General features: G+C 42.9%; 1 protein-coding gene and 1 long non-coding RNA gene across 2 annotated transcripts; both read left to right on the top strand.

Annotated features, from left to right (window-relative positions):
* Nucleotides 1–31,514: 31,514 nt before the first annotated feature.
* Nucleotides 31,515–33,588, top strand: LOC108581529. Its single transcript, XR_001893795.3, has 2 exons — nucleotides 31,515–31,649; nucleotides 33,319–33,588. It is a non-coding gene; the product is annotated as an uncharacterized LOC108581529 (long non-coding RNA).
* Nucleotides 33,589–54,051: 20,463 nt separating this feature from the next.
* Nucleotides 54,052–62,156, top strand: FAM110C (family with sequence similarity 110 member C). The gene is made up of 2 exons (XM_031654883.1): nucleotides 54,052–55,191; nucleotides 59,312–62,156. Exons 1-2 carry the CDS (start codon nucleotides 54,249–54,251, stop codon nucleotides 59,329–59,331), a joined length of 963 nt encoding a protein of 320 aa, XP_031510743.1. The 5' UTR covers nucleotides 54,052–54,248; the 3' UTR covers nucleotides 59,332–62,156.
* Nucleotides 62,157–72,089: the final 9,933 nt, after the last annotated feature.

Here is a 72,089-nt window from a genome sequence, read left to right as displayed (position 1 = left end):
GTTTCTGTTTCTTCTTGTAAATTTAACATTCAATAAAGAAAAAACCATAAAGAGGAAGATAAAATACATTATTCATGTTAAAATAGCTATTAAATTTGGATAATTTTATTTACATCAGAGAGAGAGAGATAGTGTGTGTGTGTCTGCTTGTGTGTATTCATTAACTGAAATTATATGATTTATATTGTGCATTTCACATTGAGATTACATGATGTTTTCATGGTTTTTGATCTCCATGAGCAAGACTCACCAGGGAGTCCAGGGATCCTGTTCTTTGAAAATAAGAAGTCCAGCTTCATCAGTCTCCACTCACTTGTAGTAGGAGTGAAGAGAGACCCCAGGACTTTGTTGGATCCAGGTTAGCACCTCCCTTCCCAACATTTTCAATCTCTCACCACTATCTGTTAATCGTTCAAGCCTAATCTTATCAGTCACTGCCAGAGGCCCCCATCACCTCATCACCCAGACGACAGTGTAACCCTCTCTTCCAGTTCCTTTGTCCAATCCTCCCCAACTTCTGACACCTTCCACTCTGCTGTCTGGAACTCAAAGAACAGCACCAGCAAAACACCTGCCGTTCCCAACCTGCTCTCTGAACGCTCCCTCACCTTTCACTGGAACACAGGGGTTCCTAGACAACTTTGCAGTCCAGCAAAGCTTATAGATTCCTTCTCAGCATTACACTTTTAACTGTTTAAAATAAAAGAAGGCTACAAAGATAAAGTATTATGTTAAAATAAAGTTATCAAAACCTTTTAAAAATACAAATTTGTGACACGGTAACAAGTATCCACCTATACTAATACAGTAGACAGCAAGATCTAGTCAGGGAACCTCAAAATTATCATAATGTTTTTTATTTTTTTTAGATGGAGTCTTGCACTGTTGTCCAGGCTGGAGTGCACTGGCGAGATCTTGGCTCACTGCAACCTCTGCCTCTCAAGTAGCTTGGATTACAGGTGCCTGCCACCATGCCAGCTACCTTTTTGTATTTTTGGTAGAGACGGGGTTTCAGTGTGTTGGCCAGGCTGATGTCAAACTCCTGACCTTGTGATCCGCCTGCCTCGGCCTCCCAAAGTGCCGGGATTACAGGCGTGAGCCACTGCGCCCAGCCAATTATCATAATTTTAAGATAATGATAAACATCAATTATATTTTAATATATCTACAATAATTGCATTTTGTGATGTGAAAATCACACATGATTTTTATTGGTGACAAGCTTATAGGTAGTACTAACACTATTGTAGTTTGCTGCTTATATACATAATCAAAGGAAATATTAAATATCAGTTTGAGTCTGGTGAAATAAAGATGTAAATAAAGATGTGTAGCTTGGACCTCCGTCCTGAATTCCCGAATTATGAAACTACCCATCATAGGGCCAGCTTCATGGGCAGGCAACTTGTACAGTAGGACCTGGACTTAGAAAGGCCTGTACTTGGTTTAATGCTCTGCTATTTCTGTCTCAAGACTTTTAATATTTTTATCTTTAAATTTGTGTCATGTACTTGAAGTTCAGTGGGACATGGAGTGTGTGCATGAACAGAAGCGATACAGACAATATGAGTGTCGGCCACCATCCCTGTCACACATGGTGACTGAGACCCCGTGAGCACAGAATCCCAGCAGACCCGTGATGCCTGGAAGCCAGCAAGGCTCAAGGTCAGTACAAGGTTGGTCTGTCACGTCCGTGGCTGAGTAAGTCAGGAACTGACAGGCCCAGAGTCCGTGCTTTCTGTCTGAACCAGAATTTGCTTCAAAGGCAGACAGAGGCAGTCGTGTTCTAAGAAATAGGAATGACCAAGCAATCCTATCACAGACTGTCTTACTTGTGTTATTTCTCTGTACTAGTCAACACTTACGCAGAAAATGACAACATAGAGAAGGAAAGACAGAGCAACCCATAGTGCCTTTTCCTTTTAGTACTTCCTTACCCATCAGTAAGCTAAAGGTAGAGAGGGCTGGTAGGGCGAGCGTGTATTAAAGTGAAATTAAAACCATTGAGTTCATTTCTGTGCAGCATTTCCACTGTTCTACTAAGATTGAAATACTTATGTTTATGTAAGCTATTAATATGAATGATGTAATTTTGATTATTCCACATATGAGTTAAAGTTTTTATATTTGTATTTTAATCTGGTATTACACAACATAAACAGTAAAATCATAATAATTTAAAATTTTCATTTTTCTTCAAATAATGTTAAATAGACAATAAAAGATATCACCATTACGTCCTACCCGGGGATTGTTGCAGGAGCTGCCAGCTGATGCTCCTGCTCTGCCCTTGTTCCCAGACCATCCACACAGCAGGACAGCCAGAGAAATCCTTTGACAATTAAGACAATGATGTCTTTTGCTCAACTGCTCCTTTAACTCAAAATAAAAGTCAGAATTTGTACAATTTCCCTGAAGGCTCTGAGGGATATGTACCACGCCCAGGTCCCCAAAGACACAGGGCTCTTAGATCCATCTCCTTCCTCCCCGTCCTGTCCCCAGTATCAGCCATGCGAGCATCCTGCGATTCTTCAAGAACAAACACAGGCTTCTGCCTCAGAGTCTTCACCCAGAATCTCGAGGGAGTGCTGTCTAGTGTATGGTAGGTATAGACTTAAGTCTCTCGGGGAAACCACCTGCTACTGGGGATGGGAAGAAGAGGTCAGTTTACAAAGATTCTGACTTTGTCTTTTGTTTTTTTGTTTTGTTTTGTTTTGTTTTTGTTTTTGTTTTTGATTTGAGACAGAGTCTCGCTCTGTCGCCCAGGCTGGAGTGCAGTGGCGCGATCTCAGCTCACTGCAATATCCGCCTCCCAGGTTCAAGCACATCCCCTGCCTCAGCCTACCAAGTAGCTGGGACTACAGGCGCGCACTACCATGCCCAGCTAGTTTTTCGTATTTTAATAGAGACGGGGTTTCACCGTGTTAGCCAGGATGGTCTCGATCTCCTGACCTCATGATCCGCCAGCCTCGGCCTCCCAAAGTGCTGGGATTACAGGAGTGAGCCACCGCACCTGGCCTCTGACTTCGTTTTTTCAGGTGGCTTCCACTCCCTCAAACGCATCCCCAGCTGACTCTGCAGTCTTCAAAGAATCCCATCTCCACCCCTGGAAAGAAGTTTTTCTCTCTCATTATGTTTTGTTTAGGTGCAATTCACCAAGGTTTATTTAAGTTATCCAAATTGACAATGACATGAAATTTCACTTTTTTCTCCTACATTTATGTTTCAATGTATCTATCCATTCACCTATAGCTGTCTGTCTATATCTCTATATAAAAGCTGCATGGGGGTATTATTATAAAAGGCTGCGTTTGAATCTGCTTGCTGGATTTCCATCTTTTTTATTTACAGTCACTTCACTGGCCTTTAACTCAGGGTCTTTACTCTGTAAGGAACCAGACATAAGTGTGGTAGATCTCCCACTCTAATTAATTCATTCACCTACAAATATTTGTTCAGTGCCTCCCCAGGACCAGGTGAACGTGGTGAAGACACACCCAGTAGATCACACTGTAGTTGCAGAGGCTGACACTGAAGCCTTCTTTACACCAAATAAGCAAGTAATACACAATGTTTCCTGCGTTCTATTTCCCACCAATCCAACGAGCACAGCTCTGTCTACCTTCGGTGTTGTAAAGTGCTTTTCTTCCAAGCTCTGTTTTGTTTCCAGGGCCAACCAATACTAGACGTTAGCTGTAACTACTTTGTGATGACTTCGACTTGGTCTAACCATAATCCTTAAATTCATGACACATTGGAATGCAGAGTGAGTTCCACCAACATTCCCCTGAGCATGTCGACACCTCTCCAATGACAGGAAGTCAAAACATTTCAAGAGCTGCACCAGGGGGAGGCAGCATGTTTATCTTGCTTCACAAGCAGCAGACAAGGGGAACCAAGGCTATGGGAGTCCCAGTCACAAATCATTTCCACCTGGGGATTCGACCGTGGGTACTGTCTTCTCTGGGCGGGAAGGGGCCACACATCTTCAGTTGCAAATACTGTACCTAAAATGAATAATAAAGGAGAAGTCCCCTTGCCTGAATGTAAACAGCAAGGATCTGTTTTAGGTTCATTAAAGTGCAAAAGCTGTTCTAGCTTTCAACCAAAAGTAGCCCTCACTACCTAAATACTTCTTAAGCCAGAGAACAGCCTCATTTCAGCAGGTGAAACATACACCAAACCAGGGGGACTAGAAAAGATTAGGCAAGTACAAAATAAATATAGTTGTTTAAACATTTTAAACCATGAGAAGTTAGGAGTCTATCCACATCGATTAAATCTGAATATCTATAAGCAGGCAGTTAGCAGAGTGTGACAAAAAATGTACTTATACTTCAGTGCAGTGTGTGAAAATGGAGCCTCCATGACGATTCCCCTGCCAAACTCTTTCCCAGGGTAGCTGAGACTGTGAGGGCAAAGCTGTCATGTTTTGTGCTCTCTCCCCTAACCCATTCAGGCCTCACGGCATGTGATAAGCTGCCCCCAGGACCACCCGCTGAAGAGTCTGTTAACATTTACAACTCAGCAGGGCCTGGAGCTCAGCTGAGAACGCACCACAGAAGTGTTTAGGTCCCTACGTTTGACTTTTGCGTTGCACGTGCACGCGCATGGCCAACACACACGGAAGGACTTACCAGTAACACTGTAATTCAGACTCAGATTCTATCACTACCTGCATTCGTCCCGCTCTGTTCTTCTCAAAAGTTGAAAATCTTTGTCTGAACAGTTTTGGAAACATGAGATTTAGAATCTTATAGACCCTAGTTTGGATCCTCGTTTACTATGTAAGAGCTGCGTGATTTTAGTTACCAAAAATAATATTGTGAAAGTATCAGTGATGTTTAAGAGACCTTGTACTAAAAATAAATCAACAATACATAAAGAAAAGCAAAGAAAATTTCATCGTACGCAGCAATGTCAAAGTTTAATCAGCAGAGTCTTAAACTAATGTATAATGACTGTTTTATTGCCTTTGTGTCAGGCACTATGCTAGCCACAAGAGATTTTTAAAAATATGAATAAAATCAAACACGATCCTTTCCCTCCTGTGTTTTACTGTCTAGTGTGAGAAATGTGTTCTAATCAAATAATCACAAACACAAATAAATTTTCTTTTTTTTTTGAGACAGAGTCTCACTCTGTCACCCAGGCTGGAGTGCAGTGGCTTACTGCAGCCTCCACCTCCCAGGTTCCAGCGATTCTCCTGCCTCAGTCTCCCGGGCAGCTGAGATTACAGGCACATGTCACCATGCCCAGCTAATTTTTGTATTTTTAGTACAGACGGGTTTCACCATGTTGACCAGGCTGATCTCAAACTCCTGACCTCAGGTGATCTGCCCGCCTTGGCCTCCCAAAGTGCTAGGATTACAGGTGTGAGCCACTGCGCCTGGCCTACATTTTCTATGACAGTAACTATGATGAAAGGAAAAGTGCAGGGAGCCATGGGGTATTTGAGAGGATCTGAATTAATCCACAGTGTGAGGATGATAATCACTGAAGGTGGAGGAGGAAAGTATTCATGGCAGAGAAAATCACAGCCTCGAGGGAAGGGAAAGGGCTGGACCCAATGAAGAGAGAAAGAACTCTCTGTGTGCAGTGCCGGCATCTCCAGCTGTGGGTGTAACTGTCAAGGACATTGACAACCTGCAGTGTACCCTGAAGATGACAAGCAGAATGGGAGAAGCTTGTCCATTAGAAGCAGAAACTGTTCCATTTTAGGAGAGGTTGAAGGGACCAGGAGACATCTGGAGAAAATAGACAGGATGCCTTAAGTTCTCCAAAGTGCTCTGCGAGTGGGGAATCAACACCGCTTCAAGCTGCTTCCCGTCACAGCTGAAGAACAAGGGGTGGATATGAATGCAGACCGAGTTTTCAATTCCATGCAGGATTACGGTTAGGACAAATCTGATGAAAATTTGTCAGTGTTCCCATATAGAGAATTCTTGGTAATGCCAGGAAATAGTATTGTGTTTCTTTTGGGAGAGTTTTTAAACATTTTTATTCCAAAATTTGATTATGTTACCTTTCACAGAACATATGATCTTTTCTCTGAAATCCACACTTGCTTATTTTTCCATACCTTTCCTCAAAAGGGTAGAATCTCAAGGTCCTATTCTTGGGAGCAAAATTTAAGTAAAGACATGCATTAAACTGATTTATTTGCTTATTTATTCTTTTGTTTTTACAAATGAGTGCCCGCCCCATGCTGGGTGCTGTGCCAAGTGCTGAGGACAGAGTGGCGACATAATAACGATGTACCCGCTGACTGCCTCTCAGACTCCAGGTCCAAGGCTCCAGCAGAGTTGCTATACGTTAAGCAATCACAACTGATTTCTTCCTAGCTGTATTATACTTGGTTTGATGCAGCCTCTTATTTTAAATGGCCCTCTGGAAGGTCAGTCAGTCAGTATCCACTGCAATCCCACCTCTTGCTGCCACATATCAACACAAGGCCACAGTGTACCAGGCACCGTGGTGCCGCTCAGCCACACTACCAAGTTGGTGAATGCCTGAATGCAGGTAGCAAATTGTTTACTGTCTTTTGTAGGGAAAAAGAAGCTCAAGTTCTGGTATATTCTTGGAACTCTGATCTTTGGGTTGCTCTGTTAGTATCTCAAAAATGAAAAAGAAAAAAATCGGCCGGGCGCGGTGGCTCAAGCCTGTAATCCCAGCACTTTGGGAGGCCGAGACGGGCGGATCACGAGGTCAGGAGATCGAGACCATCCTGGCTAACACGGTGAAACCCCGTCTCTACTAAAAATACAAGAAAATTAGCCGGGCGAGGTGGCGGCGCCTGTAGTCCCAGCTACTTGGGAGGCTGAGGCAGGAGAATGGCGTGAACCCGGGAGGCGGAGCTTGCAGTGAGCTGAGATCGCACCACTGCTCTCCAGCCTGGGCGACAGGGCCAGACTCCGTCTCAAAAAGACATGAGTCACCATGCCTAGAAATAAGAAAAGAAAAAAAATCTCAGTGACCAAATTGTATTAGCTTTCTCTTCAGTAAAATAATGGTAAAGAATATTTTTAATACTTTGCTTCACTCTCCAAATAAATACAATTGTAATCTAATCTAGTTTCGTGCCGATCCTAATTATAAGCTGCTGCCTTTCCCTGAAAACCTCGAGAAAGTGCAGTGGTGTTGGTCCAGCATGTGCACACATTTTGGCATATAAGGAATTACAATTTGGGGTTTCTATTAAAAAGTTAAAGTTAAGGGCCAGGCATGGTGACTCATGTCTGTAATCCCAGCACTTTGGGAGGCTGAGATGGGCAGATCACCCGAGGTCAGGAGTTCGAGATCAGCCTGGTCAAGACAGTAAAAACCCATCTCTACTAAAAACACAAAAATTAGCCAGGCATGGTGGCGTGTGCCTGTAATTCCAGCTACTCGGGAGGCTGAGGCAGGAGAATCACTTGAACCCAGGAGGTGGAGGTTGCAGTGAGCCGAGATTGCACCACTGCACTCCAGCCTCAGCAACAGAGCAAGACTCTGTCTCAAAAAAAAAAAGAAAAAAAAGTTAAAAGGCTTTCTCAAACATAGAAAATTGATTAATACTATACTTATTCATGTCCTAGTGAATATTCGTTAATTTGATGTAAACATGAACAAGATAGTTGTTCAGGGATGTGAGAGCTCACAAGATGAATGGACCAGCAACATGAGGCTCTCCTCCTGAAACTCTGAGACGTTACCCGCTCTGTAAAGCTTGTCACTCTCTGAAACTCATAGCAAAGGAAACATCAAAGATAACTCTTTGAAAGGATAACAACATGTTCATTTCACATATAATACTTAGTGATGAGTTCGAATTAGAAAAAATGTATTCATCTATACTTTATATTGGATCTTCGATCAAGATTCTAGAGCAAATGCTGTCACAGTGCAGGGATCCTGGGCTTGGAGTCAGGGAGACTTAAGCGTGGTGCCCCACTTTCCACGCACTAGCCGTATGACCACGGGCAGTGACAGACTCTCTAAGTTTGTTCTCTTATCTGAAAATTGAAAAATATAATGCCTAACAAACTATTGCTGTGGAATTGAATGAGATAAAGGATGCAAACCATCTGGCACATAATAAATGCTCAATAAGTGATATGTTAATTACCACTGATATTGACACATTTTAACAATTTTTATTCTGTATGATGTTGATGATGCCTCATTAATTTACCTACAGCTATATTTTAGGTTTATTTTGCTCTTCCTGGCCTAGGAATATATGTGAAATAAAACTTGTCTTAGGATTGTTCGCTCTTTGTTGTCCATGTTTATCAGGATAAAAACATGATGATTAAGTTCAGAAAAAAATATGCTTGGCCCAAATCAAAGTAATTTATATCGAATAATATCTAATATTCCATTCAGGAGAATCAGGGTTATGTCTCAACTCTTAAAGCTGACTCAAAAGTTAATAAGTAGGTCGACTGCAGTGTTCTAAGATCAGATAAAATACAAGCGAGCAAAGGTTTCCAATTCTAGGAGCCTTGATGGGGATTCCCAGTTGGGTAAAGAATTCTCACAGTACACATTAGCAACTTATCTAAGATTTCTAAACAGGGAATATGTTTGTTTTTCCTATTTAAAAGATAAAATGCCCTCATAAAAACATAAATACATAAAATACAAATATAAGCCCCACATAATCCCACTCCATGAAAAAACTGTCCCAAATTTGGTTTAAAACTTCACATAATTTTAATAGTATATATGTGTATGCATAGACAGACTTCTGTTACAAATGAAATGAAATTGGACATACTGTTTTACATCTTGCTTATTTTGCTCAGTATTATATTATGAACATGGTTTTTAAAGACAAATGAAATTTTCCAAAATATTAAAATTAACTGAATTTTATTTTTGTTCCTGGAGTCTGTTACAGTGCGACACCTCTTTCCGCAGGCCTAAAGCATAAGTCCTTTACAATTCTGGGACTTAAAAAAACACTATTTCCCTAACGCAAACACAAAGTTGGAAACATTTTAAAATCAGATATCTAGATGTTTTTACCATATAAATTTAAACAGTTAACAATTTGAAAACCTGTCTTTAACTGAAGGAATTAAATTTTTATTTATATTTATTTTTATTTTTTAGAGTTTAATACCATTGGATTCTTTGGGTTAATGCAGAAATAATAAATGATTAATAACAGAAAAAAACATTTTAAATCTCGGGCCTGCTTTACCAGGTGGTGCTGATTTCTGTGGCACATCAGATACACTTTCAGGCAACAATAAAAAATTATCAATTTTGCAATTTCTTAGCAGTTCCAAACTAAGCCTAAATGTCAAGATAGATTAAGATTGGAGAATCTCTCCATATTTGGATAAGTTGACAGTCAATATGTAAGTCATTACTTTAAAGTACACACCAATTACATGTGTGTATAATCAGCTTTTTAAACAAACACAGCCTCTACCCTTTCTTCTGATTGTAAGAATTTCTGTTAGTGTTAGATCTTGGCACAGCTAGCATTGGTTTTTGTCAGCTCATAAGTAACCTTTACCTTGAAAAGTTTATACTACTCCTCTGTGGACACTCTCTAATCAAAAAATAAAATAAAGAAAGAAAGAAAACAAAACAAAACTTCTTAAAATGTCATATGGCCAATCAAATCATCAACCAAACACTTACAATGGTTTCCCTAATGAATTATAGCCAGATGGTTCAATTCACTAACATATCAGCATTATTTAAATACCTTGCAAAGAAAATCAGACAATATACAGTTTATGGTTAGTTCACAGGTTTCCAGTTTGTTTCACTACTCTGTGTTAACATAAAAGCAAAAGACAACAATAAAAGAAACATGTTTGTTTTGCAGAAATAAAATGCTAGATTAAGAGAACTAAGTCCTTCCTTCCTTCCTTCCTCCCTTTCCCTTTCCTTCTTTTTATCAAGTTCTTTCTCCTTTGGCTCTCACTGACTAATACTTATTTGGACGATGAATCAATAATGATGTGTAGCACAAGCTGCCCACAGTGCCCAACCACAAAGAAATGGGGTTAACAATTAGGAGAAGTTTTGCTTTAAAATTCCCTAAAAAGTGTCAAAACAGCTTAGATGGCAAGTGTGGGATTGATAGGTTAGTTTATGGAGACACTTTGCTCTCAGTATTAAATGAAGTACGACAATACAACTTGTATAAATCGGTGACTTCCCAGTGCAGGGAGAAGGGGCAGTGAGAGGCTTCCACTGGCCCACGTCGCCACCATGGGATTGTGCAATCCTGGCCACAGGAGAGCCGCTCAACCCTCCTAACCCCTGAAACGAACACAGGAAGCTGCCACGAGACTGAGACAGACCTGATCCAATGAGGGACCTAAGCGGCCACAACATGGTACCATTTCCACGACAGCACACGATATCTGAGGTCCTGGGGATTGCCCAACCCAATCCACCACTGTGGGCACCTGAGCACTCCTCCTGGTGCCCCGAGGTTGGGCTTAAACTCCTGGCTGCTACCACCTCAGCTGGCACCCACTTGCAAGTGCCACCTTCAGGCCAGGAGACGGACCCACCCAGCCCATTTCAGTCACCACCAACATTCAGGCCCACAGTTTGAGAACCGTGGAATCATCCCACCCGTGCTACTGCCACCGCCCACACCACACCAAGTGCCCAGGAGCCTGAGAACACGTCCGACTGCCTGGGCACTGCTGCCACTACCCGTATCTGAGCAAGCCACCTGGAGGCCCAAGCATCAGCCCGCCAGTAACTTCCAGCACAATCTAGTGCACACTGCCCCGCACCAAGATGGGCATGCCCAACCCACCTCTGCCAGCACTGGGGCTGAAGACTGGCCCACCTGTCCTCTCAATCTCCAGGACAACTTCACTGCGGCTTTCATTAATAACCACGCTCTAACCCATGAAGGAAATCACAGACGCCACTAACACTGTGTACAGCCAAAGAAATCATATGGAGACTACACTACTGCATGACCCAGAATTGAAGCCAAAGTGCTCTACCCAACCGATACCATAGATACATGTTCAGGAAAAAGTCCTCCCCTATAAAAGCAAATTCAAAAATAGAAGGTGACTGTTATGCCAGATGCACAGATATCAACATAAGGACACAGAAAGCAGGAAAAGCAAGGAAATACGACTCCTTCAAAGGAGCACAATAATTCTTCAGCATTAGATCTTAATCAGAAAGGACTTATGTAAAATCCCAGATAAATAATTCAAAATAATGATTTTAAAGAAGCTCAGTAAAATACAAGAAAATTCTGAAAAACAATACAAAGAAATTAGAAAATCAATTCAGAATATAAATGAGAAATTTACCAAAGAGATAGATATTTTTAAAATGAACCAACTAGAAATTCTGGAACTGAAGAATTCATTGAAGGAAATAAAAAAAACACACACACACACACACATTTGAAAGCATCAACAATAGATTATATCAGGTAGAATAAAGAATCTTAGAACTTGATGACAGATCTTTTTAAATACTCCAACCGGACAAATTAAAAAAAAAAAAAAAAAAGAGAATACAAAAGAATGAACAAAGCATTCATGACATTTGGGACAACATAAGACAATCAAATACACAAATTATTGGGATCCGACTGGGCACAGTGGCTCAGGCTTGTAATCCTAGCACTTTGAGAAGCCGAGAAGGGCGGATCACCTGCGGTCAGGAGATCATGACCAGCCTGGCCAACATGATGAAACCCTGTATCTACTAAAAATACAAAAATTATCCAGGAGTGGTGGTGTGTGCCTGTAGTCCCAGCTACTGGGGAGGCTGAGGCATGAGAATAGCTTGAACCCAGTAGGTGGAGATTGCAGCGAGCTAAGATTGTGCCACTGCACTCCAGCTTGGGCAATAGAGTGAGACTCCATCTCAAAAACAAAGATTAATAACAAATTATTGGGATTCCTGAGGGTGAAGAAACAAAGGTTTAAAAACCTATATAATGAAATAATAGATAAAACTGTCCAAGTCTATCAAGAGATTTAGATATTCAGAAATAGGAGGCTTAGTGATCCCCAGGAAGATACAATGCAAAAAGGTCTTATCCGTGGCACATTATGTTCAGACAGTCTAACATCAAAGATAAAGAGTGAATCCTAAAAACACGAAGATAAAGACGTCTAGTCACCTATAACAGAAACCTCATCAGATTAAGTGGATTTCTCAACCAAAAGAGAATAGGATGACATATTCAAGTGCTGAAAGAAAAATACTGCCAGTCAAGAATACTATATTCATCAAATTATCCTTTATAAATGAAGAATTAAAGTCATTCCCAGACAAGAAAATGCTGTGGAAATGTGTTTCCACTAGAATGTCCCTACAAGACATGATGAAGGGAGGCAAGAAAGAGGTTAAGAAGGCAATCCCATTTACAATAACTACAAAAAATACCTAGGAATAAATGTAACCAAGGAGGCGAAATATCTCTACACAAAAAACAAAAAACAAACAAACAAAAAAACCCTAGGAAACATTAATGAAACAAATTGAAGATGGGACAAACAAATGGAAAAACATCCCATGCTCAGGGATCAGGAGAATTAATGTCATCAAGATGACAATATTGACCAAAGCAATCTACAGACTCAAAGCAATCCCTATTAAAATACCAATGTCATTCTTCACAGAATTAGGAAAAACAATCCTAAAATTCACAGGGAACCAAAAAAGAGCCAGAATTACCAAAGCAATTCTAAAGGAAAAAACAAACAAACAAAACACACCAAAGCTGGAGGCATCATGTTACCTGACTTCAAAATAAACCACCAGGCTGTAGTAATCAAAACATCATGGTAATTGTGTAAAAACAGACACATAGACTAATGGAAGAGAATAAAGAACCCAGAAAAAAGTTATATACCTAAAGCCCTATGATCTTCTACAAAGTTGCCAAAAAACTTACACTGGGGAAAGGACTCCCTCTTCAATCAACAGTGCTCGGAAAATAATCAACAGAGAGGAAAAAAACATTTTGTTGAATGGGAAAAATATTTACAAACTTCATTCAACAGGTGACTAATATCCAGAATATACAAGAAACTCAAACAACTAAATAGGAAAAAAATATTAAAAATTGGACAAAGGGCATGAAAAGACATTTCTCAATAAGAAGACATACAAATAGCCAAGAAGTATATGATACAAATGCTCAACGTCACAAATTATCAGAAAAATACAAATCAAAAACACAATAAGATATTATCTTACTCCAGTTAGAATGTCATTATTAATAGACAAAAATAATGCATGTTGGTGAGGATGCAGAGAAAAGGGAATTCTTATACACTGTTGCTACAAATGTAAACTAATACAACCACTATGAAAACAGCATGGAGATTTCTCACCATACTAAAAATAGAATCACCAGTTGATCCAGCAATCCCACTACTGGCTATCTATTCAAAGGAATAGAAATCAATATGTAAAAGGTATACCTAAACTTGAATGTTTATTGCAGCACTATTCACAATAGCAAATATATAGAACCAACCTGTTTTCATCAACAAATGAATAAAGAAAAAAATATATATATATATACACACACACACACACACACACACAGACACACACACAATGGAATTCAGTCATAAAAAGAAAGAAAACATGTCATTTGTGGCAACATGGATGAAACTGGAGAGAATTATCATAAGTGAAATAATCCAAGCACAAAGAAATAAATATTCCATGTTCTCAGTTACATGTGGGAACTAAAATATTTGATCACATGAAGGTCAAGAAGGGAAAAATAAATAACAGAGACTGGGAAGGGTGAGTACGGGAGAAAAGAGGTAGGAGAGGACTGGGTTAAAGGGTACAAACATATGGTAAGATAGAAGCAATAAATCCCATATTTGATAGTGGAGTAGGGGGACTGTATTTAACAAAAATCAATTGTACTTGGGTGATGGCCATCCTCAATACCTTGACTTGGCCACTATGCATTATATACATGTAACAAAATTTCTAATGTACCCCATAAATTTATATAAATAAAAGCAGCAAAAATTGTACAAATAATGCTCAGTTATCTATTTTTATTTTATTTAGAAGCAGTCATCTAGGTAAAAGACCAGTGGGAACAACCCTAATATAGCTAGTTATAGCAATGCCTACTATGATACAGAAACCTGGCTAAGTGTCGGTCAGGCAAAAATCTCACTTCATGCTACCAATGACCCTATAAGGTCGGCATTACAATTATCCCTATATTTCAAATATGTAAAGGTAGTAGTAGCCTGACCAATGTAATGCCAAATGGTAGAATTAAAACTCAGGCCTAGTGTACCTGACTCAAGAATCTCTATCTCCACCCCGTATATGGACCAAGGAGAAGTAAATTTTGTGTTTGCAGGTACCTTTAATTCTTTCTGTCCATCCTAAATATTCTAACCCCCACCCCCATGCCATGAGTGGTTTTTCAGGGAAAGAATTAAGACCATGTTGTAAAATCTCATAAGCTGCAGTTTGCAGGATTAGTATTGGACCAACAATGTCCTCCCACTCAAGTGGCGTAATGGTAGAAAACACTGTTACTAGCTAGAGATGGAATCTCAGGGGAGAAACCCATAGTCTAACCTACAGAACCCAGATTAAAATAGAAAAAGTCTGTACTTTTCCTTAAAATAATTTTACTAAATTTTTAAAAAATTATCTCTGAAAATAAACGGTATTATAAAACGGTATATTTAAACAAATAAATATCTAGCTACAATGTAATTCTTTTTTATCTAATCTTGAACTAGTGGTTCTGGCTCCATCTTACCTTGTCATAATCTTTGTAACTCATCTTGAATGCTTTTTTGGAGTTGTTCCTTGGTTTATGTATGCTCCAGGGATTTCCTGTCAGCTGGCCATAAGACATGATGTGGCAATTGTCATTCCATTGACTGTATTCATTTAGCTGCTTAAAATTGACACTTACGGATACTTGAATTTGAAGAATCCTTCTTATAGCAGTGGGCTTTCACAATCTCCTTCCTATGCCATGAAGAAATAATCCTTCACAAGCTAAGCACAAACGAAAAATCAGGTTGGTGGAGAACAAGTAAAGAAAAGGAGGAGCGGGTAGGTGAGGTGGGGAGGAGGAAAGGGAGGGCCTGAGAAAAGCAAAGGTGAGAAAAGCCTCTGCTGCCCTCCAGCCCGGCTTGGCCTCCTCCAGCCCCAGCCAGCAGTGCAGAGGCCACCACAGGGAGTCCCCAAGTGTCTACACCCTGGGCCTGCCAGGGGCCTCCGCCTGCTGGGCTGCCCTCCCTGTGCGCAAGGTGTGAGGAGATTCTTGGAGAGGGAGTTCCCCTGGGTTGCAGAGTCCTGATGGAATCTCACAGCAAAACTGCAAGGCCCCCAACGTCCTAGGTGTAGCGTTCATTTCAGTTTTTCCATTAGAAATATCTCCCTGAAGGCTCATATCTGTGCCCTGAGAAAAGAGAAGGCCACCGTCACAGTAACCCTCCGTTCTGACCAGGATGGAGTTGGGGTTGCTATTGCTGAAAAGCTTCCAGAACCTTCTGCTCCTACTCAGAGTAAACCCAGAACCCTTGCCTGACCCAGAAGCCCCTTGAGGATCTGTCTCACAGCCCACCACCTCACTCTTTTCCCACCCAGGCCTTTGCTAATGGCCCCTCACTGCACTGAGCTCTACTCTTCAGACCTGCCCATCACTCCTCCCCCCCCCCCCCCCCTCTTTTCCCCCCCCCAAAAAATCCCTCCCCCTCCTTTTTTTTTTTTTTTTTTTTTTTTTTTTGAGACAGAATCTTGCTCTGTCACCCAGGCTGGAGTGCTATCTTGGTTCACTGCAGCTTCCACCTCCTGGGTTCAAGCGATCCCCCAGCCTCAGTCTCCCGAGTAGCTGGGACTACAGGCACCCACCACTATGCCCGGCTATTTTTTTTTTTTTTTTTAAGTAGAGACAGGGTTTCACTATGTTGGCCAGACTGGTCTCGAACTCGTGACCTCAAGTGATTCACCCACATTGGCCTTGTCTTTTTCTGCAGGTCTCTGTTCAAATGGAGTCTCATCCCAGTGGCCTTTTCTAACTACTCTACCTAAAACAGCAGCTTAGACCATCAGTATCGTCCCTTACTCTACTTGATTCCTGCCCTGTACTCTATGCTGACAGTGCTGTGTGTCTATTTTCTGTCTTCCCTCCATGGAAGTGAGAGCCTCGTGCTTGTAAGGGCTTTATCTTGGTTTGCTTGGTGTGGTGTCCCCGTGCCTGTGGCAGTTCCTAATACAGAAAGGATGCACATCAAGCACTTCATGAATAACTATAGAAATTGCTGGACTAACATGCGTGTTACGTTTTTTGTTTGTGTTTTTCACTCAGAATGATTCCTTCCTGGGGGCTTCTGAGTCTCCTCCCTGCCCCATTGTCTAGCCCTTTAAATACATTTGACAATAAAGTTCTGTCTGTTCACCAGACATATTTGGACATGTCCGAATCCCAGCAAGAGAAGCAGTTTGTTTTCACCCCTGAAGGCTTCCAGCTGTGTGCAAGCAGACTTCCAAAGATGCCACATCATCTCCTTAGCAGACGTGTTCCGATATTTCTAAATCCACCTAATTATAAGCTGAAAATCCTCAGTTGTGTTAAATTTTTTTAAATGTGTAACTATTTTTATTTCCAATGTAGTTACCATTTCACTCTACTTTTAAGCAACATTCTTTTGCACTAGATTTCTAATTGAAAGTTGTTAAGATTTACTTGACATCCTAAACTTTTATTTTTATTATTTTGTTTTAAGTTTATTTTTACTATTACCTGTTCTGCTTCTGTTTTTTTTTTTTTTTTCTTTTTTTAAAATTATACTTTAAGTTCTGGGATACATGTGCAGAACGTGCAGTTTTGTTACATAGGTATACACGTGCCATGGTGGTTTGCTGCACCCATCAACCCATCATCTACATTAGGTATTTCTCCTAATGCTCTCCCTCTCCCTGCCCCCCTCCCTCTACAGGCCCCAGTGTGTGTGACGTTCCCCCCACCGTGTCCATGTGTTCTCTGTGCAACTCCCACTTGTGAGTGAGAATATGTGGTGCTTGGTTTTCTGTTCTTGTGTTACTTTGCTGAGAATGATGATTTCCATCTTCATCCATGTCCCTGCAAAGGACGTGAACTCATCCTCTTTTATGGCTGCATAGTATTCTGTGGTGTATGTGTGCCACATTTTCTTGATCTGTTGTCTCATTAATGGGCATTTGGTTTGGTTCCAAGTCTTTGCTATTGTAAACAGTGCTGCAATAAATATACATGTGCATGTTTCTTTATAGTAGAATGATTTATAATCCTTTGGGTATATACCCAGTAATGGGATTGCTGGGTCAAATGGTATTTCTAGTTCTAGATCCTTGAGGAATTGCCACACTCTCTTCCACAGTGGTTGAACTAATTTACACTCCCACCAACAGTGTAAAAGCATTCCTATTTCTCCACATCCTGTCCAGCATCTGTTGTTTCCTGACTTTTTAATGATTGCCATTCTAACTGGCATGAGATGGTATCTCATTGTGGTTTTGATTTGCATTTCTCTAATGACCAGTAATGATGAGCTTTTTATCATATGTTCATTGGCTGCATACATGTCTTCTTTTGAGAAGTGTCTGTTCATATCCTTTGCCCACTTTTTGATGGAGTTGTTTGTTTTTTTCTTGTAAATTTAAGTTCTTTGTAGATTCTGATTATTAGCCCTTTGTCAGACGGATGGATTGCAAAAATTTTCTCCCATTCTGTAGGTTGCCTGTTCACGCTGATGATAGTTTCTTTTGCTGTGCAGAAGCTCTTTAGTTTGATTAGGTCCCATTTGCCAGTTTTGGCTTTTGTTGCCATTGCTTTTGGTGTTTTAGTCATGAAACCTTTGGCCATGACCATTTCCTGAATGGTGTTACCTAGGTTTTCTTCTAGGGTTTTTATGGTTTTAGGTCTTACGTTTAAGTTTTCAATCCATCTTGAGTTAATTTTTGTATAAGGTGTAAGGAAGGGCTCCAGTTTCAGTTTTTTGCATATGGCTAGCCAGTTTTCCCTATACCATTTATTAAATAGGGCATCATTTCCCCATTATTTGTTTTTGTCAGGTTCGTCAAAGATCAGATGGTTGTAGATGTGTGGTGTTACTTCTGAGGCCTCTGTTCTGTTCCATTGGTCTATATATCCGTTTTGGTACCAGTACCATGCTGTTTTGGTTACTGTAGCCTTGTAGTATAGTTTGAAGTCAGGTAACATGATGCCTCCAGCTTTGTTCTTTTTGCTTAGGATTGTCTTGGCTATGTGGGCTCTTTTTTGGTTCCATAGGAAATTTAAAGGTTTTTTTTTTCTAATTCTTTGAAGAAAGTCAGTGGTAGCTTGATGGGGATAGCACTGAATCTATAAATTACTTTGGGCAGTATGGCCATTTTCACAATATTGATTCTTCCTATCCATGAGCATGGAATGTTTTTCCATTTGTTTGTGTCCTCTCTTGTTTCCTTGAGCAGTGGTTTGTAGTTCTCCTTAAAGAAGTCCTTCACATCCCTTGTAAGTTGGATTCCTGTGTATTTTATTCTCTTTGTAGCAACTGTGAATGGGAGTTCACTCATGATTTGCCTGTTTGTCTTTTATTGGTGTATAAGAATCCTTGTGATTTTTGCACATTGATTTTGTACCCTGAGACTTTGCAGAAGTTGCTTCGCAGCTTAAGGAGACTTTGGGATGAGACGATGGGTTTTTTTTTTTTTTTTTTTTTTTAGACGGAGTCTCGCTCTGCCGCCCAGGCTGGAGTGCAGTGGCGCAATCTCAGCTCACTGCAAGCTCCGCCTCCTGGGTTTACGCCATTCTCCTGCCTCAGCCTCCCGAGTAGCTGGGACAACAGCTACGTCACCCGGCTAGTTTTTTTTTTGTATTTTTTAGTAGAGACAGGGTTTCACCGTGTTAGCCAGGATGGTCTCGATCTCCTGACCTCGTGATCTGCCCGTCTCGGCCTCCCAAAGTGCTGGGATTACAGGCTTGAGCCACTGCGCCCAGCCCACGATGGGGTTTTCTAAATATACAATCATGTCATCTGCAAACAGAGACAGTTTGACTTCCTCTCTTCCTATTTGAATACCCTTTATTTCTTTCTCTTGCCTGATTGCCCTAGCCAGAACTTCCAATACTATGTTGAATAGGAGTGGTGAGAGAAGGCATCCTTGTCTTGTGCTGGTTTTCAAAGGGCATGCTTCCAGTTTTTGCCCATTCAGTATGATATTGGTTGTGGGTTTGTCATAAATAGCTCTTATTATTTTGAGATATGTTCCATCAATACCTAGTTTATTGAGAGTTTTTAGCATGAAGGGGTGTTGAATTTTATCGAAGGCCTTTTCTGCATCTATTGAGATAATCATGTGGTTTTTGTCATTGGTTCTGTTTATGTGATGGATTTCGTTTATTGATTTGCGTGTGTTGAACCAGCCTTGCATCCCAGGGATGAAGCCAACTTGATTGTGGTGGATAAGCTTTTTGACATGGTGCTGGATTCAGTTTGCCAGTATTTTATTGAGAATTTTTGAATCAATGTTCATCAGGGATATTGGCCTGAAATTTTCTTTTTTTATTATGTCTCTGCCAGGTTTTGGTATTGGGATGATGCTGGCCTCATAAAATGAGTTAGGGAGGAGTCTCTCTTTTTCTATTGTTTGGAATAATTTCAGAAGGAATGGTACCAGCTCCTCTTTTTACCTCTGGTAGAATTTGGCTGTGAATCCCTCTGCTCCTGGACTTTTTTTGGTTGATAGGCTATTAATTACTGCCTCGATTTCAGAACTTGTTATTGGTCTATTCAGGGATTCAGCGTCCTCCTGGTTTCGTCTTGGGAGGGCATATGTGTCCAAGAATGTAACCATTTCTTCTAGATTTTCTAGTTTATTTGCATAGAGGTGTTTATAGTATTCTCTGATAGTAGTTTGTATTTCTGTGGGATCAGTGGTGATGTCCATTTTATCATGTTTTATTGCGTCTATTTGATTCTTCTCTATTTTCTTCTTTATTAGTCTGGCTAGTGGTCTATGTATTTTGTTGATCTTTTCAAAAAACCAGCTCTTGGCTTCATTGATTTTTCAAAGGGTTTTTTGTCTCTATCTCCTTCAGTTCTGCTCTGATCTTAGTTATTTCTTGTTGTCTGCTAGCTTTTGAATTTGTTTGCTCTTGCTTTTCTAGTTCTTTTGATTGTGATGTTAGGGTGTCGATTTTAGATTTTTCCTGCTTTCTCCTGTGGGAGTTAGTGCTATAAATTTTCCTCTAAACACTGCCTTAACTGTGTCCCAGAGATCCTGATACTTGTGTCTTCTTTCTCATTGGTTTCCAAGAACTTCTTTATTTCTGCCCTCATTTCGCTATTTACCCAGTAGTCATTCAGGAGCAGGTTGTTCAGTTTCCATGTAGTTGTGCGGTTTTGAGTGAGTTTCTTAATCCTGAGTTCTAGTTTGATTGCACTGTGGTCTGAGAGACTGTTATTATTTCCGTTCTTTTCATTTGCTGAGGAGTGTTTTACTTCCAATTATGTGGTCAATTTTAGAATAAGTGTGATGTGGTGCTGAGAAAAATGTATATTTTGTTGATTTGGGGTGGAGAGTTCTGTAGATGTGTATTAGGTTCGCTTGGTCCAGAGCTGAGTTCAAGTCCTGATATCCTTGTTAATTTTCTGTCTCATTGATCTGCCCGATATCAACAGTGGGGTGTTAAAGTCTCCCACTATTATTGTGTGGGAGTCTAAGTCTCTTTGTAGGTCTCTAAGAACTTGCTTTATGAGTCTGGCTGCTACTATATTGTGTGATATATATTTAGGATAGTTAGCCCTTCTTGTTGCATTGATCCCTTTACTATTATGTAATGCCCTTCTTTGTCTCTTTTTGATCTTTGTTGATTTAAAGTGTGTTTTATCAGAGATTAGGATTGCAACCCCTGCTTTTTTTTTTTTTTTTTTTGCTTCCAATTTTAGATAAATATTTCTCCATCCCTTTATTTTGAGCCTATGTGTGTATTTGCACTTGTGATGGGTCCTGAATACAGCACAGACCAATCTGTGTCTTTTAATTGGGGCATTTAGCTGATTTACATTTAAGGTTAATATTGTTATGTGTGAATTTGATCCTGTCATTATGTCACTAGCTGGTTATTTTGCCTATTAGTTGATGCAGTTTCTTCATAGTGTTGATGATCTTTACAATTTGGTGTCTTTGCAGTGGCTGGTACCAGTTGTTCCTTTCCATGTTTAGTGCTTCCTTCAGGAGCTCTTGTAAGGCAGGTCTGGTGACAAAATCTCTATACATTTGCTTGTCTGTAAAGGATTTTATTTCGCCTTCACTTATGAAGTTTAGTTTGGCTGGATATGAAATTGTGGGTTGAAAATTCTTCTCTTCAAGAATGTTGAATATTGGCCCCCACTCTCTTCTGGCTTGTAGGGTTTCTGCAGAGAGATCCGGTTAGTCTGATGGGCTTCCCTTTGTGGGTAACCCAAACTTTCTCTCTGGCTGCCCTTAACATTTTTTTCAATGTTGGTGAATCTGACGATTATGTGTCTTGGGGTACTCTTCTCCAGGAGTATCTTTGTGGTATTCTCTGTTACTTCCTGAATTTGAATGTTGGCCTGCCTTGCTAGGTTGGGGAAGTTCTCCTGGATAACATCCTGAAGAGTGTTTTCCAACTTGGTTCCATTCTCCCTCTCACTTTCAGGTACATTAATCAAACATAGGTTTGGTCTTTTCTTATAGTCCCATATTTCTTGGAGGCTTTGTTCGTTCCTTTTCATTCTTTTTTCTCTAATCTTGTCTTCATGCTCTATTTCATTAAGTTGATCTTCAATCTCTGATATCCTTTCTTCCACTTGATCGATCCAGCTATTGATACTTGTGTATGCTTCATGAAGTTCTCGTGCTGTGTTTTTCAGCTCCATCATGTCATTTATGTTCTTCTCTAAACTGGTTATTCTAGTTAGCAATCGTTCAACCTTTTTTCAAAGTTCTTAGCTTCCTTGTATTGGGTTAGAACATGCTCCTTTAGCTCAGAGGAGTTTGTTATTACCCACTTTCTGAAGCCAACTTCAGTCAATTCATCAAACTCATTCTTCATCCAATTTTGTTTCCTTGCTGGCAAGGAGTTGTGATCCTTTGGAGGAGAAGAGGCGTTCTGGTTTTTGGAATTTTCAGCCTTTTTGCACTGGTTTCTCCCCATCTTCATGGATTTATCTACCTTTAGTCTTTGATGTTGGTGGCCTTCAGATGGGGTTTCTGTGTGGACATCCTTTTTGTTGATGTTTGTTGATGTTGATGTTTTTCCTTTCTATTTGTTAGTTTTCCTTCTCACAGGTCCCTCTGCTGCAGATCTGTTGGAGTTTGCTGGAGGTCACAGACCCTGTTTGCCTGGGTATCACCAGCAGAGGCTGCAGAACAGCAAAGATTGCTGCTTGTTCCTTCCTCTGGAAGCTTTGTCCCAGAGGTGCACTCACCAGATGCCCGCCAGAGCTCTCCTGCATGAGTGTCTGTCGACCCCTGCTGGGAAGTGTCTCCCCATCAGGAGGCAAGGGGGTCAGGGACCCCCTTGAGGAGGCAGTCTGTCCTTTAGCAGAAGTCGAGTGCTGTGCTAGGAGAACTGCTGCTCTCTTCAGAGCCGACAGGCAAGAATGTTTAAGTCTGCTGAAGCTTCCTTCATCTCCCTGGGATAGCCGCCCCTTCCCCTAGGTGCTCTGTCCCAGGGAGATGGGTGTTTTATCTATAAGTTCCTGACTGGGGCTGCTGCCTTTTTTTCAGAGATGCCCTGCCCAGAGAAGAGGAATCTAGAGAGGCAGTCTGGCTAAGTGGCTTTGCTGAGCTGCAGAGAGCTCTGCTTAGTTGGAATTTCCCATGGTTTTATTTACACTGTGAGGGGAAAACCACCTACTCAAGCCTCAGTAATGGCAGATGCCCCTCTGCCCACCAAGCTCTAGTGTCCCAGGTGGACTTCAGACTGCTGTGCTGCTCATGAGAATTTCAAGCCAGTGGATCTTAGCTTGCTGGGCTCTGTGGGGGTGGGATCCACTGAGCTAGACCACTTGGCTCCCTGGCTTCAGCCCCCTTTCCAGGAGAGTGAACAGTTCTGTCTCCCCGGCATTCCAGGTGTCATTGGGGTATGAACAAAAAAGCCTCCTGCAGCTAGCTTGGTGTCAGCCCAAATGGCCACCCAGTTTTGTGCTTGAAACCCAGGGCCCTGGTAGCTTAGGTACCCAAGGAAATCTCCTGCTCTGTGAGTTGCGAAGACTATGGGAAAATCATAGTATCTGGGCCGAAGTGCACTGTTCCTCATGGCACAATCCCTCACAGCTTCTCTTGGCTGAGGAAGGGAGTACCCCGACCCCTCGTGTTTCCCAAGTGAGGTGACACCCCAACCTACTTTGGCTCGCTCTCCGTGGGCTGCACCCACTGTCTAACTAGTCCCAGTGAGATGAGTCGGGTACCTCAGTTGGAAATGCAGAAGTTACCCGCCTTCTGCGTTGGTCTAGCTGGGAGCTGCAGATGGGAGCTGTTCCTGTTCGGCCATCTTGGTAAGCCTTCGCCTAATGTATTTTGACCTTGTGTTGTTAGATGCATACACATTAAGAACTTGTAAGTCTTCTTTCAGAATTATTATCATATAAAGCCACTCTTTTTCCCTAGTAATTTTCCTTGCTCAGAAGTCTCCTTTACCTGAAATTAGTATAACCACTCCAACTTTCTTTTGGTTACTGTTAGTATGACATATTTTTCATCATCTTTTAAAAATAATTGTTTTTTCTGGCTTTCTGGTAAGCAACATATAATTGTGTTTTTTTTTAAAAATCCACTCTGATAGTCTCTCTCTTTTGACTGTATACATAGACCATTCACATTAAATATACTCCTTTTAGGTTTACTTTGTTCTTCATTTTCTCCAATCATTAATTTCTTCTCTTGTCTTTATTAATATCTTCCTTTTGCTTTCTTTTGATTTGTCTTCTGCTCTCTTTATAGTTTTTTAAATTGATTATTTAATATATTTTATTGATGTAAGTATTTATTGCTACAAAATTTCTTCTGATAACTGTTTCAGTTGATTCTACAGCTCTCAAATTTATAGAATGTTGTTACTTTCAAGAAAATATTCACTTTCTGTTTTTTAATAGTTTTTTTTCCATATCCAGTGAATAGACCTTTTGACACACTAATTTTATCATTAATTTCTAGTTTTAGTACATTATTATCAGAGAATGCTAATATTTGCATTTGCTGTTTTAATTTATTGAGATGGTATGTCCTATACTAAATCAGTTTGCCTAAGTATTTCATTGTACTTGAGAGTGTAGTTTACATCATCAGAGGTCTGAACTTAATATATATTTAAAGAATCTACGTTATTAATTATATTGACTTGATCTTAATCTATCTTAAACCAAAAGAGGTTTAGTATGATATTTCTGTAGTCGTTTTATTATGTTTCTATTTATCTATGTATCTCTTGTATAATGAAAATCATTATTATTGAGTGGTAACAGAATAGTTGTTACATTTTCATTTGAAAAGTTCCTTCTTTTGACTCTTTTAATGTTTTTTGGCCTAAATTCTACCTTGACAGATATCTAGATCTCAACCCTTCATTTCATTATGTTCATATTTTTTCTCTTTTCATTTAAAAGCTGTCTGATTACTTTTATTTTAGGTATGTTTCATATATTTTATGTTTTTAGCAAATTTGAAAATATTTTATTTTAATTATTTCTATCATTGATATGATTGATATATTTGAATTCTTTTATTCCATTTTCATATTTTGTTTTATATAAATTCATATGTGTATGTATATATGTATACATACATAAAGCACATAATTATAAAGATACATATTGATATATAGTAAATATATCTGTATATTACACACATATTTAATCTTTCATTTGTGTTCTATTTTTTCTCTCTTTTATTAACATTTTTATACATAGGAATATTTGAATTCCAACTTTACACTAATACCTCAATACACTATTTCAGTTACCTCTTTCTGTGGGTAGATGCAGTCAATGGTTATCTATTTTGAGCTTAAAATTAGGTAGCAACAACTTCTCTTTGTCTCTCCCTTGGATACTCTTTTGAAGTAAGAGCCTTTAAATATCACCTAATAGTCAGAAGATAAATGACAAAGTTATTCTTCTTCCCATGTACGATTCTATTTCTTCCCTCAATTTTGATTCTCACATTGTGTCTACATTTTCATGGTATGAGGCCATTTCATGTGAAGCTGCTTTCTGATCTCCATTATTAGCCTTTATTCTACATGTGTTTATATAGTCAGGGTCCACCAGCTGGTGTGCAATGTCAGAGCCAAATTTAGGGCAATCGGAGGTGAGTAGTAGTGAAGAATTGTTTACTTACATGTGAATATTAGAATATGTATATACATTAAGAATAATGGGAGTCTGCTTTCTCTCAACAAAAAGAGTGATTTACAAAGATAGAAATGGAGAAAGTCAGAATGAGTCCTGTGTTGTTGAATTGGAATTGGAGGTATCAGTGTGAACTCACAGTTTTCAAAACATACAGACCTAGAAATAAATATAGGGGTGTGTACGTGTGTGCGCATGTGTGTGTCTTCCCCAGCTCTGTACACGGAAAGGAGCAGTGAGCAGCCACACACCACCACAGCACTGAGCACATCTGACACCCAGCTCTGTACACGGAGAGGACCAGAGAGCAGCCACACCACCACGGCACTGAGCACATCTAACACCCAGCTCTGTACACGGAGAGGAGCAGAGAGCAGCCACACACCACCACAGCACTGAGCACATCTAACACCCAGCTCTGGAGACGAGGTCTCCTCACTCTTTGGGTGCAGTGGGGCAAACACAGCTTCCTGCAGCCCCAATCTCCTGGGTTCAAGCAATCCTCCTGCCTCAGCCTCCGGAGTAGCTGGGACCACAGGTGCATGCCACTACACCCAGCTAATTTTTTTAGATTTGTTGTAGAGATAAGGTTTCATTGTGTTACCCAGGCTGGTGTCAAACTCCTGGATTCAAGCAGTTCCCTTGCCTCTGCCTCCCAAAGTGCTGGGATTACAGGCACGAGCCACTGCACCCAGCCCCGGCTCTTCGTTTCTAAATATCAACCTAGAGTGAAAGTTACCAGAGCTCCTTGAAGTAATGACTAACTTCAGCGCAGAGCCAGGGGAAAAAATGAGCCTGAGATTCTTTATCGTGCCAGAGAGCAAAGAATTATTCAAAAAATGATGGAGACACATCAAAAAGATGCCAGACGCAGATTAAAAGGTCTCCTACTGGCCAAACCTGGGGTAATTTGAGTTGAAAAATAATGATGGTAACAGATTGTAATCTATTGAATAAAGTAGGAAACCATGACTTCATATTTACATAGATGACTAGGAAAATAAACTGAAGGATTTGATGAGTAATGAGATATTTATACCTGTAAAGTATTAGAAATGCTTATTTTATTTAAAGAAAAAAATTGTAGTTACTATTTCTTACAGAAGCCTAGTAGATATTACCTTCAACAAGCACAAGCAACTTAACATAATACATAAGTTAACATAATACGATACATTGAGAAGAACACAGCATTGCTTCTATGACATCCTTGCTAGAGATATATAGCCTAAAACCAAATTAGGAAGAAACATAAGATAAATCAAAATTGGGGCCGGGCGCGGTGGCTCACGCCTGTAATCCCAGCACTTTGGGAGGCCGAGGCGGGCGGATCATGAGATCAGGAGATCGAGACCATCCTGGCTAACACGGTGAAACCCCGTCTCTACTAAAAATACAAAAAACTAGCCGGGCCAGGTGGCGGGCGCCTGTAGTCCCAGCTACTCGGGAGGCTGAGGCAGGAGAATGGCAGGAACCCGGGAGGCGGAGCTTGCAGTGAGCTGAGATCCGGCCACTGCACTCCAGCCTGGGCGACAGGGCCAGACTCCGTCTCAAAAAGAAAAAAAAAAACACAAAAAACAAAAAACAAAAAAAACGATAAATCCAAATTGAGGGTTGTGCTACAAAATAATTGGCTTGTAATCTTCAAAACTGTCATTGTTATATATAAAAAAAAGGGAAGTTTGAAATTCTTGAATGTAAGAATGCACATCTACTTTATTTAGTCACTATATATAAGCAAACATATTCCAACTGAATACAGGTGTTTACTAAAGTAATGTATTGGGGATTTTATTTTATTTTCTCTATTTTTTTGAGACAAAGCCTCACTCTCTCACCTAGGCTGGAGTGCAGTGGTATGATCACAGCTCACTGTAGCCTTCACCTCATGGGATCAAGCGATCCTCCCACCTCAACCTCTCGGGTAGCTGGGACCACAGGCACATACCACTATGCCCAGCTAATTTTTAAAAAATTGTAGAAACGGGGTCTCCTTATGTTCCTCAGGAGAGTCTTGAACTCCTGCATTCAAGCGATCTTCCCTCTTCAGCCTCCCAAAGTTCTGGGATTACAGGCATGAGCCACTGTGCCCAGCTGAATTTTATTTTAGAATAAAAAATAGCCTGAAAATATATGCATGTTTAATAAGTATTTTAACTTCATAAAAATGTTTAAATTCTTTCTTTTCATACAACTGTAGAATTTTTCATCTGAAGATGCAATATGTAGCCACAGATGTTCATATAGAGATGTCTTCATCCTGTACACATAGGAAATATCCTGCAGAATTTAGGCTTTCTGCTCTGTAATTAACACAAATATAAAATAAATCATTTGGCTTCAGTAAGAAACCATTTGTTGTCACTAATAAAAGGGGTGAAGAAGATAGAAAACACATATGCCTGCTCACCTTTTCCAAAAGCCAGCAGCTGCCAACAGCATTTTAAGACACAAGAAGTTTCAAATTGTTTTGGTGTCAGATAAAGAATGTTAATTGCTATTTTGTGGTTTAAGGTTCCCCAGCTTCTAAAAGAACACATTTAATCGCAATTAAGTATGTAATTTTTCTTGCTTCTTGGCTCCCTTAAATCCAAGTAGCCTTGGATTTCAAGGTCTCTCTACTTGAAAATCTTTCTCAGATGAGCACACTCATTTCACATTGCTCTGCTCATTCATTTTCTCAGCGTGGCCCTTAGCCCTGCCTCTCATCGAGCAATTTGTGAGCAAAGCAGCTGAAACTGAATACAATACAAAGGCAAATGACCCAGGGAATGTGCAATAGAGCTATAGGCTGGAACCCAGGCGCTCCCCACTGGAGCTGTCCTGGGCCGCTGCACTCCAATACTATGTTTCACCTCACATATCGGCTACTTTGGGACCTGTGCCTGTTGGGTTTCCCCACAACAATTTCCCTCTGCTGGGCCTTGGCTTTGGTAACCTGACTCTTCCTCAAGTTACAGTTTGGGGTTGGTACTTTGTCAATGACTGCCCGGGCACTTGGCCTGTGAGCTACTATCCCCTTCCTCAGGCTAATTCTATTCATGAACCTAACCATTAGCCTTGTCCGGTATCTTCTGGTACATCTAGTACTTTCTGCTCCACTACCAGGCTCCTTCCTTGGGCATCCAAACCCAGACGATGGGAACTCTGTAACATTCTTTTTCTGCCCACTCACTGAGCAATCTTTCTTGCTTCGAGGCTTCAAGTCATAATATCAAGCTCAACTTTAGTTAATCAGTACTTGAAATGCCGTCTTCCACTGTGATCAGTAGCTCTACTCACAGAGCATCACGTTTAACAACCTGCTTTACATGTCTTTGTGAGGCAGGCGTACAACAGTTTACCATCTGTTCTAAACACAGTAGAACCAAATTCTGAGAAGTTAAAAAATTTGTTTAACGGAATAAGCTAGTATTGGACAGAGTAAGGATCAGGGCCCTAATTTTTTACTTCAAGCCTTGATCTTTCCATTAAACCATAGCTGCCCAGGTTGTTGTGTTTTCTGGCTACAGTAGTAGTGCAGGACACCTGCAACTTAGATATTATGGATCAGAAGAGATGTTCTTCATATTCCTCACTCATCAGCAAAAACCTTTTTAGGCCATGGTACTCATGACCAAAGTGTATTCCCCCAAGATTCTGTTCAGTTGTTGTTATACTAAACAAGAAACATTTGAAAATTTAAAGACATTTCATTTTTATCAGATGAAATCTTTGGAGAAATAGCATCATGGTAGAATATAACCTTTGGAACAACAGACCTCAGTTTGATTCCCGCTTCAGGAACTAACTAGCTATTTAATCTCTTGCTATTTAGTGTAAGCTTCTTCATTTGTAAATCTCGAATATTCGTATTTAATACATAGTGCCTAGTACATATTAGGTGCCTAATTAGTGCTTGATAAAACAATATGTAAATACTCTTAAACTAATAAAGTATGTGTGTTTTCTGGGAAAGGGGGTAAAATGAAGACAGTGCTAACATCATGAAGGGCCTGGAACATACTAGCTGTTCCATCCCTGGTGATTGTCAGTGCTTTATGTGATCTTATGATGTGAACTGGGTACTCAGAGAATGGGGAAGGCAGAAAGCCATATTTTTTTTCAATTCTAGAGTTAGGAAGAAGACTTAGCAATTATTTAATTTATTTCTTTCATTTTACAGATAAACTGTATTACTAATGTTGGTAAGGGGCAGCTAGACAAAATATTAAAGGGGTCCCAAGAAAGTTGGTAGGGGAGGTGTTAGAATCGCCATTCTACAGATGAGAAAAGGGCACTTTGAGGAGTGAGACAATCAGCCCATGTCTCATCTAATGAGCACAGGGTGGTTCTTAAGCTCAACTCTTTGGCTGTAAGACCTCGTATTCTTTCTTGTGTCACTGATTTTTTTAAGTCAAGAAACTTACCCTTGTCAGTTACTTTTACCCTTGCCAATAGTTCTCTTTATTCCTGAATAATGGCTGTCATGCATCTATTGTTACCTGTTGTTTTGCCTTTTTCTCCATACTTCTATAATATATCTGATAATATCTACCTCTAGATAAAATAGAAAGAGTAAAAAGTACAGTCTACTTTGCGTAAGGGCCTGGAGCAGGCTCAGGGAGTCTATAGACAATGTATGTTTTCTAAAGTCAGTAGTTGGAATATATGCACATTTTTCTCTTTTACTGATGAGTGCCCACTGATTTACCACTTCAGATTTCCTCGGACTGTCCCAAAATGCTAGTAACTACTAAAAGGAAAGCAGGTGGCACTGCACATCGGAAATGCTGGTAATGCCCACATAGTGCTTAGTAATTACTAATTGCAGCATGCAATGGCTTGGGAAGCAGGTGCCAGGAAACAGTCACATTTGAATCCATACAGAGCTGTTCATCCATGAGCTCATTTTCAACACTGCAGGAATTCTTGAACTGAAAGCCACAGCCTTAATGCCAACAGGAGTAGAGGCTTTTGTTTTTCTTGCTTTCTTAGCGTAGTGCTTTGATTGCATGCAAAAGAGACTCTTAAAGAAAAATTAGCAAAATTTTCTTTAAGAGAACAGCCCTGAAGAGCCATGTTGAAAAATTCAGTTGCAGAATGGTAAGAATATAAATGACTCTAAAATAAGCTACATGTGCCTATTGCAAACCTCTGTGTGGTTGAATATCGTCATCTTACTTAAAATAATAAAGCTATGGTAGGGAAAAAATGTATAAATGTAAGTTAGAAAAACTTTGTAAAACATTAAGCAATTTTTTAAGAACTCAGAGCATGTTATCTGTGTTGCTTCGTTTATCCCCAGAAATCCTCTTACCCCCATATTACAGACGCTAGGATCAAACCCAATGTTCCACAGCAAGTTACGCTAAAGTCAGGGGAATGCCTGGGAGCTATGTGGTGAAATAAAGAAGACATGTTTTATATGTTTCTGATGCAGATTTCCTGCTGCTAGTCATTAGCTGATTATTGAAACTGTACACCACACACCATTTCCCCTTACTTCATTCCAGGTTAGATACACTTGGCATGGAGTTGAGGGTGGAGAAAGATTAAAGACTACAACATAACACAAGTTATAGTCAGGCCTTTTTAAAGTTATAGATAAATAATTATAAGAAAATAAAAACATATGCCCCAGAGAGGTTGCGATGGTCATCTAATTATTTAATCCTTAAATGCTTTCTTCAGAAGTTAATTAAACAATCGAGGAAAAAGAAGAATTGTTTTGATGTTGATCTGGAGGAAAAAAACACAAAACGTCAATGTGAACATGAGACTAAAAACACTTACCTATCCCTACCAAGTAGACAATTTCAATACCTTAATTCTTGTCATTACAAAAGGTCCATTTAAATGACACAGTGGCTGCTAGTCCATCCCCACTCTCCGGAAGAGGCATGGGGGGATATGGGGATATGCCTCTTCCTCACTCTCACGCCAGGGCTCACCACGGCCAGGGGCCTCTTCCAATTTCACGGCCAGCGCTCTCTTCCGCTTCACTTCGCCATGCCTCTTCCTCACGCCAGGGCCTCTTCTCACTTCACGCCAGGGCGCCTCTCTCTTCCGCTTTCACGGCCAGGGGTCACTTCACGGGCTGTGGGCTGGCCTCCAGCCTTGAGTAAGCCCTCGTGCTCCTGTTAGCATAAAACAAGCTGTGAGAACATCAGCATCAGACAACATCAGTCATGGAGTAAGTAAGGCAAAAGCAAGATTCCCCAACAATCACATCTGAACACAGACAAAATAGGAACATTTTCCAAGCCACGGAATCGCAAATATCCCCGTCTCCTGGATAATGTGAGTGATGGCTGCATCTTTATCAGCTACAGGTTCAGTCTAGATCTAGTCCTTCCTCTTTCTAGGTAAGATTTACTGAGGTATCAAATTTAAAAATTACTCTTGTTTCCTGAGAAGATCCAATCCAAAGACAGTCCTACTTCCTTAGATTCCCCACCCCGAATTACCAAGCACGAGTCAAATCCTATAATAGGTTCCTTCTAACATCCTCATGCGGGGAGTTCTGCCATTCCACCTGGTCTTTGTTCTCTCCTTTTCAAATAGTAAACCCAACTTGTGGCCTTGGTGATGTTTACCTGGGAGACATTAACGTCAGGACAAGGTTAGACAGAAGACATACTTGATCTAGATAGTAGTTCCATTAGTGTTCATGTAATAATTCATTAAAGCATATATTTATGTTTTTCATACTTTCTTAAAATATGTGTAGTATTTCACAATGAAAATTATGTTTTAAAAACATGCATTGGATATAGAAATATATTCTTATCCCAGGAATAAAATATTCTCTTTAGACAAGTTATTGGCTGAGATCATACACAAATATCAATAACTGAATTATTTTTAATCCTGGAAGCACAAGCCCTCTATGTAGACATTAACAGTGTGAGGGAGAAAAAAGATGAGAAATAGACCAATATTCCAAAATGGCAGTGACAGTTTATATTGATACAGGCATTCTTGTCTTTGTCTTCTCTGGTCAAATGTACTTGAATCAAGACTACCAAATTATTTAAAATTAGTGGGTCAAAGAATGTGGGCACACATTTGTTTATATCAGTGAGGAAGACACTGAGAGATTTTCACAGTGGGCCCCTGCTTGGTGGAACAGCTGAAGTCCCACTTAACCTGTTTGGCTTCCCACTAATCATGGGCTTAAAAAGGCATCAGTGGTGGGTTAGCTGTCTTTGGAAGACTAAAATAGATCATCCTGCAGGTTGCCTCACCTTGTGATGAGGGGCTGGGCCAGGTGATTTCCGAAGCCCCTCTGGCTCTGAATCCAGTCTACCATGAGCTGTGCCACCTCTCAGCATGGCCTGTGAACAACTATCAACTGTTCCTATCCCCCGCTGCATTGGAGCAGCATCACCACAATGGCGGGGCTGCTCCCAGCACGTCAATCAATGTGTTCCATGGGGACTGTTGGGGATGTCTTCCCTCTATTCAAACTGCCTTCCAGGATCCAAAAAGATGTTCTTTCCATAAGGAATAGCAAGAGAATATTTGAAGTGAATGAATGTGCTTGTCCTTAATTTAGAGGGCTTCATGGTTTCCACAAGAACCTACCAGTTAGAACACTCATGGGTTTACCACTTCAGGTACTTGCTAGGTGGACTGAGAATTAACCAATGAGAAGGTGCCCAGCATTCAGTGGGGTGTACTGTTGACCATGTAGGGGCATCGCTCTGCTTTTCTGGAACACAGATGGTCCCAGGTGGTTTGAGAAAGGTCACATCCATCTCGGGATGCAAGGCTACGAGGCAAACTGTGTAGAAGCAAGAGACATATTAATGTGGTAAAAAATGACAGCTATTTCCAAATTTTACTTGCTGTATTGATCATCATTAATGATAACAAATATTTAAGTATTTCTTATTGTGTGGGGGGCAGGAATGGGTAGATGGGAAAACTTTCAACCAAAGACTTGTGCTCCCCTTCCAAAATGCAGATATTTTGCTGAAAAGTTGCTGTTCCATGAGGGACTGCGTTTGCCAACTCATCTTGCATCAGGGAACTCAGGCAACTGAGTCCCAGGCAGTGGAGCATGGACAGAGAGATTCACCTACATCCAGCACCAGCCCACAGAAACATCCCCATGGGCCCTCCACTCTGGCTTTGACCCCATCTGCCTGCTGCGTGTTAGCAGAGCTGACTTCTCTGTGTTCTTAGAAGCCCCATATTAAAGTCAGAGTCTCCTTCAGGTGGGGGATCCCTGAAAGTCTGCCTGTCATAGAGTCTCCTAGCCAGTCTCACTGCTGGTGAGGAACACCCATTTTGGACATTATGTGAGTGAAAAATGAAACTCCTGCTATGTGAGGCCCCTGTAATTTTAGAGTTTTCCAGTTTCCATTGCTGGTGTCCCTTTCTTAACTGCTAGTGTGGAGACAATTCCACAATCTCTGAAAGAGGACCACTACCAGTTAACTGTTGTCAAGATTTGAAAGTTGGAGTGAAAGGAGATGGAGCAGGAAAAAGAGCAAGATCGAAGGTGAATCTGTCAAGAGATCTGGCTACATGAGCACAAGAACACGCTCTTTAATGTAATGTGTACATAGCACCTACTAACAAATGGGCTGAGGGTCGTTGTCTCTCTTACAGATGTCACCCATTTAACCCCACAACAGCCCTGTAGGTACCAGCCCTCAAATATCTGAAGCACTGAGGTGAAGCAGCTGACTCAGTGCCCTAGCCAGCAAGTCACACTCAGGATTTGAGCCTGCCTGCCTGGCCCCAGATCTCCCTCTCTGGCTTTTCTGCATTGCTATTTCAGGGCAGTGGGCTGATGTGGGAGCCTCTGGCAAGCAGGTGAGGAATTATCTGTAAGGCAATCAAAGGCTTGTCATCAGGCTGAGGTACACAAATGTCCAAAGTCCCTCGGGAGGTCAGAAAGGGAGTTTTGCAATACTCCAGACTCTATAGATCGATAGCATTAGGCCTGTGAAAGGAAAACATCTTGGGCCCCCAAAATTACTGGGGAAAATTCAAGCTGGGAACTGCTTAGGGCAAACCTGCCTTTCATTCTATTCAAAGTCACTTCTCTGCTCTCTGAGGTAGATGCATATCTGATTGCCTCCTTTGGAAAGGCTAATCAGAAACTCAAAAGAATGCAACAGTTTGTGCATCACCTATCTGTGACCTGGAAGCTCCCTCCAGGCTTGGAGTCTTTCTGCCTTTCTGTCTTTGCTTCGAGTTGTCTCGCCTTTCCAGACTAAACCAAGGTAGTTCTTACATATATTGATTGATGTCTCATATCTCCCCACAATATATAAAACCAAGCTGTGCCCCGACTACCTCAGGCATGTGTCGTCAGGACCTCCTGAGGCTGTGTCATGGGCATGTCTTCAACATTGGCAAAATAAACTTCCTAAATCAACTGAGACCTGTCTCTGACTTTCTGAGTTCACAGGCCCATGTTACGTGTTAGGAAAATAAGCCTAAGAAGGACCACTTACCTTGCCCAAGATTGCACTAGACTGATCTGGTGGAGCCAGGTTTTGAACCCCTGTCTCTCCTCCAAAATTCTCCATTTGACACCTTCCCAACTGCCTTTGTTTTTTGGAGGGGAGCTAAATTACTATTAACTCATTTACCTAAAGTAGAGAGTTAAAGAGAAACATAAACCAAATCTACCAAAAGATACTTATTTTTGTTTTTCAAATACTATTGTGTGGAATCACCTCACTTCCAGATAGTGTAACTTATTCAAAATTTCTAAATAAAGCATTTCCACTGTGAATCACTGCTATGTATGAAATGCAACCAAAGGACATCTTGTTCTTTAAAACTCACATCAAATTATCTCTATTCTGACATCTAACAGGAAAAACATTTTTTTAACAGCTTGCTATCCAGAAAGCTTTTGTAGGTGTTTCCACAGCAGACCTGTAATAAGCTATCACACAGTTTAACTCAGATGAGATGAAATCACCCACAAAGCAGCCTTTGAGGGTTTGTTTAGGTTTGCTTTGGATTAATCAGGACTTGTATGCTAAAGAAATTCTCCATAATGAAAGGCCCCAAAGTGATCTAAAGATGTCATCCATTTTTGACAACCACTTATTTTTCCCTCCTTTCCTTTGCAAAGTTTTCAGTGGCTCTCCAGAGAGCTCTTTCAGTGTTTCTGTTCATCTCTTCAGCTGAGGCTGTACTGTTTGATGCTGAGCTCATGGTGACAACCGATGGTCATGAGGATACCGAGAGGGACCAGGAAGAGGCACCAGGCTGGGACTCTTGGCCAAGTGTTTGTGCAGGAACAAACTCATTGGAAATAATTGTCAAATATATGGAAGTCATCCCAGAGGAGGAAAAGTGGTTATAAACTAGAACTGACAGAATATATGAATTTAAACGTTGACTTAAATAACCTTATTGTGTTAATTCTGGTGTTAAATTCATACACCCAGGATTTTACTATTAATTACAGGTGATATTTAATTGAGATTGAAAACCTCAAATACTCCCTTAGTCACCCACTGCTGGCTCAAGAATCTAAGGCAGAAATTCTTTACTATTAACCAAGACTTTAGTCCCAAATTGCAATATGTCTTCCTGGTGACCAAGACTAGATTAAATACAATAATGGCAATGTGTCTTTTGTCTAGGACACAGATTGTCCAATTCCCAAACCCATGTGCTGTGAAATGCTGTCCAAACTGATCGCACACACGCACACACACACACACAAGTCCCATTCTCAGCTAAGTTTGGAGAAAGTACATGATATGGTTTGGCTGTGCCCCACCCAAATCTCATCTTGAATTGTAGCTCCCATAATCCACAAGTATCACGGGACCTGGTGGGAAGTTATTGAATCATGGGGGCAGGTTTTTCCCATGCTGTTCTCATGATGGTGAATAAGTCCCATGAGAGCTGATAATTTTATAAAGGGCAGTTCTCCTCCCCTCCACACACTCTCTTGCCTGCTGCCATGTAAGATGTGACTTTACTCCTCTTTTGCCTTCTGCTGTGATTGTGAGGCCTCCCCAGCTATGTGGAGCTGTGAGTCCATTAAACATCTTTTTCTTTATAAATTACACAGTGTCAGGTATGTCTTTATTAGCAGCACACAAACAGACTAATACAGTAAATTGGTACCACAAAGAGTGGGGCACTGCTCTAAAGATACCTGGAAATGTGGAATTGAATTTGGAACTGGGTAACAGACAGGTTGGAACAGTTTGGAGGGCACAAAAGAAGACCGGAAAATGTGAGAAAGTTTGGAACTTCCTAGAGACTTGTTGAATGGCTTTGACAAAAATGTTGATAGTGATATGAATAATAAAGTCCAGGCTGAGGTGGTTTCAGATGGAGATAAGGAACTTGTTGGGAACTGGAGTAAAGGTCACTCTTGCTATGCAAAGAGACTGGTGGCATTTTGTCCCTATCTTAGAGATCTGTGGAACTTTGCACTTGAGAGAGATGATATAGGGTATCTGGCAGAAGAAATTTTTAAGTGGCAAAATGTTCAAGAGGAAGCAGAGCATAAAAGTTTGGAAAATTTGCAGCCTGATGGTGCCACAGAAAAGAAAAACCCATTTTCTGAGGAGAAACTAAAAATGGCTGCATAAATTTGCATAAATAATGAGAAGCCAAATGTTCATCACCAAGAACATGGGAAAAATGTCTCTAGGGCACGTCAGAGACCTTCACAGCAGCCCCTCCAGTCACAGATGTGGAGGCCTAGGAAGGAAAAAAGTTTTCCTGGGCCAGGTCTAGGGCCCCCCTGCTGTGTGCAGCCTAGGGACTTGGTGCCCTGCATCTCAGTCACTTTAGCTGTGGCTAAAAGGGGCCAAGGTACAGCTCAGGCTGTGGTTTCAGAGGGTGCAAGCCCCAAGCCTTGGCAGCTTCCACTTGGTGTTGAGCCTGCAGGTACACAGAAGTCAAGAATTGAAGTTTGGGAACCTCTACCTAGATTTCAGATGATGTATGGAAATGCCTGGATATACAGGCAGAAGTTTGCTGCAGGGGTGGGGCCCTCATGGAGGACCTCTGCTAGTGCAGTGTGGAAGGGGAATATGGGGTTGGAGCCCCCACACAGAGTCCCCACTGGGACACTGCCTAGTGCAGCTGTGAGAAGAGGGACACCGTCCTCCAGACCTCAGAGTGGTAGATCAACCAACAGCTTGCATTGCACACCTGGAAAAGCCACAGACACTCAATGCCAGCCCATGAAAGCAGCTTGGAGGGAGGCTGTACCCTGCAAAGCCACAGAGGTAGAGCTGCCCAAGACTGTGAGAGCCCACTTGTTGCATCAGTGTGACCTGGATGTGAGACATGGAGTCAAGGGAGCTCATTTTGGAACTTTAAGGTTTAATGACTGCCATATTGGATTTTGGACTTGTGTGGGGCCTGTAGCCCCTTTGTTTTGGCCAATTTTTCCCATTTGGAATGAGTATATTTACTCAATGCCTGTACCCCTGTTGTGTCTAGGAAGTAACTAACTTGCTTTCGATTTTACAGGCTTATCAGTGGAAGGCACTTGCCTTGTCTCAGATGAGACTCTGGACTACGGACTTTTGAATTAATGCTGAAATGAGTTGAGACTTTGGGAGACTGTTAGGAGGGCATGATCAATTTTGAAATGTGAAGGTGTGAGATTTAAGAGGGACCAGGGAAGAATGATATAGTTTGGCTGTGTTCCCACCCAAATCTCATCTTGAATTGTAGCTCCTGTAATCTCCACTTTTCATGGAAGGGACCCGGTCGGAGGTAATTGAATCATGGGCGCAGGTTTTTCTCATGCTGTTCTTGTGATAGTGAGTAAGTGTCACAAAATCTGATGGTTTTATAAAGGCCAGTTCCCCTACACATACTCTCTTGCCTGCCACCATGTAAGACGTGGCTTTGCTCCTGCTTCACCCTCTGCCATGATTGTGAGGCCTCCCCAGCCATGTGGAACTGTGAGTACATTCAACCCCTTTTTTCTTTATAAATTGCCCAGTCTTAGGTATGTTTTTATTATCAGTGTGAGAAAAACTTATACAGTAGGGAAGAGGTAGAAGAGGAGATGGAGAGGAACCTTGGTCTACCTGCCTATACAAATGTTTAAATTCATGATAAGATGATAGAGACTTCCTGCAGGCCTTGGAAAGCCCATATTCTCACTGAGTAATCACTGATCTGCCCTCTGCCTTCTTTAGAAAGATATGAATTTTCCAAGCTTTGTGTTACTTTATCCCATTAGAAATGGGCGGGCCAGTGACTCTATCATCATAAAATGCACCTGTAGCCCCATGTGTGTTGAGATGTTCAGTTTTCGTTATCTCCCCATGGGCTGGTGATGACCTTCACTCAGCTGCCATCGCTCTGCAGCCTATTGTCTAGCACTGATTGAGGTGTTCAGTTTTCGTTATCTCCCCATGGGCTGGTGCTGGTGACGGCCTTCACTCAGCTGCCATCGCTCCGCAGCCTGTTGTCTGGTGCTGGTGACGACCTTCACTCGGCTGCCATTGCTCCGCAGCCTATTGTCTGGTGCTGGTGACGACCTTCACTCGGCTGCCATTGCTCCGCAGCCTGTTGCCTAGTGCTGGATGATCCACAGATGAATGAAGGTGTTCCTGGGGATATGGTCTTCGACTGCCACACTCACCTTTGCTTACACACCTGCAGCAAAACTAAAAGCCTTTTAGTGAGCTGGTTTATCCCTGGTAAAACTTGAGTAACTTTTTCAGTTAATGGATTCCTTATTTGTATTCTTCCAGGAATTATGTCAAAAATTGTCTTGGAGTAATGCTTTAAATTGTGTTTGTGGGAGTGAAATGTTCACATGTAATGAGGTTAATTGCTGAAGCGAGTTGAGCTGATGGTATCTGCTTGTCCTGAATTTGCTGTCTGAAACATTCACCAAAAGGAAAATGTTTAAAGAAATTTGAATTTCTGGGTAAATAGACACTTGAAAAGAGGCATTGTGATTGCCTCCTGCTGTTGGTTCCAGCACGTGCTAAGCACTCACTGCTATGTGGAAAGTGTAAAAGCCTTAAGGACCCATAAAAATTGCCCCCTCTTATGCTACCTTCAACTGCACAGTCCCCTGACAATCTTCAGGTTTCTAGGGCCCAGTGGTTTGTTTCTGACCGACGTTGGCTTTTTCAACTCCATGAGCCTGTCCAGAACTGTGACCCAGAGCCTACGCCTGTGACTCGACCTTGCTCCTGCTCCACAGCATCAGTACAGCATGTGCTATGGGGGTTCAGACTCACCTCGCATCTCCTGGCTCCCAGGGTGCCTGTGTCGTGAGTAAGACGTGGGCAGGCACATCTGTTTGTTTTGGGTAAGTCATTGCCTTACTATTGTGCAGCCAGTCGGAATGCTCACAGCTTTATACAGAAGAGACTTGAATGCAAAATTATTTCTTTGATGGAACCCCAAAATAATGTATCCTTTACAGTTACATTTTTGAACCTCCAAAATTTGAGATAGGTCTCAGTTAATTTAGAAAGTTTATTTTACCGAGGTTGAGGACATGTACCCTTGACACAGGCTAAGGAGGTCCTGATGACATGTGTCGAAGGTGGTCAGAGCACAGTTTGGTTTTATGCGTTTTAGGGAGACATGAGAAATCAGTCAATATATGTAAAATGAGCATTGATTCGGTCCAAAAAGGAGGGACAACTTGAGGTGAAGGCGGGGCAAACTGAAGTGGGGAGGGGACTTCCAGATCACAGGTAGGTGAGAGACAATTCTTCTGAGTTTCTGATGAGCCTCTCCAAAGGAGGCAGTCAGATACGCATTTATCTCAGTGGAGGAGTGACTTTGAATAGAATGAGAGACAGTTTGCCCTAAGCAGTTCCCAGCTTGACTTGTCCCCTTAGCTTAGTGATCTCAGGGGCCCCAGATATTTTCCTCTCACACATTTATACTCACACACATAAACATACTGAGGCCCTTAATAATTTGCTGCTTTTGTACATTTTCCAGTTGGCTTAGTCACTGAGCTTGCAGGCAGAAGACAGCACAAGGCAATCACTGAGGCCAGTGCTGGTGCCGCTGTAGACTTTCATTTCACCCTCCTCACAAATGTGAAAGAGCTACGTCAGTCAACTTTTAGAATTACTTTAGTTTTTAAAGAAGCCTAGAATTAAATAATGTGTGAGGAAACTCCTTGCCAGCCATTTTAATTTCTAGAGAAGCTAAGAATGTGCACCAGGGAGGAACGTCTGCATCCGTGGTGCAGCCCTGAACGTCTCACTGTACCTGTGCCCGTTGCTCTGCAGTTTTGCAATTCCTCTTGTTCAAGAGGTGGAGGCCCCTTCCCTACCCTGAAACTCAGCTTGAATGTGAGACTCATAGTGGCCATAAGAATGCTAACAGACCTGGAAGCAGAGGCCTGAGGAAGCCCCCACGGGTTTGTGTTGCCGTTCTGCTTCTCTGCAATCCCTTCTTCTAGTGACAGACCTCAGGCAGTGTGGAGTCTTTTCGTTGTTGTTGTAAACATACTTCCACCTGGGTGTATGGCTTATGCCTGTAATTCCAGCATTTTGGGAGGCCAAGGCAGGCAGGCTGCTTGAGCTCAGGAGTTTGAGACCAGCCTGGGCAACAGGGTGAGACCTCATCTCTACTAAAAATACAGAAAAATAGCCGGTCGTGGTGGCACATGCCTGTGATCCCAGCTACTCTGGAGGCTGAGTCGGGAGAGTCGCTGGAGCCAGGGGTGGTGGGGTTTGGGGGTAGAGGTTTCAGTGAGCTGAGGTCATGCCACTGCACTCCAGCCTGGGTGACAGAGCCAGACCCTGTCTCAAACAAACAAAATTATTTCCATTGTAACTCTAATGTTAATAGGAAAATAGTACGAGGGAGAGAGACAAGGAGGAAAGATGTAAAAGACAGTATATATATTCTACATAAATATCCCAGGGACAGTTTGTGATTTCCATTAGCAAGCCCTAAGGCAACACTCCCTTCCTAAATCTGCAGTGGCCTCCTTTGTCCTTAACACCACAGGTGCCCTTCTCCCTTCACTCACCTTTCAAGCTACTCTCACTGAGAACAGAAATGCCATATTCCCTAAGTTCTCTTCTACTTGCCATGGCTCAGCCTCTCTTCGTGACTCCTGCCAAGGACCTCCGGAGCACTTCTCAGGGTGCTGTTGACAGCTGCATGCTAAGGGCAGCTCACCTGCTTGCCAGAGTTGCCTTGGGGAGCTCAGAGCCACAGGAACCTTCTGGGGCTTACTTGTCAGTCTCAGGCAAAGCACTTTCCCCTCTTGGTCTTGCGCAGCACTCATTCTGCTGTCCCACGCAGGCGAATGCCCAGAATGGAACAGAACATAGATTATTTGCCCTGCCTTCACTGCACGATACTTTAGTGACACATCTAGGATAACAAATGTATTTTCAGGGAGGATTTGTGAAAACTTCAGGCATTAGTTTGGTGTTATTCTATTACCATGTAGGAGAATTAGATGGAGTATCCTTTTAGCAAAATTGTTTACTGTCAAAGAGAAACAACACCAGACACTTGTTAAAGGTAGCAAGACAGATTTTATTCAGACTACTGCAAAGCGGGAGAGAGACTCCAGTAAACCCTGAGCTCAACCCCAACTAAGAGTAAGGTAACTGAGGTTTCTAAATGGACAACAGAGAGGAACCAATAAGGGACCATGAGGAAGTGAAAAAGGGGGAACAAAAATGGGGCTGGGGGTACAACGGGGAACCAAAAGTGAGGGCTATGTGGAAATAGAAAATGACCAAGGGAGTGAATGGAAAATTATTAAAAACATTTATTGTTGTGGGTTGGGACTGAGTACATTTTGCAGTTTCACAGCATTGGATTTCTTGAGTGGACTCATCATGGCAGGGTCACTTAGGGGACACAGCTGAGAACAGTTCTGGAAGCATGGCTGAGATATTGTCAAATCTCTCAGCAGTGTTCAGGCAAACGCTTGGCTCTTCAAGGAAGTTCAGAGTTCATGTTACAAATACCAGATTATATGGATGCAGGCTGTATTAGTTTTCTACTGTTTCTGTAATAAATTACCACGTAATTTGTCACTTAAAGGAACACAAATGTATTATCTTAGTGCTCTGGAGGTCAGAAGTCCAAAAGGGTCCACAGGACTGCATTCTTTCTGAGGCTCTGGGGAGAATCTCCCAGTGGGCCTCTTCCAGCTTCTAGAGACTGCGCAAATTTCCCGGCTCACAGCCCCTCCTCCATCATCAAAGCCACTAGCATGGTATCCTTTCTCTTCCCTGACCTCCACTTTTATCCTCACATCTCCTTCTGACTCTGACCCTCCTGCCATCCTCTTGTGAGGACCCATGTGATGATGTTGAGCCCACTCAACAACCCAGGGTGATCTCCCATCTCAAGATTCTTCATCACATCTGCAAGTCCCTTTTTCCATATGAGGTGACATATTCTTAAGATCCAGGGAATAGGATGGGAGCATCTTTGAGGGGTTATTATTCTGCCTACAATAATGGTGAAGAAAAAAAACAAGTGGTGACTTCTTAAGGGCAGTTCTATGTAAACAAAGTCTTAATCACAGCGTGTCAGGATACGTTATCCTTACCTCAAATATCTATGATTGACAAGTAGGGTGTTCTAAGATGGTCATTTGGCAGTCTTTCTAGCTCCTACAATAGAAAGAATTCTAAAGAGTATACCTGAAGCTACTGCACAGGTATGCCCCTCTCTACAAAGACTATTCTGTGGAAGGATTTGCAGACCTCAGAGGAGCTTATGGTTTTTATGATTAATCCTATGATGAATCATCTCAGGATAATTGTCCACTAGTCTATTTTGGATTCTTTATGTTTTTATATTGCTAAAATACATGTATCAGCTATCTATTGACCCAATCATGCTGCAAAATAGACTACCTCAAAACCCAGTGGCTTAAAATAATTATAATTTAAGATTGCACTCTACTCTCTGGTTCAGCTGGTGATAGGCTCACTCAGGTGTCTGTGGTCAGCCTCAGATTGGGTGGAAGCTCTGCGATCCTGCTGGGATCACTGCTTGGTTGGGGGTCAGTTGTCTGCAGACTTGTCAGCTATGCTCTTGGCTAAGACAGCTGGCTGTGCTCCATGTGGTGCTCACATGCACATGCCTCTCCCATCCCTTGATTAAGTTAGTCTGGGCATGTTCTCAGGATTGCAGAGAAGCAAGAGAGGCAACACAAACCTACGAGGGCTTCCTCAGGCCTCTGCTTGATCCAGGTCTGCTAACGTCCTTCTGGCCACCATGAGTCTCATGACCAAGCTGAGCTTCAGGGTAAGGAAGGGGCCTTTGACTCTTAAATGAGAGGAATTGCAAAACCACAGGGCAATGGGCACAGGTACAGTGAGACGTGCAGGGCTGCACCACGGATGCAGACGTTCCTCCACAGTACACATTCTTAGTTTCTCTAGAAATTAAAATGGCTGGCAAGGAGTTTCCTCATGCATTATTTAACTCTTGTCTTCTCTAGTAAGAGAAAAATTCTCACTGATTGCTGTGTCTCTTTCACAATGCATGGATGCGAGTTTCCCACCACTGGAGCCCAAGGGAACCCCAGAGCACAAGAGATGGAGTTTTAAGGACAAAAGTAAGTGCCCATCTGCATAACTGTAATATCAATTGATTACTTTAGAAAATTTTCCTGTAGACTTTCTTGGAAAACAACATAGTTGATGAGTAGTGGAGTTCAAGGACTCCAAGCTACTACACAGGTAAAGTTCTCTCTTAAATACCTCTGTGGAGATGGCCAGAAATGTGCTGCCTACACCCTTAGCTGCTTTCAAACACACTTGCTAGCTTAGGAACCCCAAGGTGTCAGAATTGAGGGAGAGAAGATAGCTGAAAATAAAGGGAGAAAGCAAAGAGACGACCAACTGTATCAGAAACTTTTCCACATATGGTCCTTGTCAATCCCTACAGAACCATGTGGGGAAGGTCCAGTCATCTGAACGGTACTGATGAAGAGTTATTAAGTTTCATCAGACCGTTTAACAAGTAAGTGACAGAGCCAGGATTTAGCCCGAGACCATAGGCTTTAAAACCATGGTCTTTTCCCAAACCTTGCATTAATTCATAATCAGGGCCTGCTATATGTGGTCAGAAATTACAGCCAGTGCATCCATATGGCCATTTCTCCATGGTCTATCAATGTCTAGATCACCCAGAAAAAATTAGCTCAAAGTCAATAAACTTTCTTCTAAAGTACAAAATAAATTATTACATTGTAATTATTTCTAAAAATGCACCTTTTATAGGTAATTTATTAATTAGGTTCCTGTTTAATTAATAACCAGTTCTTAGTAATTGGTTTTGGAAACTTTCCAGTCCTTTTGATTCAGAGGGGGCTGCGGTGTTTCTCACATGTGACACTATTAAGCTCCCGCTGAATCACACCGGCTGCGTGTCACTCGACCACCCAGAGTAAACCTGCCAAGCCATCGCCCTTTTCCCAAAAGTGCCTTCATTTATTGAAAAAGCCATGGACAAAACAATTAGGTTTGCTGATGTAGGTCCTTAGGCTCCAGAAACCTCATGTGTCCTGTCAGAACAAGTTCAGGTAGTGTATGACTGCCAACTGCTTATGTAAATCATATTTATTGAAGATTAACATGCACACAATGCCTTTAAAGCTTTATAGAGAGAATTACAAACATGTGACTGCAGCTTGACACCAATGTTTTCCTCCGCCTGGGTTAAAATGTCACCTTTTGAAGTGTTAAGGTTAAGAACATGGGGTTCTTGTGAAGAAAGAACAATTGTGCTACTTTATCATTTTGACCAGCGTCCAATAATATTCCTAAGGTGTCTTTGTGTGTGGACCAAAGATTTGGCTTCGGCGCCCACTGGGTAGCCACGAGATAATGTTTCCACACAAGGAGCTTCTTGGACTACCCCTCAGAGGGCCCAAAGCAACTTCGGGCAGGTGTGTGGGATCCCCCCTCTCCTGGCCCTGGCCCTGCTGAGGGCAGGTGCCTCCCGAGCCCTGACTTCCACACAATCCTGGTGTTTTCTGTTCCAGAGAAAATAACTCAGCAGCTTCTTTGTACCAGGAAGTCTCTTTTTCCTTTGTCTGATGGACTTCAAAGCTGCCTTGGGGTAATTATAAGAAAGAGAAGAGAAAGCTAGTGAAAGTTCAAAAACAGATGATGGGAGTGATTCAAAGTGATAAGTAAATAATAAAACAAAAAAAGTTAAAGGAAATTATTAAAAGGAAGTTTTTTATTATTATTTTAATATATTTTTATAAAGGGGAAATTGATCAGTTTTTCCATAAGTTTGTGAAAATTAACCAGAAGAATCAGGCTTAAATTAAAACAGAGATATTTTGGTCAGCTAGAGAAAGGAATGCTGATCTTTACACCATTAAGATGAGTTACAATGATGTTTGTCTCTGTTGTGAGGAGTGCAGCGATAAAATACAGAAAATGTAGCCACCATTCATATTTATTAATAAAAATTTAATAAATATTTCATCTCTTTTCAACTGTTGTAAACATTAAAAAGGCATTTTCGCTGAATTGCGTTTTTTTTTTTGGACAAGATCCTCTGAGTCAGAGTTTTGCAGGACGTTCATTGGTGTGTGACACACGGGTGAGCGGGAGTGTCGCAGGACGTTCACTGGTGTTCCGTGTGCGACACACGGGTCAGCGGGAGTGTCGCAGGACGTTCACTGGTGTTCCGTGTGTGACACACGGGTGAGCGGGAGTTTTGCTCTGTAATAAGCTTGAGAGGTTATGTTGCAAACAAAATTAAACGGATTTCTTTAGTGTAGAAAATCTTCTTTCTTCAAAACACCAAAATGTGATTTTAATCACAAAGAGGGCGTTTTAAGAAGAAGTTTCCCAAGCCTATCTCCAGGCAGGACCTATTTCCTGGATCCTCAATATCTCCCACAACAGAGTCCCGCAGACCACTTGGGAAGACATCCCTCTTCCTGCAGTCCGGGTTTGTAGTATAAGTCCCATTAAGAGCTTTAAATATCACTTTTATTTAAGACCCAATAATTCTACTCCTATTTAATTTGGTGCCCAGTTATTTTGTCACTCTTCGAATTAAGTATCTTTGGTATACCCTGTTTCCTCTAATTTCCAACTTCAACCTCGCCTGCCCCCCAAGGCCCAATCTGACCTTGCTCTGCACCTTCAGATGTTATTACTCTCCATAACTCTTCCTAGGAGGCCTAGGAAGGAAAAATGGTTTCCTGGGCCGGGTCAAGGCCCCCTGCTGTGTGCAGCCTGGGGACTTGGTGCGCTAGGGGCCTCTGTCTACTTTGCCAGATTTGCTCTACAAGAAACACTAACTTCTGCACCTAGCAAAGCAGGCATTCAGCAAATTTCAGAGCACATAGTGTGAAAAACAATAGAAAAAGAATTTGTATATAGTGACTGCACCTTGAGAAAATGCCTTAACAAAACCCGAGAACTCTCTGTAATTAGTAGAGAAAACCCTGAAGCAAGAACCAGGTATTACAGAGGAGACTGCACAAGGCAAGGCCCGCGGTACACTCCAGGCAATTTCTGTAATGGCATCCAAACAAAAACAATGCCCTCACTCACTCTGGGAGGGGCGGCTGGAGAACCCAGCACACAGAAGGAACTCCTGTCTGATGCTGGTTTCTACCTCATGTCATCTTGGTGTGTTTTCTGTACCACAGCAGTCTGAGTCTCTCTCACTGCAGGGGCTTTCTGATAGTCTCAACACAGCCTTCATTCTCCTTATAAAGCCTCCAAGCTAAAGAAACAACTTGCAGGGTGCTGTACACAGCACCTGGACTGCCGTAGACACTGCCGTAGTTAAAACTGTCTCACAGAATGAATTGAGTAAGCTCAGCGGATCCTCAGTGATCAGTGGATTGTCTTAACCAGGTTTACTTGTGTCAGCTTATGTCTCACGTTCTATCGTTCTCAAAATGCAGCCACACAATTCTGTCTGAAAGCACAGGGATCGAATGCTCTCGATAACCGAGGAAGGCAAGTGCTGCAGATGAGCAATTTCCACCTGGAATTTCAAAGTATGGAAAATAATTAATAGATTTCTGATATTACTTTTGAAGATCCCAAATATCCTGGAAACTCAGGTGGAAGGTCCCTCTTTTAGTAGGTGTGCTATTCTTCACAGAAGCAGCCCTCAGCCTCCTCCCACAGTGACCTCACAAGCTCTTTGCCTCGCTGTTGGTGGTGCAGCTCTCCTTTACCAGGTTTGCAGTGGGTTCATGCTGCTGCTTTGTGCTCCTCCCCTGCTGTCTTCCTCTTTCCCCCGCTTCTATCCACAGATGTAAAGTTCGTGTAGCTTAAAGGCCTGCGTCGGACAAAGTTGATTGTTTAGAGGCTCTGCCACCCTTACAAGAGGGGGTGAGTCACACAGAGCTTAGCAAATACCAGCACATCACAGTCTGGTCAGAAAGCTGCATTGGGATTTTTGTTTTAAGAAAGCTTTCCTGTAAATTTCTTTAGCAAAGGAATTTGTTTTTTCCTGAGTATTAGAGAGCTGCAAGACACATCAACTCTCAAACCTGCCAGTGCTTTCTTCACAAGTCATACAAATAGAGCCAAACAGACCTGAGGTCCTACATAGGTCAACCTCTTCAATTTAAAAATGGGGAAATTGAGCCCAGTAAAAGTTAACTAACCTACACAAAGCCACACAGTTGGTTAGAACTGGCAATATAACTAGGGTGGCCACACAGATCATCATCCAAACTAGGACACTTTTGAGAGTGAAGGTCAGAGTTAATAATCATGCCAAGGCCAGGCGCGGTGGCTCACGCCTGTAATCCCAGCACTTTGGGAGGCCGAGGCTGGCTGATCACCTGAGGTCAGGAGTTTGAGACCAGCCTGGCCAAAATGGTGAAACCCATTTTGAAAAGACAAAAATTAGCCGGACGTGGTGGCGAACGCTGGTAATCCCAACTACTCGGGATAGTGAGGCATGAGAATCGCTTGAACCCGGGAGGCAGAGGTTGCAGTGGGCCGAGATCATGCCACTGCACTCCAGCCTGGGTGACAGAGTAAGACCCTCTCTCAAAAAAAAAAAAGAAAAAAAAGAAAAACTCACGCCAGGATAACAGATGTAAACTGAGACTGTCCCAGGCAAACAAGGATACGTCATCCTCCTAACTCTAATCAGAACTTCTGCATCTTAGAGTCAGCCTACCTTAACACCAATTAGTAGAAATAGTTGTAAGTACTTTTGTACAATGATGGGTATTAAAAATGAAAATGGCTTTTGATGAAAAAATAATTTTTATTACAGTTCACAGCTTACAAAATATTTTAGTGTTTATGCGATTTACTGTAATAAGTCTAGAATCCATTCTTCATTTGCAAACTAATGTTTTGCATTAAGATAACTAGAACAAAACAAGGCAATTAAATAAAGATGTCAATTTTCAAATCCCTCAGCTTAAATTTAAAAAGGTAAGGAACCCATCCATCAATAATTGGAATTGAATAATTTTGAAGGAAACTTTTAATTTAGCTTTCACATTAGGTTCACGGATTTACCATTATCTGTATGTGGAAAGAGATGTCAAGTTCACAAATAAAAATATGAATACTATGATTAAATTTTTGATTATGGAGTGAAGCTAAAACATGAAAACATATTGTTATAATCAAAATCTGGGTAATGCATTTTAATACATTTCATTTAAAGAAGTAGCTGAAAAGCAGAGATGTTAATAATTTACCAAGAAAATACAAATATAAATCAATTGACAAACTTCTCTGGGTTACTTAATGTCAGATACTCTGCTAGTTGTTGGGAATTCAAATACGGAAGAGTAAACGTTCTGGCTTTGTGGAACTTATATATAATGTGGTGGGAAAAAATATTGCATAAAGCTTTAAAAACAATACACCTGATAGTACCACACAGGCTATCAGTTTCCTGTGAGTGGGGCTGCTGGACAACTTTTAGGTGGAAAGAAAGAGCAGGCAAAGTGGAGAAAGCGTGAAGTTGAGCTGCAGGGGTGTGTGGATGGAAGCAGGCGTCACGGAGGAGGATGGGGTTAAGTTGACACGCGAAAGCACCACCACCAACACAGCTTTGAAACTTCAACATGAAAGTATTTGAATACTTTCTTCACTGTATTCATACAGTGAAGGTAATTGGTACCTTATTTATTGGTTTGTTTGTTTATTTATTTATTGAGACAGAATCTGGCTCTGTTGCCCAGGCTGGAGTGCAGTGGCATGATCTTGGTTCACTGCAACCTCTACCTCCTGGGCTCAAGCAATCCTCCCATCTCAGCCTCCTGAGTAGCTGGGACTACAGGTGCTTGCTACTACACCCAGCTAATTTTTGTATTTTTTGTAGAGACTGGATTTTGCCATGTTTTCCAGGCTGGATCCTTAACTCCTGAGCTCAAGCAATCCACCCGCCTCAGCCCTCCAAAACGCTGGGATTACAGGCATAAGCCACGTCATCTGGCAATTTATCAGTTCTTTTTACTGAGAACACTAAAAATTCTCTCTTCTAGCTATTTGAATATACACAATAAATTATTAACTGTAGTCATTCTACAGTGCTACAGAACATTAGAGTTTATTCCTCCTCTCCAGCTATAATTTTATATCTTAACCAACCTCTCTCTATCCTCCCCCACTACCTGTCCCAGCCCCTAATAACTGCAGTTCTACTCTCTACTTCCGTAGGATCAGCTTTTTTAGCTGATATGAGTGAGATCCTGTGGTGTTTTTAGAATTCCCTCTTTGTCTTTCACTTTTGACAGTTTGACTGTAATGTGCCTCAGAAAGGACTTTTTAAGATTAAATCTATTTGGGTGCCTTGAGCTTACTGAATCTGAATGTCCATATCACTATGGACCCTATGGAACTAGCATAGTTTTCAATTATCTCATTAAATGATTTTATTTCTTGTCCCATCTCTTTTCCTTCTGGAACTGTCATGATGCAAAAACTTTTTTACTTAATGGTGTCCCATGTGTGTCACATAGGCTTATTTCATTCTTTTTAATTCTTTTTTCTTTATTTTTCTCTGATTTCTGTATTTTCATATGCCTGTCTTCAAGTTCAGAAATTATTTATTATTATTATTTTTTTGAGACAGAGTCTCTCTCTGTTGCCCAGGCAGGAGTGCAGTGGCGCGATCTTTGCCCCCCGCCAGGTTCACACCATTCTCCTGCCTCAGCCTCCAGAGTAGCTGGGACTACTGGCGCCCGCCACCATGCCTGGCTAATTTTTTGTATTTTTAGTAGAGATGGGGTTTCACCGTGTTAACCAGGATGGTCTCAATCTCCTGACCTCGTGATCCTCCCACCTCGGTCTCCCAAAGTGCTGGGATTACAGGCGTGAGCCACCACGCCCCGCCTCAGAAATTATTTTTTATGTTTTGATCTACTCTATTGTTGAAGCTCTCAACTGCATCTGTTCTTTTATTCATTGAATTCTTCAGTCCCAAAATTTCTGGGTTTTTTGATGATACTGACTTCTGTTGAATTTCTTATTCAGATTATAAATTGTTTTCCTGATTTTATTTCCTGAATTTGTTTTCCTGAATTGTCTATCTTTGCTTTCCTGCATCTCACTGAGTTCCCTTAAGATCATTATTTTGAATTATTGTTCAGGCATTTCATAGCTTTCCTTTACTTTGTGGTCTGTTACTGGATAATTATTGTTCTTCTGAGGATGTCATGTTTCTTTGCTTTTCCATGTTTCCTGCATCCCTATGTTGATTTCTGTGCATCTGATGGAAGAGTTGCTTCTTCCAATCTTAAGAAGTATCTTTCGTATGGAAAGACATTTTCCTGTAGATGTATCCTTAGGTGTCAGTTGATTAGGGTGCTTTGGCTTTGGTTCTGGGTGGACACAGTCATGTACTCTTTGTATGATTTATTCTGATATAATCAACATCGGCAGTGTCTGTGAGCATCTCCGTGGCCTAAGTTGTGGTTGTTTTTGGAGGCTATGGCATGGCTTTGCTGGGGACAGGAATGCAAGGCAGGCTGGTCTTTGAGCCCTTGGGCATCATGTATGGATGCATGATGGCTCCACCACTAGAAGGGACAGAGTCACTGGTAGGGGTGGTGGCAGGCCACAGGCAGCCAGTCCTTGGGTCCTTCCATGGTGCGAGCAAGCACATGGCAGTCTTGCCACTGGAGGGGCAAGGGCACCAGCAGGGGTAGCACAAGCCCTGAGCAGGTGGCTCCCAGGCCATGGGGAGCATACATGGTGGCTCCCTCTGCTGTGCTTAACCACCTGTTCCTTGAGATATAGGGCAATGTGTGGGCTTGGGTGCCGAGGTCACAGCTGCGGTGCTAGATCCAGCTGGTGTGGTGACATTGCAGCCCTTTGAGTAGATGTTGGAAGGTTATCACCTGGGCCCCAGGGATAAGGAGATGCAGGAATTATTGGTTCCATGGTGATATGGTTTGGCTGAGTCCCCACCATACAAATCTCACCTTGAATTGTAATAATCCCCACATGTTAAGGGCGGAGCCAGGCAGAGATAATTGAATCATGGGGGCAGTTTCCCCATACTGTTCTTGTGGTAGTGTTATGGAATCTTTGGGGTGTTGCTTTTTCTGGCCAGAAACCTCTGTGGCTGGTGGCATCTTTGCCCAAGTTCTTGTCCTGTGTCCAGGAAGAATGAGGTATACAGAAAAGGGGAGGGTGAGCAAGAGGAAGAGAAGCTTTATTGAGTATTAAAACAGCTCAGAAGAGACCCACAGGGGGTAGTTCCTCTCTGTAGGCACGTTATCTCACTGAGTGTTCCCTTCTCAGCAGAGAGGAGACCCTGGAATGGGTGGGTCCTCTATGCAGGCAGGTGGTCCCATCATATCTGCATCTCTCAGCAGAAAGAAGAGTATATACTCAGTAATGGTATTGCTGGGTCAAATGATATTTCTGGTTCTAGGTCTTTGAGGAGTTGCCACACTGTCTTCCACCGTGGTTGAACTAATTTATATTCCCATCAACAGTGTGAAAGCGTTCCTATTTGTCTGCAGCCTCACTAGCATCTGTTGTTTCTTGACTTTTTATAACAGCCATTCTGACTGGCGTGAGATGGTATTTCATTGGTTTTGATTTGCATCTCTCTAATGATCTATGATGTTGAGCTTTTTTTCATATGTTTGTTGGCCACATAAATGTCTTCTTTTGAGAAATGTCTGCTCATGTCCTTTGGCCACTTTTTAATGGGATTGTTTTTTCTTGTAAATTTAAAACAGAAATTTTTACAGGTGACAAAACAAAGAACCTGGAATGTTTGTTACCTGTCCAAAGGTAAATTGTGGACCTTGGCTCAAATTCCAGAGGTCCTGTATTTTGCAGTTCTCTCTCTTAGAAGTGCTGCTGTTGTCCATGAAGTAGTGCAAATTAGGAAAAGAAGACACTTGGGGCTAAACAATTAAAAAGGTTTTTTCCTCTGACATAGAGAACAGGCTTGCTGAGCAAAAAGCAGGCTGACTTTGGACCTCAAGGCCTCATCCTCCCACATCCTGCAGGAAATCATCTGTGGCAAGCCAGGAGCTCCCCCTTTCTCCGTCTCTGTCCCTCTCTTTCACTCCCCACCCCTGCATTCTTCCCTCTCTTATCCCACTCTCTCCTTTACTGGCCTAGACTCCTTTTCCTATGAGTCTTACATGTTCCAAGGAGGCTGCGTGGGCGGTGTGGCTTTCAGAAGGCGATATATTGTTGTGCTACTATCCCTATGAGATTTTGCTTCGCTGGGGCTCAAGGAGATTAAAGACCCCCAAGGCCCACTCAGCACCACCCTGCTGCAGTCCTCTCCTCCTTGGTGAGGTGTTCGCGCCCACTTTGGGGGCCCATCTGCACCTGCTGCGCTCCCTGCCTCCCGGCTGCTGCTGCTTGGAACGTTCAAGCACAAGGTTGAAAGCACAGCCTGTTACGGAGTCGTCTTCACAGACGCGATAACGTGAACATTTCACATGTCTGAGAGATATCTTCAGTATTCTGTCCAAATTTTTGAAATAATGGAATTTGGGAGATATTTTATCTTAGACTCTTAGCATTCCTAGGCTGATCCGCTGCCTGGTGAACTCGTGGTTTCCCCGTTGCCTCGGTTACAGTAAAAATAGCAATGATTCTGGGCACTTGGCTGGGCTTCTTCCAAATCCACCGAGCCGCGCCTGGGCCCCCGGCCTGCCCCACTGCGAGTCCCAGCTCGGTCCTGGGGCCCGGCCACGCCCGCTGCCGGCCAGCGACCCAGTCGGACCCAATCCAAGTCCCTCCGTTCTTGCCACCCACCACGTAGGCTGATCCTGGCGTGCGCTGCGTGTTCTTTCCTCTTATGTTCTATTCCTTTCTGTTAATAAGAATATGACCTCAGGTAGAGAAAATTAAACAGTCAAGTTTCCAAACAAGATGAGGTCACTTTAAGAATTCAAAGGATGTGATGCACCTGCCCGGGGGAGGTGGGGGGACGTCCCCGCTGCTCCCCCTCCCCGGAAATGCCTGCGTCCAGCGGTGACCTCGGGGACCTGGGGCTGAGTGAGTCGGGGTTCAGAGCCTGCTCGCCCCAGCGTCCTCCAGGCGGTTGGCAGCGCAGCCACAAGGTGAGGCGGGGCGGGGACGGCACCGGGCAGGAGGTGAGGGCGGGGACCCCGGACGCTCGGTGAGGGCGGTCGCTGCACCCGGGGAGCGGCGAGGGAGGCGGGCCCGGGCGGGAGTGAGGAGGCGGGGACGGGCGGGGACGGACGGGGACGGGCGGGGGCACTGGGCGGGGGCGCGGGCGGTGCCAGTCGAGGTGGCGATGAGGTCGGGCGGGGCGGGAACTGGGGAGATTCGCCAATCGGTGCGGACTTCGGTTCTCCCCAACCCCAGGCCTGGGCAGCTGGGCACTGGGGCGCCGTTCGCCACCCGGCGCGGACTTCGGAACCGGCCCGAGCACTGACTGGCTCTGCCACTGCAGCGCGTCTCCGCTGCACCCGGAGCGCCGGCCGGTCCAGTCCCCGCGAGGATGCGCGCCCTGGCGGCCCCGAACACGTCCGCGAGAGAGCGGCTCCTTCCCCGGGACCCCGCGGCTCCCCGGGACCCCGACGCCGCGCGGCCGGCGCGCAGGAGCGCAGTGGAGAGGCTGGCGGCGGATCGCGCCAAGTACGTGCGGGGACGGCCGGGGACTGGCCGGGGCGTCGCTTCCGAGGGCAGCGGCCCCGGGGCGATCAAGTGCCCGGGGAACGACCCTGGGCCCCCGGCCCGCGCCCCCGCCCCGGTGGCGCGCAGGGCTATTGCGCGGAAGCCGCTGAGACCCGACTCGCTCATCATCTACCGGCAGAAATGCGAGTTCATGAGAGGAGCGGGCGCCGACGGCCCCAGGGCGAGCCTGGTGAAGAAGCTCTTCCAGGGGCCGGGGAAGGACAAGGCGCCGCTGCCCCGGGCGGGAGACGAGGGCAAGGCCGGGAACCCGGAGACCGTCCCGACCAAGCCTGGCGCTGCAGCGGACCCCGCGCCCCCCGAGACCCCAGCCCCGGCCGCGCGCTCCGCGGCGCCCTCCAGTGTCCCGGCCGCGCCCCCTGGCCCGGAGCCGCGGGAGGTGAGGCGTCGGGGGCTGCAGCGCTCACAGTCGGACCTCAGCTCCCGCTACTCGGCCTTGGCCGAGTCTGACACCTTCTTCCAGTTCTGCGGCCTGGACCCCGAGGTGGTGGAGGCCCTGGGGAGGGAGAACTTCACCGCGGGGTCGGACCGTGTGACCCTCATGGTGCGCAGCGTGAGCGTCGCCACCTCCGGCAGCGGCTTCTCCCGGCACAGCGGCGGCGACGACGACGGGCTGCAGGAGGAGGAGCTGATTGAGCAGGTGCCCAGCACCACTTCGGTCATCGAGAGGAACGCCCGCATCATCAAGTGGCTGTACACCTGTAAGAAGGCCAAGGAGACCCCCAGCCAGGAGCAGAGCAGGACCCGAGGTGTGTGCTCGGAAGGCTGGGGCGGGGCTGGCGTGTGCGGGGCTGGGAGTCCTGGTGAGTGTGACCGAGCTGGGCGATGGCCAGTTACAGCTGATGCTTAGAACTGAGTGCGATTTTGAGCTACAGCGTGAAAGAGACCCAAGAGACAGACGCAGAGGCTTGTGAGTTGAGCCCGCGCTGCTGAAGAGCAGAAGGTACCAATCCAGGTACCTGCAGGTCCAGGCCCTTAGGAGACTGCTGCGTCTGGCTGCCTGGAAAGGCAATTCTGCAAATTAACATGTCCCATTTGACTTATTATTGTGAAAACAGGAGGAATCCAAAGTGCTGCCAGAGAGCAGTTTTACACCCCTAGTATTCTTTCCTGCGCTGAAAACAGCGTGAGAGCCCTAGTTCCTGAGTTCATTGACCTGTGCTGTGGGCGGTCCTGATGTTTGATTGGAGCTGACCGGTCCACCTGCAGCCCTAGGTAGGCGCTGCTGTGTTACCTGGAACAGAAAGGAAGGCTCCCTGCACTTTCCTGGAGGCCTGTGCTGAAGTGGTAAGAACTTCTCTACAGGATCTTGTCAGCACTTTGGCATTCACTTAGCAACAAAGATCTTTATTTGGCTAAATTTTATTTAAATAGTTTTGAGAGCTTCAGTTTTTTAAACTGGGGAAATTGGACTAGATTGTAACTAGAGTCGATAGTTTATTTGCCCCGATGATACTACAGGAAGTAACTTCCCTTTGGACAACCAGTAGTGCAGGATTGACCTCGAGCTCTTTTTGCTTTTCACTGGGGAACTAAGGAGTGCTGGTCCTCACTGTTACCCTGCCCTGGGCATCTTGGAAAGTAGTGAAGAGAAAGTACCTTTTCAGGGCTCTCTTTGAGAACCAAGAATTTAAACATTGCAACATCTTTTTTTTTTTTCCTCTTACCCTTCAATGACAACTTGCTATAAGTAAATTTTAAAAATCATGAGATGAAGTTATTGTCTGCCATTGTGATAAACTAACTGAAGATGCATGGCAGCCTGTAGAGTTTGGGGAAGGCTGCCCCAGAGATGTTTGCACAGGGCTCACCTATGCTCGACAGCTAAAAAAATCTCCAATAACTTCTCTGGCTATGACTTTAGTATAGACATGAAAATTAATGAGAAGAAGTTAATTTATTCTTTTTCTTGAACTCAGAAGGCTCAGGACTTAAGTTCTTCCTTATAATTTATAGAAGATTTGTGTTTTCCACTAGCCTAAGTCCCCAACAAATATAGGTAGGCAAAGTTCTAAAAAGCAAACAAACATTAATTGGTAGTTTTCACAGATTGTCTTTTAGATCTGAGATGAATGAATGCTGGCAAGGGTATTTCCATGATGGCACCATATGTAGGGCAGGAGCTTTGGAGAGTGGCCATGGTCCTTGGAGGGACACTGTCTGGTGGAGAGAGCACTAAATAAGAATTAAGGGCCTGTCTTATGTTAGCAAGTGATTCCTGAACTATAGACCAGGCTTCCTTTGTCCATAAAAAGAAAGGAAATAGGCAGATGGTTTTCAACCTCTACATTTTCTAGTCTGTGTAGTAATAACCTGTGTTGCACGACTGAAACCCAGAAATGGAAAACAAACAAACAAAAAGTTGTCCATTGAAATACGTGAGAAGTAAATTTATGAATAAGCTCCCTCCAGGTAGCCAGAGCATGTGCAGGCAGTAGGTAGACTTGGTGGTCTAAATAGTGGTGAGCTAATAATATGGCATACAAATGAAACCAAAATAAAACCTGACAATATAAAAATAAAAGCAGCCTGCTCTGATCCCTCCAGACCCATGCTGGTTCCCATCTCGAATTAGCCAATGTCAAAATAGTGACCTGAATGAGAATTTCATTGACTTCATAGACTATATCCTAAAGACCTTTTAGGCTTGAACCTATGAAAAATATAAGAAGTTTAGTTAGCCTGTGAGAGCTTTCACTTTTGTGACAAGGAGACATAGTTGAAGGAAGAGGGAAAGGGAGAGCAGGTTTGGGAAGGCACTAAGGATGGAGGCAGGAAAAAGGCTCATGGGCTTCTTCCTCCCCTCATGTCTCCCTCCACCTGAATCCCATTTGTTCCAGGCTGGAGACAACAGCAACTGTCTTCTGAGAAGTTTCACATTATTTCTCAGAGCAGGGGGGACAGTCACACAGAAGCTGCCCTAGTTTTTATATGGAATTGGAGTCACCAGCACTATAAAGATTTTCTTTACTAATGTACTTCCCTAGACCCAAGACAGTGTTGTATCTTTGAAACTGCAACGCAAAGACTTACTGCCTGGGTACCGGGGTTGAGGGTATGAGGAGAACACAGTTGCCTGAGCTTTCTCCAGATCACTGGAACAGTGTCTGCTCATGACCTCAGCCCCTTCACAGCTCCCCGCCTCCCAGCACTGGTGTTCCCACTGGAGGAGACCAGCAGGGAAAGCCAGGACAGAGTGTGAACACCTGGCCAGTGGGGCGGTCTTCTGACTTCCCGCAGAAGTCTCTTGTTCTGAGACCAGTTCTGCAACTTCTGGAAGATGTGGAAGCAGGAATATAAGCTGTGCTTTTTCTGCTGAAAGTTATAAGGATTCCTTTTAGGATTTCATGAAAGATTCAGAAAACTTGAGATGAAATAAGGCAGGTTTTCTAAGTGAAAGAGAAAACAGATATGTTTAATCTAGAGGTTTTTGTCCCCTTGGTAGATAGAGATTTATAAATTATAATAAAAGTGTCTCAATTATAATAGAACTAAATAAGTTTATAAGTTTATTGCCCTGTGGGGTAAAGATAATTGCTTTTCAAAACTGAGACTATCAGAACTGGGCAATGACTCGTATAATCTGCACACAAGTCCTCTGGGAACCCATGAGTAGTAGTTGGTTGTACGTGGGTCATTTTGGTATTCTGTTTCCCAGAGCTTAGTTTATGAAAATATCTATTTTATTTGCTGTGATTTAGTCATCTTCCTGTCTTTCAATTTATCAAACTGGGGACTTGCCAAAATTTAGATCTTTCTGGTTTTCTGTTTTGCATAGAATATATAAGTTGCTGCTTTTAATACTGGCATAAATAACTTGTTCTTTGGGAAATTAGGGATAAGACATTGCTTAATTTCAAGGCAAAAATGTTCAGACAATTCCACAGCTATCTTCACATTTATCCTCTATGCAAAGAAAAAAGAGGTACCTGTAGAAGCCCACTGAAAGCTCCTGAAACAGAGTTGTGTTCATATTTGCAAAGATGCAGAAGAATAAACCCGGGACATCCCAGCTTTCTTTTCCTTTCTTCTTTGACTATTCTGGGAAGTTACGCAACTAGGAGCACATTTCTGGCAAACAAGTGGCTTGAGTAGCCATAAGGCCACTCTTCCCTGTCATGATCCGCACCTGGGCCTTTAAGAGATAATGGTGTTTGAAAAGGGAGGAATCTGTCTGCCCTCAGATATTTAGTTCAACTGCCTGCATTGCTTCCTATTTTGTTGTCCAACGCTGTAATAGTTAGCACTGGCCTTACCAACTTTTTTTTTTTTTTTTTTGAGACGGAGTCTCGCTCAGTCGCCCAGGCTGGAGTGCGGTGGCGCGATCTCGGCTCACTGCAAGCTCCGCCTCCCGGGTTCCCGCCATTCTCCGGCCTCAGCCTCCCGAGGAGCTGGGACTACAGGCGCCGCCACCTCGCCCGGCTAATTTTTTGCATTTTTAGTAGAGACGGGGTTTCACCGTGTTAGCCAGGATGGTCTCGATCTCCTGACCTCGTGATCCGCCCGCCTCGGCCTCCCAAAGTGCTCGGATTACAGGCGTGAGCCACCGCGCCCGGCCCTTACCAACATTTAAAGAAGTTTTCTTTACTGCCCTATGAGTAGTTGGAGGCAAAGAGAAATTTTTAAAGCCCTGAAAAAGGCCTGCAGGGAGATGGAATTTCTTCTGCCAGAGAAACGAGATGATAGCTGTATTTAATAAAGTTACTGACCTGTTGTCAAAATTTAAAATACAAAAGAAGATGTTTCAAAATGCAGAGAATGTCAAAAAACAAAAACTACAGGGACCAGACCAGTATAATGTTTAGTTTTCATTGTACTAACTTTTGTCTAGACTAGAGTTGATTCACTATTTTTTCTTTAACTCCTCAGGAAGCAAACCTTCCCGGTGATGAAGACTTTTTGAAGGATTTCTTCAGTGACTTGGGATCCCAGGACCATTTGGCCAGCGTGCCTAAGTGACCACATGATTGCTCTTTTACCAGGAATGCAGCATCCCATTGACAAAGCTTAAGGGCTCTGAGAAGGTTTAAAATACTACAGAGAATATGGGAACACAGACCTTGAAATTTAGCTGAGGTGTAACAAGCTAAAGCTCTAAGAGGCATTTTCCTTGTTTGAGGTGAAACTAGTGTTGCTTCCAGAGGGCAGCTGGAAACCGTAAAGCTGTTTGGAAATCTTTTTGACTGACTTGGTGACAAAGAGGTACTGTGATGCATTTTAACAATATCTAAGTTGATTTTTTTTTTTAATCAAGGAAAATGAAAACCAAGCATGAATGCCATGGCATGTACCCCTTTTGACCATCCTGGGCTGACCAGCATCATTTAAATCAAAGTAATCACAAAAAGGCATATTCTGCTTCAATTCTGTGGCCGAAAGAGAGTAAACGCACACACTCACACACACTGACCCCAGTTGCCAGAGCATTACTGCACTATAAATGACAGTTAATTCCCAACTCTACTACTGTTTATCTTATTTAACAAGTCAGAAAGCACTTTTAAAATAACTTGAGGGCTACAAGGTCATGCTATTAATGTCATTCTCCATTTGGGGTGTAGGCATGTGGAAGTACCCATTAAAAGATAAGTTAGTGTTTAAATACTGATAAACAAAACCTTTTTTTGTAACTGGACAGTTTCTGGAGAGTTGGCAGAAGAATCTTGGAGTTTCCTTTGGTCAGATGAATACAACATTTCACTTTTGCAGCACTATTTAGAATGTACTCCATAGTTCTCTTGTTCCCAACTTCCAAAAAGAACAGAAAATTTTGGTTTACACGGAACACAGGCATCTGAGGCAGGACCTCTTCACTGCCCCTTGATCTGATTCACACCTCCACATATGACATATCCAACCCAAATTTGACACCAATTCACTCTTTTCTACAAAGGACATATTTTGAAGCAAGGGACAGCCTGAGGGTGGCTGGAATGAGAATGTTGATGGGGGTTACTGGATCCCTAATTCTGAACTTGCTCATGACACCCAGAGTAAATAGATTCAGATTCAGAACCTTCTGAGAAATAACCCAAAGAAAATTTGTTACCCAGCCAATTCTTCGAAAACTTTGTATCAAAATATATCTTTTCAAGAAGAAAATCATTAGACAGAAGAATGTGGAGGGGAGAGAAATGAGTTTCTCATTGATATGATATTTTGTTAACCATTTCATTTTGAATTATTCAAGTCTTGGTTAATATTGTATTCTATTTTTGTAACTATTTCACCATGAGAGTAGGTCATTGGGTTACTAAATATTTATTTTCACTCAGTTATTAGTCTTCAGATAGTTTTATTTTACTTCAGATGATTTTAGTTTTTATCAGTATAATTTTAAATCATGTTTTTCTTGGTCATCTCATTGTGTATATTGTATAATTGGATTTTCATTGACTACAAGTGGAGTGTCTGCCACTCCATTAAGTACTCAGTACTATAGTGACTTGTTTTCAAATAAGTTCCAGATACACATTTAGGGAGTCTTTGCTGGCCACCAGATGTACCTGTCTGAATATAGATTCTGTCAGGACAGCAGGTCCCCTGATCTAAGAATTTTCCCCAAAGTTTTCTCTAAAAATGCTGCTATTTTGCCGTTCACTATATTGCACTTAGTTTAAAAAAAAAAAGATAATGTCAAAGATGAGAGCAGTTTTTTAAATGATCTTTTCATATACCCAATTCCCTTATTTTCAGATGTCCCACTCATTTTATATATGAAAGCTTTAAGTAAAAGTGTGTATGCCTTTCTACTGTCAGAACAGGATGGATGCGGCCTGGGGTGGATTTATTTAAGATAAAAATGGTGCAGACTCACCATTCACATCATAGGTGAAAAATATAAAAACAAAATGGTTTCCACTAAAACCACCAAGATCTTTTAGAGATGTTTGCACCTTTGGTGGTGGTACAGGAAAAGAAAAGAATTCAGCTGGAGTGAATTCTAGAAGTAGATATCAGAAAAGGGGCATGAAGGACAGGGGAACTGGGTGGCATCAGACTCCAAAAGAAGTGAGTTAATTTTCCTTCCCTTCCATTCAGATTCATGCCACGGCTCCATGTCTTCAGTATGTGTAAGAGGTGAGAAGTTCTTTCTTCAGCCAGGGGCGGTGGCTCACACCTTTAATCCCAATGCTTTGAGAGGCCAAGGTGGGAGGATCATTTGTGCCCAGGGGTTCAAGTCTGCAGTGAACCATGATTGCACCACTGCACTCCAGCCTGAGTGACAGAGCAAGACCCTGACCCTATCCCTAAAAATATATATAAAAAGTAAAACTAAAGAACTTCTTGCCTAAACCTGAATTACCCCAATTTGCTGAGTGACTTTGAGAAAAATTAGACTGTTTAGTTCAGTCTGGATGAAAAGCTTGCGATTGCTTTCCACGAGAATGAGCAGTAGTGACAGCTGCAAGGTACTGTTATTTGTTCATGAAAGAATGACAATTTAAAAAAATGTAATTAAACATAATGGAATGTGTTAAACTGCTGGGCACTGAAACTGACAAAAAGGAGGCTTTATTGAACATTGCCCTTTTTCAGTTGGTTCAAAGTTCAGCACTGTGGTTATCATTGGTGATGCCAGGAAACATTAGTAGAGTTTGACAATTGCTTTGGCAGTTTCTAAACAGAGTTTTTTTCTATACACTATTTGCAACTGGAGTGCAATATTGTATATTCTGTATTAAAGAAATAAAGTATTTTTATCATTTATTAATACTAATTTTTGCGTTTGAATAATGAGGCAAAAATTTGAAATAAGAGTCTGCTCATTACAGTTCCTTGCCTTCTGTTTTCTACCATTCTTGAGTGTTCTCTCATCAGATTATCGGTAGAAATGAGGGGAAGGCATTCCAAGGCTTGTCCTGGGTGAGTTGTATGGCACCTGAAATCATCAACTTTCCTCAAGATGAAATGCAGTCAAAGCAATTTTGAATATTCTGAACTTTGCTTTCCTTCAGTTGTGTTTAATTGTTTCACCAGTCTTTTGCTTAAAATATTTTTCTTCGTGTTTTATTAACATGGTCATTGAAAATGGGCACAAAGATACAAACAAAAGCACAGTTTGTAATCTTTCTCATCAGGAAATTAAGTGAAGGCAGACTCTTCTTTTGTCGGGTTTGCTCGCAGTGTGCACCAGGCACTCTGAGGGTGTGGAGGCTTGGGCAGCCGGTGAGTCATAGAAGCCTGATCGTCCTTCTCGCTGCCCTGGCTGAGCCCGTCTTGCTCAGTCTTGCAGTGGCCTATGCCTAACCCTAGGTAAGAATCCAAAGATAGGCTTGCTTTATTCTTATTTTTAGTTTTTATATTTTTCGGAGTCAGAGTCTCACTGTGTCGCCCAGGCTAGAGAGCAACGGAGCGACCTTAACTCAGTGCAACCTCTGCCTCCTGGGTTCAAGTGATTCTCCTGCCTCAGCCTCTTGAGTAGCTGGGATTACAGGTGCCCGCTACTATGCCCAATTAATTTTTGTATTTTTAGTAGAGACAGGGTTTTGCCATGATGGCCAGGCTGATCTCAAACTCCTGGTCTCAAGTGATCCACCTGCCTCGGCCTCCCAAAGTGCAGGGATTACAGGTGTGAGCCACTGTGCCCGGCCAAGAGGGGTTTTCTTGAGAAGAAACACATCACTTCTTTATTTCTGTGAAGAATATGGACAGATACCCAGCCTGCTGTAGAAACTCTCTTATTGTACCTGTTCAGAAACGGTCCAAGCATTGGGTGGTGTGGCTTATGTTGCAGAGCTCAACAGCAGCTGCCTTTTCCTTCAGGTAAACTTGGGGCTTGCACAATGCTTGGGTGGTTACACTTTGCACTTCCATTGATGAATCAAATAGATTTATATTCTATTTAAATGTTCCAGGTTACAAATACTAAACACGAAGGAAATTGAGTGTCTCAACCAAGACCTTATAATATTGGTCTTGGAAGTAGCATGGAGCAGCTGACGGGAGGCAGCACAGAAATCCCAGAACATGTGCTCCGGTCCAGCAATGGCTACTTAATTTTCTCTGCTACAATGCCTCAAATTCTACAATTGATTGTCATCTTTTGTTGTCATTGTTGTTGTTTTGAGATGGAATTTCACTCTTGTTGCCCAGGCTGGAGTGCAATGATGCCATCTAAGCTCACTGCAACCTCCACCTCCCAGGTTCAGGTGATTCTCCTGTCTCAGCCTCCTGAGTAGCTGGGATTATAGGCATGCACCACCACGCCTGGCTAATTCTGTATTTTTAGTAGAGACGGGGTTTCTCCATGTTGGTCAGGCTGGTCTCGAACTCCCAACCTCAGGTGATCTGCCTGCCTCAGCCTCAAAGTGCTGGGATTACAAGTGAGCCACCATGCCCGGCCAATTGTCATCTTTATATTATCTCATTAAAAGTTGTGTTAAAGTTGACATGTGATCTGAAGGGGAGACTGTATTAAATCACTAATAACTATTAACTTTAGGTCAAAATAGCATATTAATTTCCTTAGAAAGTGAGAATCTGAACCCCAGGATCAGAGTGGAAAGACCTGGATCCTGGCTTCAGTACACCCTGTTGATTACTCACTGTTGAGCTTAAGGAGGACTCTTAATTACAAGTGCGAGAACAGGAAGCAACAGAATTGTGTAAACCTAAATCTACTGTCCGCCTTGTGGTATCAAAACAACTGTGCTATTTATTCAACAGTAGCTTGAATCAAGGCTGTCACTGATGACAACACACAGAATTCACTCACACGCATGTATCGAGGAGCCAAATACTGCACAAGGCACTGGGGGTTCACCAAGCTCCCTGCCATTGATCGATGACTTACATTCTAGCAGGGGGGCAGATACTTAGTAAGGAAATGATACATAGATAATACATAGATGGATGATAGATGACAAAAATCAAGGAAGGGAGGGAGGAGGGAAAGCAAAGTGAGGAAATGTCATGAGCAGTGCCATGAGCCTGATTGATGAATTCATGTGAGCCTATTAGTTCATGGTTTCTATTAGATGGCCGATCTATCTGGACCATAAAAGAAACCCAAAGTCCAAATAATATAAAGAGAACCAAGCAACAGAGAAGGATAACATGCAAATTGTAAATGGCACTTTTTTCACTGAGAGGTTAACTTTAGTCCCTGGAGGTCTTTCACCCTGAAGCTTAAAGCATTGAAATCTAAACCGAACAAAAAGCAGAACACTCCACAAATGAATCTGCAGCCTGTAGCCTTTATCCGATGATACGATCATTGGTAAGAGACTGCATTCCTTCCTTCGGCTTTTAGAAGGAGTCCACTACTCAAACTTAGGGAGAGAATAAGAGGAGTCAACATTGCAAATAAATGGTGACTCTCACAGGCCAGAGCAGGCCAGCTGGGAAGTGGAGGGGTATGTTTTCCCTAAGTGGGCTCTGAGAGCTGTCTCTCAGACACACCCTTGGAGGCAAACAGCAGGCTCAGGCTGGGCAGATGTTATCAGGACCCGATAACCTGTTTTCTCAACCTGCTTGGCAAGTCATTTCCACACTTTAGAAAGGGGGAGTGTCTGCCAAGTGCCCCCCAGTCCTCTCATGCCATTTCCCTTCCAGGTGCCTGAGGTGCTAAGGAGAGACCAATGTAGGCATCTAGAGAGGTGGGCAGGTACGACTCAGCCAGGACCAGACTGTTATGGCCAACAGTGGTGTTAGAAATCATGACATTCAACCCTCATCTCCTAGGAGGAACCTACACCCAAAACTCACACAGCTGCCCAGTGTGCCAAGGCCCAGGAGAGGACCCCTGCCTCTGTGCAGTGTCCATTTAGGGGAGCCCTGCCTTGGGTAGGGCAACATTAGCAGGGTGGCCAGCTTTCCCTATTTGCCCAACAATTTCTAGTTTTAACACCAAGTCCTGGGAAAACTCTCCTTCCCCAGCTACCTGGGAAGGTTACACATTCCTAGAGGAAGGCTTGACCAACAAGCGTCTGGATGGCCTGTTCTTGACTTCACTTTAGTTCCCATTTCCTGGGGAAGCTAATGACAAAACTACTGTGAGCACTTGAGCATCTTTAGTGCTTGGTCTGGCAGTTTTATTCTTGCTCTAAATTAGGGCAGCTTAGAACATTGCCTCCTTGGTGGGGAAGACCATGTGGTCAGGATTGAGGACAGTTAGAAGTTTCTCTGATATGGGCCGGGCGCGGAGGCTCATGCCTGTCATCCCAGCACTTTGGGAGGCTGAGGCGGGTGGATCACCTGAGGTCAGGAGTTTGAGACCAGCCTGGCCAATATAGTGAAACCTCATCTCTACTAAAAATACAAAAATTAGCCAGACATGGTGGTGGGCACCTGTAATCCCACCTACTCGGGAGGCTGAGGCAAGAGAATCACTTGAACCCGGGAGGCAGAGGTTGCAGTGAGCTGAGATCACACATTGTACTCCAGCCTGGGCGACAACAGCAAAACTCCGCCTCAAAAAAAAAAAGTTTCTCTAACATGAAGTACGTGGATGGAGCCAAGCTTCAGTTCTGCACCTGGGAGGACCTCCCTGAAAGAACCCCGAGAAGAGACTTGTCACACTCCAGAACGGCAGAGGAGAGTGGCCCATGCCAGCAGGGAGCCAGCACACCCCAGGCATGTTTCGTAACAGAAACTGTACAAGGGCTTTCTGTTGGTTGTTCCGTGTAATTCCATGACACCTGCAAGGATCAGAGGTGTGGAGAAATCCATTACCTGCCTAGGTCAAAGAACTAGTAAGTAGAAGAGTGAGAATGTGAACCTAAATCTGCCTGGCCCCAAAGTCTGCTCTATTCTCTCTCTGTGCTGGTTTATGAGAACAATTTAATGCCAACCAGAATGCTTAAGAAGATGCCATAACTTCCCAAGGGAATAACTGATTCAACAGATCAAAACCCAAACGCATGGATTCTGATACAAAATGCCACTCCAGAATTACCTGAAGTTCCCACGTTACCGGCCACTGAATGACTCAGGTGACATGGAAGTACCTTGATGATAAGAATGCAACCCCAACATCACACACGCACACACATTTTAAAGCAGCATGTAAATTTTCTTGTTGCAGGAAAGGCCATCATGGTTCAATTTATGTTGATAATTTTATATAAAATGATATGTGTTTTAAGAATAGTAATAAAGAGAAAATCTGAGGGAAAGCAAACTATTCCGGAGAGCTCAGGGCAGTGCTGGCTAGGGCCACACTGTGGCAACCTGCTGAACTGGCTGGCGGCCCATTTGCTGGGTACAAGTTCCACTACAGAGTTGTAAATTTCAAGTACAATCCCCTTTTGTGTATCATGGAATCCTAAGTCTGGATTCAAAGTCCAAGACCTTTTGGCTCACCTCAGAGACGTCTAGAAGAACTATGATTATTTCAGTTGTGGCTAACATCGATTTTAGGTAAATGGGAAATGACCACAGGTTGTAAAAAGAACAGGAAATCCTTTAAATTTACTTTGAAGTACTGGAAAGTTCAGCACAGCTTAAGTTCTTTGGGTTTCTTTCCAGCAACAGTGGACGAAAAGGCCAAGACATGCACATTCCAAATATCTACTTGCAGATTCTTGCGTGTGTTCCAAGGCTACACAAACATTATCCTTTTACAGGTGAGAAGAGAAACTGAGCCAACTGTCAACAATTTGACCGTGCAGGCAGAGGCAGGAAGGAAGCGTTACTCACCTTTTCCTGGTGGTTGTGGGTTGAGTGAGCAAGTCTAGCTTGAAGGCCACAGGAAGTTGCTGCCTCCCTGCCGGCATTAGTCAGCATTACACACCTAATGCTAACCCCTGTCACAGGGTACACCGATGTGGTCACTATGGCCAGCGTTCCTGATGCAGTGTCAGGAACATTGTTAGAGAGCCACAGGTCCTTCTCCGAGGAAGAACATTTTCTAGCAAATATGCATTTGCAACAGAGATTAAACTTGGAACTCTGAAAAGGAGTGTCAGTATCTGTGTACAAAGTACCGTGGGTACACACTGAAGTCGAGGCTCATAGAAGCCAAACATTTTAGGATCATGGAATCATCAAGTAGGTCAGAGTTATATGCTGAGGGGCTATTGACCTGGAGCACATTAAATGCCACTCAGTTTTTTCATCCGTTAGAAGGTGGCCATGAAGACTGGAGGATGGAGACGTATTTAAAAGCACTGAGCACAAAGGAGGCACCCAATCCATGGTAGTAATTATTATTCCACCCTTATTAGCCCCCTATGGATTCAATGTATACCATTCACTAGTTTGTTTAAATAATTTGTGAACCAGTTTATATTTTTCAAGTTGCCATATGTTTTAGTCAGGGTTCTCCAGAGAGTTAGAACCAATAGGATATATATCTATATATCTATATCTATATCATCGATATCTATCTATTGAGAGAGCGAGAGAGAGAGAGAGGGAGACAGAGAGATACATGTGAAGGGATTGATTAGGGGAATTGGCACACTTGCTTGGAGAGGCCAAGGAGTCCCACGACAGGCCATCTGCATGCTGGGGAATCAGGGAAGATGGTAGCATGGCTCGGTCCAGGTCCAAATTCCTCAGATCCAGGGAAGCAGATGGTGTAACTCTCAGTCCAAGGCTGAAGGCCAAAAAGCCTGGGTGGAGGTTGGAGGTCACAGGTCTGGAGCACTGGTGCAAGTCCTGGAATCCAAAAGCCAGAGAACTTGGAGCTCTGACATCCAAGGGCAGGAAAAGAAAGGTGCCCCAACTACAGAAGAGACAATCAGAATTTGTCCTTCCTCTGCCTTTTTGTCCCATCCAGCCCCCCAGCCTCCACTGAGGGATGTTAATTTATGGCATTGTAAAATGTACTACTACAGATCATTTCCAGTAGATGTTCAATAAATGCTGGATGAAGACTTCATCTTTACTTCCTCCACATCTCTGTCCCACCCTTGTTCCCATGTTTAGTTAATTGAAGGCAAAGGTGGAACAGTTAAAATAAACATGCAAAGTGGGGAGAGGGCTTTCTTCTTCTTCTAGTTTTATTGGGGAATAATTGACAAATAAAAATCGTGTTTATCCAAGGTTTGCAATGTAATGACTTCATATATGTATACATAGTAAAATAATTACCACAATCAAGTTAATTAACACATCACCTCACATAGTTACTATGTGTGTGTCTGTGTGTGAGAGAGATGCAGATACCTAAGGTCTACTGTCTTAGCAAATCTCAAGTAAACAGTGCAGTATTATTAACTACAGTTACCATGCTGTACCATAAATCCCCAGAAGGTATTCGTCTTATAACTGAAACCTTGTATCTTTGGACCAGCATCTAATTTCCCCTCCCCTCCCACTCAGCCCCTGGTAACCACCATTCTACTCTTTGTTTTTATGAGTCTGATTTTTCTAGATTCCACATACAAGTGAGATCATGCAGTATTTGTCTTTCTGTGCCTGGTTTATTTTACTTAACATAATGTTCTCCAAATTCATCCATGTGCCATAAGTGACAAGATTTCCTTCTTCTATTCAGGCTGAATAGTATTTCATTGTGTGATATATACATATATATATACACACACACACACACACACATATTTTTCTTTATCAGCTCATTCATTGATGGACACGGGTAGACTCCATATCTTGCTTATTGTAATACTGCAATGAACATGGGAGTGCAGCTATTTCTTTGGGATCTCGATTTTATTTTTCTGTGGATAAACACCCAGAAATGAGATGTCTCTTCATTACACTCAGTGAAAGCCCTGAAAAGCCACCACACCCCTAGGTGAAATCAGTGGATTAGTAAAAATAAGCTCTATCTCTCCACCCAAAGTTCTCTTCCCATGCTCTTAGCACTCCTGGTCCTAGTGCCAAGGGTTTTCTGTAGCTCCAGCTTTTTGCATGCTCTATTAGCATTAGAAAATAATTGATCTTTAATCAGGAAAGCCACACTCAGGCAGTTGCAAATCACACACTTTGAACAGGCCTGTAACAAGCCTAGACTAGATCCAAGTAATTAATAAGAGGCAGGTAAAATAATTAAGCAATAAACACAACTGGCAGTGGTAATCCAGAAGATTATTTTTTTCCTGAGGAGGGCGTGTGAAGGTTGAAAACTAGGTAATAAAGGGCCTGAAGACATCAAGGAGTTCAAGTGACCCTGTTATTCCTTCATCTACTGTTTTCCAGCCAAGACCGTGGGGTTAGTGCCTCCCACTTCCATGGAGATAGCCGACTGTGTACAAACAGGTTCTGTGTGGGGGTGGGATTTCAAGGACTCTCAGCACTTTTTGTATATTTGCTACTTTACTGAGTTGGATACAGTCAATAAGGTCTCCATTTGACTTGTATGGGGCTGAGGCACTCTGATATACACAAATACAAGTATAGTACTGGGCATAATGGACCCGACGGCCATTCTGATTTGGTTAAATTCCTGTTGGTAGATGGTTGTAAATAACCACCTGCTCTGGTTTGTGTATGGCTGTTCCAGCAACTTGGGATGGCTGGTCTCCCAGAAGAACACAGCCATTCTTAGAGCATAGGGTGCCCCTGACCTCACTATGTTGGCAGGTGCCAACCTTTGATCCCTACAGCTGTCATTCTTGAGATGGCATCTTCCTTGCAGTCTCACCTTTCCTGGCACCAGACCCAACAGAAGGCAAGGCAACAGGAAGCAGCCCATGGCTCCTTTCGAGCCTGAGGCCCCAGAGCCTGCATCTGGAACCTTCTAACTGCAGAGGCTCTTCCCAGAGGTCTGCATAAGGGATGGCATCTCTCCCCATGGTCTATGTCATGGGCCCCACTGACATAGTCTACAAGGTCTCACCGGCAAGTCTTTAGGCCTAACTCTACATTCAGGAAGTTCCCTATAGACAACACAGCTTCCTGAATGTTGTCTTCTAATCTAGTTTCAAAATATTTTACTTACATATGGCACACAGATATGTAATTACATATGGAGTGCACATTATTTACTTGGGAAACGATTTCACAAGAGAATGCCTGACTGAAATTTACTCATGGAGTAAACCTGTGCACTCTTTCCTCTGAAAAATATTAACATGAGGCCGTTTATCAGTTGTTTGTGGTACTCTAAGAAAAGTGGTGAAGACAGAGGCCTAGACCTGTTCTGACTTGGGGTTGCCCAAACCTGCAGGGTGAGTAGCCTCTGATTTGTACCCTTTGGTGGGTGAGGTAAACGTGCACGTGCAGGTCTTATGCTCATTGTATTATCTCCATGTAGCATCACATACGTCTTTAAAGCACTGTGTTCATGGAGATAGTGGTTGGGGGAGGGAACCCCCTGGACCCTCTGTGTGATCCTGTGTGAAGGGCACACATAAGTTTCAAAGGAGATCCTTTCTTGTCTATGGTGAAACATGACACTCTTGTAACAAAGCCAACAGGAGGGTCTGCTTCCCCATTTCCCAGTCACCTGCCCTGGCTGACTGAAGAGTGCCTTCCGCAAGCACGCAGAATAAGAAGACTGAAGATGACCTTGGAGATCACCTAATTCAGCCCAGCCATGACACACTGACAAAAAAGAAATGTGAACCTTTCCCCATCAGATATCCTCAAGGTGAGGCAGGGCCAGATTTCTCCTTCCGAAAGCACAGCTCAGGGGTCACACTCAATTCCCAAATCCTTCTCTGCCGGGTCCTCCCGACCAGCATCACCACCACAGGCTCCCTGTGTGGTCTGAGGCACAGGCAATCTGGCTGCTTTGGGAGGAAATTAGGTTTATAACCACATGCAAGTGCTGTAAACTCAAGGGATAGGGCCTGTGCCATTACACTGGGAGTGCCCTCACCTTAGCATAAGAATCAGCTTCAGATGCTTCTGGCTGGCAAAGCCCTCCTCTTATCCTAACTCATAGGTCTCCGTGATGTTTCCTCCTAACTCAGCCCCCAGTCCAGGCAGAACTGGCATTCTATAAACATCTCCCCACACATTCCTGAAGGAAAAAGGACATTATGCATTCTGGGCCATAAGCCACCTTGCATGGCCTTGGGTTAAAAGCTATTCTCAAGGCAACTGATCTGGCCTTGGGTTAAAAGCTATTCTGGAGGCAACTGATCTGGCCTTGGGTTAAAAGCTATTCTCAAGGCAACTGATCTACCATTTTGTCAGGGCTTCCTGGGTGCTGGCCACAGAACTCTTCCTATCTCTTTTGCGCCTGCAATCACCTTGTTTTTCTCACTTCTCCCTCCCCCGACTCCATCTTTCTATCCTTCTTTTCATTCTGCTTTGGTCTGTCATAGATTTAATTTGTATCTGCTCATCCAGACTATTACTTTGCGTTACTTCATAGGAGACACATTCTTGCCTGTGCACTCTTGCAGACTATCAGACAGAGAGAGAGAGAGAGAGAGAGAGAGAGAGAAAGGACAGCAACCAACACTGGCTCTCCCAGCTTTGTAACCCACCTTCGCCACAGCATTCCATTCACCCACTGGGAGTGGTCAGTGCTGCAGCTTCCTTCTCCTCACAGTGAGGGCCATCAGAACATGCCACCCAAAATATGCTGCTTTGATGTATTGATGATTTTGAGCAGAAGGCACTTGAGAAACCGCAGATGCCAGAAGGCCTCTCTGGCTTCCCTCTGTATACTTAAAATTAGGGCGTGGAATCCTTTGAGAAAGGTGCCCCCCTCTTTACCAGAAAGAGGAAACCATTCTCATCACCAGAGATGGGGAGACCATGCTGAGATGTGTCCGTACAGACG

This window comes from Papio anubis, chromosome 14 (genome assembly GCF_008728515.1).
Source record: "Papio anubis isolate 15944 chromosome 14, Panubis1.0, whole genome shotgun sequence".
In the NCBI taxonomy this organism is placed as follows: domain Eukaryota; kingdom Metazoa; phylum Chordata; class Mammalia; order Primates; family Cercopithecidae; genus Papio; species Papio anubis.
This window is presented reverse-complemented; position numbering and strand designations above follow the sequence as displayed.

Excerpts from the sequence above, each read along its gene's own strand:
- FAM110C (XM_031654883.1), top strand. The coding sequence starts at position 54,249 with ATGCGCGCCCTGGCGGCCCCGAACACGTCCGCGAGAGAGCGGCTCCTT. Across the intron at positions 55,192-59,311 it reads GGAGCAGAGCAGGACCCGAG|GAAGCAAACCTTCCCGGTGA; the intron begins GTGTGTGCTCGG and ends TTAACTCCTCAG.